Raw genomic sequence first — 71,899 nt, forward strand, 5'->3', positions numbered from 1 at the left:
ACAATACCATGGTCCAAGCATAACTTCACAACTTCACACAACTAACCAGCAAGTGCACTGGGTCGTCCAAGTAATAAAACCTTACGTGAGTAAGGGTCGATCCCACGGAGATTGTTGGTATGAAGCAAGCTATGGTCACCTTGTAAATCTCAGTCAGGTGGATATCAAATAGTTATGGAGTTTTCGAAAATAAATAATAGATAGACAGAAAATAAAGATAGAAACACTTATGTAATTCATTGATGAGAATTTCAGATAAGCATATAGAGATGCTTTCGTTCCTCTGAACTTCTGCTTTCCTGCTGTTTTCATCCAATCAGTCCTACTCCTTTCCATGGCTGGCTTTATGTAAGGGCATCACCGTTGTCAATGGCTACATCCCATCCTCTCTGTGAAAATGGTCCGATGCGCTGTCACTGCATGGCTAATCATCTGGAGGTTCTCGATCATACTGGAATAGGATTCACCCTCCTTTTGCGTCTGTCACTACGCCCAGCACTCGCGAGTTTGAAGTTCATCATAGTCATTCAATCCTAGAGTCCTTCTCGGAATACCACAGACAAGGTTTAGACTTTCCGGACTCTCATGAATGCCTCCATCAATCTAGCTTATACCACGAAGATTCTGATTCAGAGATCCAAGAGATATTCATTTAATCTAAGGTGGAACGGAAGTGGTTGTCAGACACACGTTCGTAGGGGAATGATGATGATTGTCACGTTCATCACATTCATATTGAAGTGCGAATGAATATCTTAGAAGCGGAATAAGTTGAATTGAATAGAAAAACAGTAGTACTTTGTATTAATTCATGAGGAACAGCAGAGCTCCACACCTTAATCTATGGAGTGCAGAAACTCTACCATTTGAAAATACATAAGTGAAAGGTTCAGGCATGGCCGAATGGCCAGCCCCCAAATGTGATCAATATGATCCAAAGATGAACTAAAATTCATAAGATGATCCGAAGATGTAAATACAATAGTAAAAAGTCCTATTTATACTAAACTAGTTACTAGGGTTTATAGAAGTAAATAATTGATGCATAAATCCACTTCCAGGGCCCACTTGGTGTGTGCTTGGGCTGAGCTTGAAGTTTACATGTGCAGAGGCTCTTTCTGGAGTTGAACGCCAAGTTGTAACATGTTTTTGGCGTTCAACTCTGGTTCGTGACGTGTTTCTGGTGTTTAACTCCAGATTGCAGCATAGAACTGGCGTTCAACGCCCTTTTGCGTCCTCTAAACTCGGCCAAAGTATAGACTATTATATATTTTTGGAAAGCCCTGGATGTCTACTTTCCAACACAATTAGAAACGCGCCATTTTGAGTTTTGTAGCTCTAGAAAATCCACTTTGAGTGTAGGGAGGTCAGAATCCAACAGCATCAGCAGTCCTTCTTCAACCTCTGAATCTGATTTTTGCTCAAGTCCCTCAATTTCAGCCAGAAAATATCTGAAATCACAGAAAAACACACAAACTCATAGTAAAGTCCAAAAATGTGAATTTAACATAAAAACTAATGAAAACATCCCTAAAAGTAACTAGATCCTACTAAAAACATACTAAAAATAATGCCAAAAAGCGTATAAATTATCCGCTCATCACAACACCAAACTTAAATTGTTGCTTGTCCCTAAGCAACTAAAATTCAAATAGGATAAAAAGAAGAGAATATACTATAAATTCCAAAATATCAATGAAACATAGCTCCAATCAGATGAGCGGGACTTGTATCTTTTTGCCTCTTGAATAGTTTTAGCATCTCACTTTATCCATTGAGGTTCAGAATGATTGGCATCTATAGGAACTCAGAGTTCAGATAGTGTTATTGATTCTCCTAGTTCAGTATGATGATTCTTGAACACAGCTACTTTATGAGTCTTGGCCGTGGCCCTAAGCACTTTGTTTTCCAGTATTACCACCGGATACATAAATGCCACAGACACATAATTGGGTGAACCTTTTCAGATTGTGACTCAGCTTTGCTAAAGTCCCCAATTATAGGTGTCCAGGGTTCTTAAGCACACTCTGTTTTTTTTTTTTTTTTTGCTTTGGACCTTGACTTTAACCGCTCAGTCTCAAGTTTTCACTTGACACCTTCACGCCACAAGCACATGGTTAGGGACAGCTTGGTTTAGCCACTTAGGCCAGGATTTTATTCCTTTAGGCCCTCCTATCCACTGATGCTCAAAGCCTTGGGATCCTTTTTATTTACCCTTGCCTTTTGGTTTTAAGGGTTATTGGCTTTTTGCTCTTGCCTTTTGGTTTTAAGAGCTTTTGGCTTTTTCTGCTTGCTTTTTCTCTTTTTTTTTCGCTATTTTTTTTCTATTTTTTTTTTCTGCAAGCTTTTGTAATCACTGCTTTTTCTTGCTTCAAGAATCAATTTTATGATTTTTCAGATTATCAAATAACATGTCTCCTTGTCATCATTCTTTCAAGAGCCAACATATTGAACATTCATAAACAACAACTTCAAAAGACATATGCACTGTTCAAGCATTCATTCAGAAAACAAAAAGTATTGTCACCACATCAATATAATTAAACTAAGTTCAAGGATAAATTCGAAACTCATGTACTTCTTGTTCTTTTGAATTAAAACAGTTTTCATTTAAGAGAGGTGATGGATTCATAGGACATTCATAACTTTAAGACAAAGTTACTAAATACTAATGATCATGTAATAAGACACAAACTTAGATAAGCACTTAACATAGAAAACGAAAAACAGAGAATGTAAGAACAAGGAATGAGTCCACCTAAGTGATGGTGGCGTTTTCTCCTTGAGGAACCAATGATGTCCTTGAGCTCTTCTATGTCTCTTCCTTGTCTTTGTTGCTCCTCCCTCATTGCTTTTTGATCTTCTCTAATTTCATGAAGGATAATGGAGTGCTCTTGATGTTCCACCCTTAATTGTCCCATGTTGGAACTTAATTCTCCTAGGGAGGTGTTGATTTGCTCCCAATATTTTTGTGGAGGAAAATGCATGAGGCATCTCCGGAATCTCATGGTGATGAGCTTCATGCATCTCTTGAGATCCATGAATGGGCTCTCTTGCTTGCTCCATCCTTTTCTTAGTGATGGGCTTCTCTTCCTCAATGGGAATGTCTCCTTCTATGAAAGCTCCAACTGAGTAACATAGATGGCAAATAAGATGAGAAAAAGCTAGCCTTGCCCAGGGAGAGGGCTTTTCGGCTATTTTGTAGAGTTCAAGGGAGATGACTTCATGAACTTCTACTTCCTCTCCAATCATGATGCTATGAATCATGATGGCCCGATCCACAGTAACTTCAGATCGGTTGCTAGTGGGGATGATGGAGCGTTGGATGAACTCTAACCATCCTCTAGCCACAGGCTTGAGGTCCAATCTTCTTAGTTGAACTGGCTTGCCTTTGGAGTCAATCTTCCATTGAGCTCCTTCCAAACATATGTCCATGAGGACTTGGTCCAACCTTTGATCAAAGTTGACTCTCCTTGTGTAGGGGTGTGCGTTCTCTTCCATCATTGGCAAGTTGAACACCAATCTCACATTTTCCGGACTAAAATCTAAGTATTTCCCCCGAACCATTGTAATATAATTCTTTGGATTCGGGTTCTTATTTTGATCATGGTTCTTAGTGATCCATGCATTGGCATAGAACTCTTGAACCATTAGGATGCCGACTTGTTGGATGTGGTTTGTTAGAACTTCCCAACCTCTTCTTTGGATTTCATGTCGGATCTCCGGATACTCATTTCTCTTGAGCTTGAAAGGGACCTCGGGGATCACCTTCTTCTTGGCCACAACATCATAGAAGTGGTCTTGATGAGCTTTGGAGATGAATCTTTCCATCTCCCATGACTCAGAGGTGGAAGCTTTTGTCTTCCCTTTCCCTTTTCTAGAAGATTCTCCGGTCTTAGGTGCCATCAATGGTAATGGAAAAACAAAAAGCTTATGCTTTTACCACACCAAACTTAGAATATTGCTCGTCCTCGAGCAAGAGAAGAAAGAATAGATGAAGAAGAAGAAGAAAATATGGAGGAGAGGGGGGAGAGGTGTGTTCGGCCAAGAAGGGGAAGAGAGGGTTGTGTTGTGTGAAAATGAGGAAGAATGGAGGACTTTATATAAGGAAGGGATGGGGGTTAAGATTCGGCCATCTAGGGTGGGTTTGGGTGGGAAATTGGTTTTGAATTTTGAAGGTAGGTGGAGTTTATGAGGTAGGTTTATGGGGAAGAGTGGATAGATGTGAGTGGTGAAGTGGTGATAGGGAAGAGAGATTGAGGTGATTGGTGAAGAGTTTTGGGGAAGAGTGTTTATTGGGAAGAGAGGATGAACATTGAGAAGAGGGAAGAGAATGAGTGGTGGTAGGTGGGGATCCTGTGGGGTCCACAGATGCTGAGTTGATCCTGTGGGGTCCACAGATCCTGTGGTGTCAATGATTTGCATCCCTGCACCAATTAGGCATGTAAAATACCCTTGCATGCAATTCTGACGTTTAAACGCCGAATTGATGCTTGTTCTGGGCGTTCAACGCCTAGATGCAGCATATTTCTGGCGTTAAACGCCAGCCAGATGCGCTGTCACTGCATGCTAATCATCTGGAGGTTCTCGATCATACTGGAATAGGATTCACCCTCCTTTTGCGTCTGTCACTATGCCCAGCACTCGCGAGTTTGAAGTTCGTCACAGTCATTCAATCCCAGAGTCCTACTCGAAATACCACAGACAAGGTTTAGACTTTTCGGACTCTCATGAATGCCGCCATCAATCTAGCTTATACCACGAAGATTCTGATTCAGAGATCCAAGAGATATTCATTCAATCTAAGGTGGAACGGAAGTGGTTGTCAGGCACGCGTTCGTAGGGGAATGATGATGATTGTCACGTTCATCACATTCATATTGAAGTGCGAATGAATATCTTGGAAGCGGAATAAGTTGAATTGAATAGAAAAACAGTAGTACTTTGTATTAATTCATGAGGAACAGCAGAGCTCCACACCTTAATCTATGGATTGCAAAAACTCTACCGTTTGAAAATACATAAGTGAAAGGTTCAGGCATGGCCGAATGGCCAGCCCCTAAACGTGATCAATATGATCCAAAGATGAACTAAAAATCATAAGATGATCCGAAGATGTAAATACAATAGTAAAAAGTCCTATTTATACTAAACTAGTTACTAGGGTTTACAGAAGTAAGTAATTGATGCATAAATCCACTTCTGGGGCCCACTTGGTGTGTGTTTGGGCTGAGCTTGAAGTTTACATGTGTAGAGGCTCTTTCTGGAGTTGAACGCTAAGTTGTAACGTGTTTTTGGCATTCAACTATGGTTCGTGACATGTTTTTGGCGTTTAACTCCAGACTGCAGCGTAGAACTGGCGTTCAACGCCCTTTTGCGTCATCTAAACTCGGCCAAAGTATGGACTATTATAAATTGCTGGAAAGCCCTGGATGTCTACTTTCCAACGCAATTGGAAGCGCGCCATTTTGAGTTTTGTAGCTCCAGAAAATCCACTTTGAGTGCAGGGAGGTCAGAATCCAATAGCATCAACAGTCCTTCTTCAACCTCTAAATCTGATTTTTGCTCAAGTCCCTCAATTTCAGCTAGAAAATACCTGAAATCACAGAAAAACACACAAACTCATAGTAAAGTCCAGAAATGTGAATTTAACATAAAAACTAATGAAAACCTCCCTAAAAGTAACTAGATCCTACTAAAAACATACTAAAAACAATGCCAAAAAGCGTATAAATTCTCCGCTCATCAGAAGCGCAGATGGAACTGCCGCTTGTCTGAAGGAAGCACAGACGGAACTGCCGCTTGTTGGAAGGAAGCACAGACGGAACTGCCACTTGTCTGAAGTAAGCGCAGACAGAACTACTGCTTATTTGAAGGAAGCGCAGACGGAACTGCCACAAAGAAATACAGACAGAACAGCCTTAAGAAAGCACAAACGAAACACAGACGGAACTGCCACGAGAGAACGCAGATGGAACTACCAAAAGAGAGCAAAAACTATATGATTTCTTCATGAGAATAGGTAATCAATAATGGTGTTTGATCTTCGACTCGGAAAAAAACACAAGACAGAGAGAACAGGCTAGTCAGTGCGGTGAAAAAGTATCAAAGGAGTGATAAAAAGTAAGGAAAAATGGAATAGAGGAAAAGTGTGAAAAATACGGTGATTTCACCAAAAGCAAAACAATATATTACCATGGCTCTGATACCATCTTAGAAACAAGAGACTAAACTGGAGAAAGGATTTGTGTATTATTGAGTGTATTTAAGTTGTCTGGAATGATACAATATAGAAGGATATTTATAGGTATTAAGAGAATCGAAATAATAAAGACGTAATATACTATAATAAATATTCAGATATGCTAAATAATGCTAATTGATCCTGATTGATCCTAATTATCTTTTAACAGTACGCATGAATGTCAAGCTGCGTGTCCGCATGCCTCATACGTACGCACATTTTGGAAATTTGCAAATTCATACGTAAGTGAACACATGAGTTGCGATTTCAGGGCTTTCTTGGACCTAATCCAACTCATTTCTGAAGTATTTCAAGCCAAACTCAAGAAAGATGGAGAGGAGAACAATTAATATAGGTTTTTGTTATGTTTTAAGTTAGATTTCTAGAGAGAGAAGCTCTCTCTTCTCTCTAGAATTTAGGGTTTTATGTTTATTTCTCTCCATAGATTTAGGTTTTAAACTTGCTTTGATTTAGTTTCAACCACAATTTCTTGTTTTAGCATCTTAATTCTCTTAGTTTACTTGTTAATTTCATTTATTTTGTTGCTTTTATGTTCATGAACTCTTGTTAATTTTGATTCCATTTAATGCAATTTGATATTTTTATATTTTTAAGATTTCATAATTTTGTTCCTTTTCCTTTATTAGTTAATTGCTATTTGCTTTCTTGTTATTTAAATTCTAGCCAATTGCTATCACAACCCCCTTTTCTCTCCTAGCCAATGATACGCACATCTTACTGCAATTCCTTTGAGAGACTACCCGAGGTTTAATACTCTCGGTTTTTATTGTTTTGTGTTGTGACAAACAAATTAAACTTTGATTTAGAGTTAATTGTTGATTTGGACTATGTTTGCAATGAAATTCTATTAAAAAATTCTAAACCGACATTAATCTTTACATCAGTACGACATGCTCATATTATATATAAATTATATAAACATATACAGAGTTTCATAGGTTGATCAGATGGTAACTCCGGATAATTAACACTTGTGACTGCAGCATGACATGCTAAAAATAAAGATATTATAAATAGTTCCGTACATTCAACAATTTTGTAGCTGGAATGAGACAACATGTTTTTATGGTGTGCTATATTATTTTTGAGGTAGCTTGACGATTAGATTCTGTTGGTAAAGAAATTCACAGATAAATTCTCGTTGCAAGTATAGTTTCTAAACCAACAAAGAATCCTTTCGTACAAAAGTTTGGTTGTCACAAGTAACAAAACCCAATAAAATTTATAACCGAAGTATTTAAACCTCGGGTCATCTTCTCAAGGAATTGCAGGGAGGTATGATTTATTATTGGTTATGGAAAATGGTATATTTTTGGGTTTTTGAAATAGGGAACAAGGAGAATAAATTAGCAATAAAGTAAATTAATTACTAGAAAAACTCTTGGCAAGGTATGAGAACTGGAAATTCCATCTTAGTTATCCTTATCAGGTGTGATGAGAATTGTTATTGCTCCCACTTAGTTAACCCTTACTAAATAAAGGAAAGTCAAGTGGACTAATTAATTTGATTCCTCAAATCCTAGTCAACTCCTATGGAAAGACTAGCTTTAGAGGGATCCAAATCAACCAGCAAGAATTTCAATTTTCAATCAACAGCTGAGTTTGACAACTCAAGTGTCACCAATTACTCAACCAAAGCTAAAAGGGGAAAAATCCAAATTATTTATATCATAAATAAAAGAAAGCAATCATAAATGTGAAATACCTCAAATTATATTAAATAGAAAATAAAATTAAACATAGGAATCCATAAACCAAATTGGCAACATCAAGTAATCAACTAAAGTAATAGAATAATTAAAAGTAGAAGAGAACATAAAGTAAAGAACATTGAACCTGGAATGAAGAAATAACCATAAGCTAAGAGAAATCCTAATTCTAAATCCTAAGAGAGAGGAGAGAGAGCCTCTCCCTCTAAAAACTACATCTAAAATTTAAAATTGTGAATTATGAATGTTCCTATGAATTGATTGATTCCCCCACTTTATAGCCTCTAATATGAGTTTTCTGGGCCAAAAATTGGGTCAGAAACAGCCCAGAAATCGCTGAGGGCGTTTTCTGAATTTTTCTGCGCGTGACGTCCGTCACGCGTGCGTGTCATTTAGAGATTTTCCTTGCCACGCGTACGCGTCAGTCATGCGTACGCGTCGCTTGCGTTTTGCACTAGGCACGCGTCCGCGTCGTCCATGCGTGCGCATCGCTGCCATTTTCTTCAAAACTCCATTTTGTGCATTCCTTCCATTTTTGCATGTTTCCTTTCTGTCCTCTAAGCCATTCCTACCCTATGAAGTCTGAAATTACTTAACACACAGATCACGGCATCAAATGGTAATAAAGGATAATTAAAATTAATATTTTTAAGGCAAAGGAAACATGTTTTCACATATATCACATAATAAGGAAGGAGTTGTAAAAATCATGCAATTCATATGAATAAGTGGGTGAAGAATTGATAAAAACACTTAATTGAGCACAAGATGAATCATAAAATAGGGATTTATCATAGCTTAAATACTTTTGAGGTAATTTTGTTTACTCAATATAGCTTTTGAGATTATATTTTTTAGTATATGGTCATTCTTAGGTTAAAAAAATCAAATTTGCCTACACTACTTAAGAAAAATTCCTAAGTAAATTTCCCACTTGAGAAAACATCATATAGCTTTTAATAAAATTATATTAGATTTGTTAATCATCAAAAATTTTTGAATAAATTTCATACTTGAGAAAACATCATATAGCTTTTAATAAAATTATATTAGATTTGTTAATCATTAAAATTCATCAATTTGAGATAATATAAAGATAACATTGTCTTCTTCAGATACGACTTGAACTTGAAACTCCCAATTTTGTTTCAAAGATTTAGAGAACTTTCTTTTGTTTCAATTTTAAATGTGGTTAGTGGGGAATTTGGACGATTACAACGACGTAAAAATTAGAGTAAAGGACAAATAGGTCCCTGGCCTTTTTTTTCACGGACACTTTCGTCCCTGACGAATGAAAAATACATTCATGTCCTTGACCCCTCCGAAATATAGACAAATATACCCCTCCGTTAAAGTCACTCCGTTGGCCCTGAATGAAAATGCTGACGTGGATCCCCTGGCGCTGATGTGGCCGTTACGGGCTGACACGTGGGCTGTGCTTTCTAAAAGAGGATGTATTAGTCCCTAGGCAACAGAACGTCGCCATTTTTCTCCCACCCCTCGAAACACACCTTAATTCCCATATGCAATACCCATAACACCCATGTATGAGTTTCTGAATTACTGAAAACCCTAAGAAGAGCAACGGTCAAATTCCCTCCTCCCTGTTTCTCCCTTAAAAAATTACAGACATAGAAGAGCAATCGGTGTGGGGGTGAAGTTACTGTCGGAGGCAACAAAGAAGGTCTTTGTTGAGGTCGTTACTGTTGTCTTCGTGATACGGTATGATCGCCTTGCTTATCGATGAAGTTTCTGTTATTGATGTGTGTACTAAGGGTGGAGTAATCATGTGTGTGTGTTGACAGTATGTGTAACAGTGGTATAGTGAGGTGAAAAAATTGTTTTTAGAACGTCGTGTGTAGGACTAGTAGGAGGGATTGGGTTAGGGCAACGGGGTTTTATTCATAAATTTTGAATCTATCCTAATACTGACACATAGTTGTTCGTTGGTCAGTTTCAGATGGTTGATGTTTTTGTGGTGCTAGTTTTTCACCATGGAGGCAACCTCGTGAGAGGAAGTGATGGCCCTGGTTTATCAAAATGGTAAGGAAGAGAAGTTTTGATAGCATGGAAACTTGTCTCTCAACAAATTTTCCTTCGGTAAGTATACCGAATTGTCGTCAAGTAATAACTCACAAAAGAGTGAGGTCGAATCCCACAGAGATTAACGGATTAAGCAATCAATAGTTGATTGATTATCCTAGTTAGACGATTCAGATTTGGATGATGAGTAACAAGGAACTGTAAATGGCATAAAAGTAAAGAAAAAATAAAGTGAAGAAAAGTAAAATGGCAAGAAAAGTAAATGTAAGAACTAAAAATAAAATGAACATTGGGATCAAGAGATATTGCAATCCTCCGGATCAAGTTCATTCTCATCTCTTCCTCAATCAATGCATTCATTGATCTCCTTGGCAATCTTAAGTGATTGAATTGGTAATTCAATCTCTCAAATCTTGATCAATAGCCAATTCCTTGGTCAATTGCTCATGAGAAGAGATGAAGTATGGTCACTGATTATACCACATGCATTCCCAAATTAGGTGTTGGTAGAATTATAGTCACCATATCCATCCAACCCCAATTTGGTCCAACATGAAAAAGCATTTCTAGCATGATCTCTTCATTCCTCTTCCAAGGTTCAGAAGAGATCCAAGTATAAATAGCTTCTTTTCCTAGATAACTATCCAATTGGATGAAGATTGAAAGCTTTCTAGTAAAATCAAGAGAAAAGAAAGAAGAAGAGAAATGAAAACTATTATTGATCCATCAAATTACAACAGAGCTCCCTAACCCAATGAAAGGGGTTAGTTGATCATTGCTCTAACAAAATAGAAAAGAAAGAAAGTGCAGAAAAGTAAAGATGGAGATTAAAACTAAAATTGAAACTTCAAAATTCATGAATGAAAAGTACAAAGAAAAGAAAGAGAAGGAAAAGTGTGTGAGGGGAGGGAGTCCAAAGACCCCTCTCCAATCCCCCATTCCAGAATTTCCATCCTCTGAATGTAAAAGCTAAGGCCCTTATATAGGCTCTTCTAAATTACAAAATGAAATTAAAAGCAATTTACAATTAAATGAAAATTCCTATTCTAGATGCTTCTCGTGGCCTTGATTGGTTGACACTTGTGGGCTTGCTTCCTTGAGGTTGGGTGGTCCTTGAAAGAGAATCAAGTTGAGGTCCAGGTGCTAATGTCAGTGCTAACGTTAGCCACACTAACGCTACAAGTGTTGCGTTTGTGTTGAAGTTAGTGTGGCTAACGTCACACTTGCTACCCAGTTGGTGTTTTTGAGGCTTAAAAGATGCCTCTGGTTTGTGCTCCAATTTTACGCCCACTATAGAGTATTATATATCGTTGGAAAGCTCTGAATGTCAGCTTTCTAACACAACTAGAATCACCTCAATTAGACCTCTGTAACTCAAGTTATGCTCCTTTGAAGGGGACAGGGTTGCTAGCATGGTGGCTGGCGTTATTGGCAAACGTGAGTGCCAATAACGTCCGCGATTAGGGGCTGAAAATTGCCAGTTTCTGAAGCTCAACTTAATGCTCACCCCATACTATTATATATTGTTGGAAAGCCCTGGATGTCTACTTTTCAACGCTTTTGGAAGCGCATCATTTGGAGCTCTACAACTCGAGTTATACTTCTTGGAAGGTGAAGAGGTCAGCTGGCCTTACTACAGGTTGATACCATGTTCATCTTTGCACTTTCGGGGCAGGTTTTTTCCCTAAAATTTAGTGTCCACCATGTAGTGCCATATATTCTTGGAAAGCTCTGGAATCCTACTTTCCAATGCCACTGGAATCACCTCATTTGGAGCTTTGTGGCTCAAGTTATTCTTGTTTGAAGAAGGCATAGTCAGGCTGCTGGGTGAGACTTTTGCCCATGTTAACTACCACGTTAATGTAGTTAACGTGGAAGTTAATGTGGGTCTTTTTGCTTCGCCAACATTAGTGGAGATCACCTTTTCCACTAACTTTGGCATCTCTCTTTCCTTCCACGTTAGTTCCCACGTTGATGTAGTTAACGTGGAAGCTAACGTGGATTTTTTTGCTTCGCCAACGTTAGTGGAGATCACCTTTTCCACTAACTTTGGCATCTCCCTTTCCTTCCACGTTAGTTCCCACGTTAATGTAACTAACGTGGAGACTAACGTGGGTCTTCTTGCACCTTCTTAGCGTTATTGGCACTCACTTTTGCCACTAACGCTGCTCCTTCTTCAAAGTTGATGCCATTAACGTTCCCACTAACGTTCCAACTTTTCTTCCTTCCATGGTAGTGGCCAAGTTAGTGGTACTAACGTAGCCACTAACGTGGCTCTTCTCTGCTTCTTGTTACCTGAAATCAATCAAACAAAGTGCATCAAAGTCTTGCTCTTAATCATGGGATCATGCATCATCCATTTTATCATTCAATTCATGCATAATTCTCATGAAATCATTCAAAATTCACAATGTTTGCTTGAATCATGGCGTGAATGCATTTTCATTCAAATACTTGCTCATTTCCTAGAAAAATGCATGAAACCACCCTAAAGCATACAAAAAATGGCTAGTAAAACTAGCCAAGATGCCCTGGCATCACAACACCAAACTTAAATCTTGCTTGTCCCCAAGCAAGAAAAGAATTTATGCACAAAGAATTCTCTTAATTGAAATGTATTGAAGAATTGCTTATGATGCCTTAGTGGGTGAAGTGAATAAGTGGCAGTGGAGTGAACTCTAATTTGTATGCTTATGCAAGGATTCCAATGCTCATTAGTCCTTACATTTTGGAAGTCTTAAATCTTAGGACTTTCATTCAAATGATATTATGGAATCCTCTTTATAGATTGTCACCTTTGAAGCAGCACTTATTTTCTAGCATTTTTCTTTTTCTTTTTTTTGTATCTTAGCCTCGACTCTAGATATCATGTCTCAAAGCGGCTTTTTAAGATGAGCTTTCAATCAATACTCCCAAACCAGTTGGTCTAAGGTATTAGGTGTTGAAGCATAGGATATACTTGCTCAAGCCTCTCTCTTTGACACAAATCCACCACAAGCATGTAACTAAGACAATAACTCTTTGAGTTCTTGTTTCTTTCTTTTTCTTCCTAGTTATTGATACTCAGAGCCTTGGGCTTGTTCTTTGTTTTTCTTATTCTTTTGTTTTCTTTTGTTACTGCTTCTTGGATCAATAGATGTTTGAGAAATTCCATAATACTTCTCTAAACTTCATTTCTTGTCTATGAGCTCCCATGCAAGTTTTCACAAACATGCAACCTCAATACACAATCATACAATCAGAACCTCCACTCCTCTTAATCTTTTGCTTGTCCCAAGATTTATAAAATTCTTCAACATTTTCCTTTCAGAAGAATGATTTCCTTGTTGCATTCTTAGAGATTTTTGGGTGCAAGTAAAATTCAAGATGATAATCATGATATCATAGCAACATGTTCTAAATCAAATATCAAATTATGCTTATTCATAAGGAGTAATCACACATGCATACAAAGAAAATAAAAGACAATCATGCAAATTAAAGTGCTGGAAATAAGTAAGAGGAGAAAGGAACTTTACCACCTTGTATTTTATCTTCATTATTGTTGCCCTTTTCCTCCTATTCTTCCCCTTCCCACACCAAACTTAGAATGATTGCTTATACTCAAGCAACAAGTAAAACAGTGGTAATGGGGTCTATGATGGATCATGAATGTCTTAGAATGAAGTGTGAGTATGCATGTGTTTCAGCAAGTAAGATTAAGGATACAATAAGGCACAAGAGATACAAACAAAGACATTTTGATTGCATTAATAAGTGGTATTGGCATGGTACTTTGCATGAAAGTTAAGTGGCAACACCAAACTTAGTGTGACACTGTCATTTTAGAATGATGCAAATACCTAGTGAAGATTGAAAATCATTTTATTGCATGGCAACACCAAACTTAGAATGCAATCATATGTCAAATTATTGAAAGTAAACTATGCAAGGAAAGAAAATATTACCTACGGTTGGGTTGCCTCCCAACAAGTGCTCTTTTAATGTCATTAGCTTGACATGTTGTTCATGGCTTTCTTCCTCTTCTTCCAGTTTGTTAAGAGGAATGACCTCAAGAGGAAAGAGGAGCCAGTTAATGCCCTTTGTTTTGAGTGCCTCTCCCCAGCAAGCTTTCTTCTGTTGTTAGCTTGTGTAAACTTGCTTGTTGGGGTAGGGGTGGGATGGCTTTTAGTTGACCTTTTCTTCTTCATGGATATTGTCCTTCTTTTCTTGGTCACCATCCTCTTTTTAGTGCTCATGTTGATTGCCTTCACCACCTTGATTTCAGGACTTGGGTGATGTACTATGGTTGGAGCTTCTTTTTCATCAAGAGCTTCTTGAATTGGTGGTTCAATGAACTCACCCTTTATGCAACTCTCTGTTTCATTGGAGTGTGGGTTCCCTTGATTAACTTCCTCCCTTATTCTTGACCTTGGAATGAACTCCTCTGTTTTTGGAGAGAGTGAAGTGGTCTCTCTTTGTGATCTCAGCTCTTTAATAAATTGTTCTTCAGAATAGAGTTGTGCATTCTGTCTCAATTTTTCTTCATGGTCTCTTTTTGCTATTTTCTCCTCTTCGTTTGTTTTTATTATTTCTTCAAGGAGGAGTTCTATCCTAGTGAGTTTCTCCTCTTCTCTACTTTTTCTGAGTTCTTCAATGATGAGTTCCATCCTAGCAAGTTTATCTAAAGGAGGTTGGGTAGGTTGTAATGGTTGGGCGGGGTTGGCTTGTGAATGGAATTGGTTGTTTTGTGGTTGTGTGTTCTGAAAGTGGTATGACTCTTGTGGGTAGTGGATTGAGTTTTGTGGATGGTGAAATGAATTGTATGGATTTGGGATAGACTTTTGTGCTGAGGCATACTCAAATGATGAAGAATTTAGGCATGTAAAACTTGGAGGTGAGGTTGTATAATTGAGAGGTGATGGCTCTTGATGAATGGGGTATGGATGAGTGAAATCTCCTTGATTTTGATCTTCCCAGCCACAACTTGAGTAGTGATCAATTTCACCAAAATATGGACCATTTTGTGGCTCTGGAAAGTACCCCATTTCATGTTCTTGATACTCCCATCCACCATGAGCATAGTAAAGTGAATCATTCTGTGGTGGTGGAGAGTTTCCCATAAAATTTGATTGACTAAAATATGATGGATGCTCCTTTCTTTCCTGCAGAAAGCTCTGTCTCAAACAATAATCACCAAAAGAAATTAGAATCTCCATTGTCACAGATGAGGAAATTCCCAGTGAGGCAATATCACAAACAGTTAGTTAGCAAAAGAAAATAAAGAAGCAAAAGAAAATAAAGACAAAAGAAAAGTGTCTAATCTAGTAAATCAATCAACTGGTAGTTTGTTAATCACAATTAATCCCCGGCAACAGCGCCATAAACTTGATGCACACGGAAAACTTGTCTCTCAACAAATTTCCCTTCGGCAAGTATACAGAATTGTCGTCAAGTAATAACTCACAAAAGAGTGAGGTCGAATCCCAGAGAGATTAACGGATTAAGCAATCAATAGTTGATTGATTATCCTAGTTAGATGATTCAGATTTGGATGATGAGTAACAAGGAACTGTAAATGGCATAAAAGTAAAGAAAGCAATAAAGTGCAGAAAAGTAAAATGGCAAGAAAAGTAAATGTAAGAACTAAAAATAAAATGAACATTGGGATCAAGAGATATTGCAATCCTCCAGATCAAGTTCATTCTCATCTCTTCCTCAATCAATGTATTCATTGATCTCCTTGGCAATCTTAAGTGATTGAATTGGTAATTCAATCTCTCAAATCTTGATCAATAGCCAATTTCTTGGTCAATTGCTCATGAGAAGAGATGAAGTATGGTCACTGATTATACCACATGCATTCCCAAATCAAGTGTTGGTAGAATTATAGTCACCATATCCATCCAACCCCAATTTGGTCCAACATGAGATAGCATTTCTAGCATGATCTCTTCATACCTCTTCCAAAGTTCAGAAGAGATCCAAGTATGAATAGCTTCTTTTCCAAGATAACTACCCAATTGGATGAAGATTGAAAGCTTTCTAGTAAAATCAAGAGAAAAGAAAGAAGAAGAGAAATGAAAACTATTATTGATCCATCAAATTACAACAGAACTTCCTAACCCAATGAAAGAGGTTAGTTGATCATTGCTCTAACCAAATAGAAAAGAAAGAAAGTGCAGAAAAGTAAAGATGAAGATTAAAACTAAAATTGAAACTTCAAAATTCATGAATGAAAAGTACAAAGAAAAGAAAGAGAAGGAAAAGTGTGTGAGGGTAGAGAGTCCGAAGACCCCTCTCCAATCCCCCATTCTAGAATTTCCGTCCTCTGAATGTAAAAGCTAAGGCCCTTATATAGACTCTCCTAAATTACAAAATGAAATTAAAAGCAATTTACAATTAAATGAAAATTCCTATTCTAGATGCTTCTTGTGGCCTTGATTGGTTGACACTTGTGGGCTTGCTTCCTTGAGGTTGGGTGGTCCTTGAAAGAGAATCAAGTTGAGGTCCAGGTGCTAATGTCAGTGCTAACGTTAGCCACACTAACGCTACAAGTGTGGCGTTTGTGCTGAAGTTAGTGTGGCTAACGTCACACTTGCTACCTAGTTGGTGTTTTTGGGACTTAAAAGATGCCTCTGGTTTGTACTCCAATTTCATGCCCACTATAGAGTATTATATATCGTTGGAAAGCTCTGAATGTCAGCTTTCTAACGCAACTAAAATCACTTCAATTGGACCTCTGTAACTCAAGTTATACTCCTTTGAAGGGGACAGGGTTGCTGGCATGGTGGCTGGCATTATTGGCAAAGGTGAGTGCCAATAACGTCCGCGATCATGGGCTGAAAATTCCAAGTTTCTGAAGCTCAACTTAATGTCCACCCCATACTATTATATATTGTTGTAAGCCCCGGATGTCTACTTTCCAACGCTTTTGGAAGCGCATCATTTGGAGCTCTAAAACTCGAGTTATACTTCTTGGAAGGTGAAGAGGTCAGCTGGCCTTACTACAGGTTGATACCATGTTCATCTTTGCACTTTCGGGGCAGGTTTTCTCCCTCAAATTTAGTTTCCATCATGTAGTGCCATATATGCTTGGAAAGCTCTGGAATCCTACTTTCCAATGCCACTGGAATCACCTCATTTGGAGCTTTGTGGCTCAAGTTATTCTTGTTTGAAAAAGGCATGGTTAGGCTGCTGGGTGAGACTTTTGCCCACGTTAACTACCACGTTAATGTAGTTAACATGGAAGCTAACGTGGATCTTTTTGCTTCGCCAACGTTAGTGGAGATCACCTTTTCCACTAACTTTGGCATCTCCCTTTCCTTCCACGTTAGTTCCCACATTAATGTAGTTAACGTGGAAGCTAACGTGGGTCTTTTTGCTTCGCCAACGTTAGTGGAGATCACCTTTTCCACTAACTTTGGCATCTCCCTTTCCTTCCACGTTAGTTCCCATGTTAATGTAACTAACGTGGAGACTAACATGGGTCTTCTTGCACCTTCGCTAGCGTTATTGGCACTCACTTTTGCCACTAACGCTGCTCCTTCTTCAAAGTTGATGCCATTAGCGTTCCCACTAACGTTCCAACTTTCCTTCCTTCCACGTTAGTGGCCAAGTTAGTGGTACTAACGTAGCCACTAACGTGGCTCTTCTCTGCTTCTTGTTACCTGAAATCAATCAAACAAAGTGCATCAAAGTCTTGCTCTTAATCATGGGATCATGCATCATCCATTTTATCATTCAATTCATGCATAATTCTCATGAAATCATTCAAAATTCACAATATTTGCTTGAATCATAGTGTGAATGTATTTTCATCCAAATACTTGCTCATTTCCTAGAAAAATGCATGAAACCACCCAAAAGCATACAAAAAATGGCTAGTAAAACTAGCCAAGATGCCCTGGCATCAAGTTTTCTGAGATGGACCGAGACTTTGTGAATTTCAGAGACCTTATAACGTTATATAAGGGTTTGGGATACTAGCTATACAAGGCAGTATACTGGTATGATCCAACAAGTGCTGATATTGAGTCTAGGCTGAACGTGTTAACTGGGGATGCAGGGATCAATGTAATGCGAGAGAACTTATTGAAGAACTAACAGACTCTTGAGTTCCACATATACTTTGATCACCCCGTTGATGCTCCAGAGGTTGTAGATGATGCTAGCAAGAATGGTGATGGCGCAGTGGATGTGGATAAAATATTAGAGGAACTAAAGACATCCTTTTCATCGGATGACAGGTACGAGAGAACCGAAGATATCTTGTATAAGCCTTCACCAGCTGGATTTGAGAGTGATGACACTAATTCTGACAGTAATAGCGGGGCTGCTGGTGGCAAGAGAAAAAGAGGAATGAAGGAAAGAAAGAAGGTAGTGACTCCGATGAAGCCGGTTGCAAAGAGACCAGGGTTAAAGAAAAAATCTAAGGTTGGAAAGAAGAAGGTGCAATATGGTGCGAGGGTGAATGCAAGAGGAGAAAATAGTGGGCACACTAAAACTGGGGCTGGTGGTGAAGGTAGATTGTAGGGGGCCGATGGGCCGAATGATCAAGGAGTTGGTGGTGATGGGCCTGAAGTGGTGCCAGATAATGTAGTGGCAGGTGGATTCTATGTCAGTGAAGTCCTAACAGAGGTTGAAGAAATCATGTTTGAGTACGAGTCCGAGGAATTGCATACACCCATATCATCCGAGGATGAAGGTAACAACTACAAATTTCCAGAGTTTGATGATGACTATGCTCATGGTGAGGGTAGATTTGAGTTAGGAACGAGGTTTGCAACTGTTGCAAGGTTTAAAGATATGGTAAAGGATTCATTCATTGTTGAGGAGAGAGAGTTGAAGTGGATAAAGAATGACAGGGAGAGGGTCAGAGGCATTTATAAAATACTAAAAATATCATTTTAAATTAGAAAATAAAAATTCCTCTAACCTGCATTAGGTTTCTTCCTCCTAGCTAGTTGTGACAACACACACTCCATCAGATTCCAACCTCCTATATGATCTTTATGACCTCTCATTCTACAGCTACCATAAATCTCCACCAGTCTTCCATCCTTGTACCTTTATATCTCTTTTCTAAACCCAAACCACTCCTGCATTCCTTTCCATCTCCTTCAAACTTGTTATTCTTAAACACTACCTTTTTAATCTCATCACTTACATTTTTAATGTTTCCTTCAAATGTAATAGATAAAGAAGGAGAGACATTGAGCAAAATAGTAGAAGAAAGAAAAAGAAACATCGAAGAAAGTAAAAGATTGAGAGGCAGTGGAGGAAGAGAAAATTAAAGGATAGAAAAAAAGTAGATTAAGAATTAAAAAAAAAGAGTGAGAATATGTTAATCAAATACATTTTTATAAATTTGTATTTCTATGTTATCTATCTTAAGACGCAAAATTTTGTTCTTTTATATCTCTATAATAAAGAAATTTCCCTAATAGACGAAGCTTTTTTTTTTTTTTGTCATACAACACACTCACACTTACATTCCACACACATACACACATTAACCTAGTAGCTCCACTAGGATTCAATTCTAGTGTGGCTTCATTTGAGGCAAACATCTTTGCCACTACATCACATGCCTCGCCACATACACGAAGCTTGTTTGTTACAACTTCACCCCTACCCCACCAAATTTTTTTTGGTTGAGCCTACTCCACAACCTATCAAATACTGCCCAAAACTGATCCACCACAAAGAAAGTGGGGCCCACTACGAGAGCTTCAAGGAGGTCACTACTAAGGGCCCTTAGAAAATAGTAGTTAAAACAAGTGCTATTCATTCAGGCCCAAAACATCTCTCTTCCACCGATTACCTTGCATCATTCCTGGGCCTAAATACAAAAGGAACACAAACCAAGCGAAGAGCCGAAGCCATCCCTTTCCCAAATTTATCCGCCCAATAAACTGCGATAGAAAAATAAAACCCAAAACCAAAAAGAAAGAAGGACCCTCCATTTACAATTTCACCCTTAAACCCTCATCCCAAACGAACCCTAACGAACAACGAAGCCTCCTCCACCATTTGCGTTAACCCTAAAACACTCTTCAAAGCTCAGAGCTTCACTTCCCTCATCATCAATGGCGTCGCAAATGACGATCCTCTCAAGAGCCCGCTCCTTCATCCCAAAACCCACTCTCATTAAAACCATCTCCACCTTCCCGTCCCTCTTCCAAGAACCCCAACTCGCTACCCCTGAACCCACCCATCCAACCACCACCACCACCACCTCCCTCCCTCCAAACCCAGCCTCGGGATCCCCACTCTACAATGAAAACTGGCGAAACCCAATCCCACCATCTTCCTTCACTGCCTCCTCTATCACCCCTCAGAACTTGTTCACCAACCAGCAACAAGGGTTCCAAATGCAAACACTCTCCAACACCCACGACGCGACCTCGCTGATGAACCTCTTCGCTAGTTGGATGGCGTCGCAGCAGTGGGCCGACGTAAAGGCCCTGTTCGAGGCCTGGGTGAGGTCTCTCGACAAGAACGGCAAGCCCAACAAGCCCGACGTCGGTCTGTTTAACCATTACCTTAGGGCTAATCTCATGCTTGGGGCTTCTGCCGCCGAGTTGTTGGATCTACTTGCACAGATGGATGAATTCCAGATTGTCCCTAATACGGCGTCGTTTAACCTTGTCCTTAAGGCTATGTATCAGGCCAACGAAACCGTTGCTGCCGAGAAGCTCATCGAACGGTTAGATCCCCGAACAACTTTGTCAATTTGATTTGATTTTCGATTAATTTTTCTATTAATTTTTCGAATCAGTTAAGCAAATGCGGAACTCAGAATGTTAAAAGTGAACTCTTTGATCAACAAAGATAGACAATTTTTGTATTTCACTAATTTTGGACAGAATTTTTGTATTTTCGATCCTAGTGTTTCAATTTGTGGCTTTGGCTTCCGTTTTTTGAATTTAGTTTCTATGCAATGATTATAGAAAGTGGAATAGTTGTGCTTGATGATAAATGTGAAGAATTTGTGAGGCCGTTTAGTGATTTTGGGTGGGTACTTAGTAGGTCAAATCACTGTAAGGAGACGGAGAATAAGGCCTGTCTTATTGGCACTACTTCTGATGCTGCGGATATATTATGGGAGAAATGACATTTGAAACAATAGCCTGTGGGATATGGGAATTGATGAAACCAAACATTTAATGTTACGGTGGCTTGAGTTGTTGGAGTTGTTTAGTCTGGTAGCTTTGATGCAGTAGTGTGGCACATCTTTACATTGTAGTAACATTTCATGTATGATCTGATACTTCAATCATTTTGTTGGCTAAAATGTTTTGAGGTGGAGTATGGTACTTCGAGACCATAGGTGCTGAAAAACTATTTTAATGAATTAATTATAAAGAAAATAAGCTTAGCTTTTGTTTTTATGAAAGTTTTTCCTGAATAGTATTTGCTTTAGGCTGTGTTCTACTGGTGTTAGATGTGCATTAATTGATGCCTTGATTGTTTTCTGATGCTCCATTTGTGTTTCTGATCGTGGTTTGTTAGAGCCACTGTTTAAGAGTTGGGACAAATTTTAAAAGTGAGAGTTTTGTATCTGATAACAAGCTGATACTGAAGTCTAGGTCTTCTATCAATCTCATCTTGTAAGAAAGAGCAACTGACACAGTAATCTCATCTTTTTTGGAGGGTGGATCTACAGGTTGTATGCCAATTTGGTCTAGGGTGTTTAGCCCATCCTTAAAAGTCAAGTCATTATAGGTGCTTCTACCTAAGATGGAGTTTTGCATCTCACTGCATAAATGCATTATGCTTTCCAAATTCCAATGAGACAAGCCAATGTCAACATTACCTTCTACACAGTTTTTAGTACTGTTGTGTGCGTAAATTGAACAAATTTGCTTTGTTATTATCAGGATGCTGCAGACAGGCAATGAATCTCTCCCCGATGCTGAATCATATAACTTGGTCATTGGAATGCTCTTTCAGTCTGACCAGATTGATGCTGCATTCAAACATATAGATTTAAGTTTGAAATCTGGTTCTGTGTTGTCAATGAACGTATTTATGGAATGTGTGAAGAGTTGTGTCAAAAAGCACAGACTTGATTTATTGGTTACAATAATTGAAAGGTGCAGGGTGAGTGATTAATCTTGCTGTTGCCTCAGTTTTTCCTTTACGGTTTGTTTCCAAAATGGGATCTTTAGGCGATGGGAGGGAAAGCATTAGTTGCTCACTAGCCATTCCTTTCCTTCTATTACCCTCTGAGATCCCAACTCGCCAAAGATATAGTAATATTCTAGTAACTTAATGTTTATTGTGTTTTCTAATTGATTTTTTCAGACAACAGATCAGAACAAATCACTTTGTCCCTCCTGGAGTATGTGCAATTATATAGTTGAAATTGCTGTTCAAGAGGATAATAGCAAGTTAGCTTTTTATGGCCTGCAATTTATGGCTAAGTGGATGTTGAAGGGTGAAAGTGCAAGACCTGCCTTATTACTTTCCGTAGATGAAGGTTTAGTTGTGGCAGCTCTTGTGACTGCAGGTAGAACTTATAATTCCGAGCTGTTAGGAGCATCATGGGCAGTTTTGATCCGCTCATTGCGTAAAAATAAAGCTCCTAATCCAGAATCATATCTTGGAAAGATATATGCCCATGCATCCATGGGGAACCTACAAAAGGCTTTTGCTACTTTACATGATTATGAGTCTGCATATGGAGAATCCACTGAAGAAGTCGAAGACTTGTTCTGCCCGTTTACTTCTTTACATCCATTGGTTGTTGCATGCTCCAAGAAAGGTTTTGAGACTTTGGATACTGTATGTCTTGCCTTCTATTGAATTGAATCAACAATATTAGCTAATCAATATAGCATATCTTTCAAATTGTCTTTTTTATTAAGTTTTTGGTTTTCATTTGCAGTTTGATCTAATCATGTTGTTTCATTTAGGTTTTTTTTCAACTGGAGAATTTAAGCCGTGCAGAGAATCCTTATAAATCTGTTGCTGCCCTAAACTGCATCATTTTAGGTTGTGCAAATATATGGGACCTTGATCGTGCCTACCAGACTTTTGACGCAATTGGATCTGATTTTGGGTTGACCCCTAATATTCATTCATATAATGGGCTAATTTATGCTTTTGGGAAGCTCAAGAAGGTGATGACTGTTCCATCACACAAATCTTTTATTAATTATCAAACCGCATCGCCTTCCTGTCTCCCTTTATTGCCTCTTTCTTTTCAAATTGTGTTAAACTTACAATCAATGATATTTGAGATATAAAGTTGTCTCTGCAGCCGAAATTGCTGCTCTGTGTCATCCGTTTTTTCTGCTGAAGCATTTTGTCACCGACAGTTGAAATATTTTTCTTTTGTTAATGGGTGTGTGTGGGTTCATGGAAAATGATGCTGATATTGTTGTACCTGGTTTTTATCTGATTTGGATGTTCATCTTCTGTTTGGCTATATTCTTAATTTCCTACAACAGGGTGTGATGCACCGAAGTCCGAAATTATAACTTGGATTGTATTGTGGTTTTTGGCAGACAAGTGAGGCTATGAGGGTGTTCGAGCATCTCTTGAGTTTGGGTGTTAAGCCCAATGTAAAATCATATTCGCTCCTTGTTGATGCCCACCTGATTAACCGTGATGTCAAATCTTCCTTGGCAGTTCTTGATGATATGGTAACTGCAATGGTCTTAATATGCTTTTTGAGTTTTTTAAAATGTTTTTTCCAGCAAAGATCGCTGACATATGCTAACTCGATTGGCAGATTGCTGCGGGGTTTGAACCATCAAAAGAGACACTAAGCAAGGCCAGAAGGCGATGTATGCGAGAGATGGATTATGAAAGTGATGACAGATTGGGATCAATTGCAAGATCTCTGAAGATACCAATAGGTTCAGAAGGCCGTCGGAACCTTTTGTTTAATCTTGATTACAGTGTGGAATATGCTTAAAAAGTGAGATAACTCGTATCCTGAGACAGTAAGTTTGACCAAGTTACGTTTTTAAACTTATTAGAGATGGTATTAAATTTTTAAATGGGACTGTGAATTTGGATTTTTTTTGGTACATGGATACTCTTGAAGTTAATGTCTAGTATTATAGCTGTGCTTCGTCTTGATTTGTAACTAATTTCCCCCTCTTTTTGACAGGCACATTTCTTTTGATGCCCCAATCAATTGTTTAAAGAAAATTGGCAAATATTATATGCATCCATCTCTGGGAGTTCCAGTATGTATATTAGTGGATGGGGTGCAAAATTCTCGGCCATAGTAGGGTCACCCAGGGTTATCTTCCTGCAATCTTCATTTTTGTATTGTGTTTGAGGCGTCAGTTTATGGAAGATGGAACTGGCTTTCTTAGCGAAGACTGAGCAGTGAGTTTTCAGCTAAGTATTATAAAATAATTGAAGGACAGGTCCAATTTAGGTAGGATAGATACCAAGGATGCAATTTACATTTTTAATGATTATTTTGTTTTCACTTAGTTTTTCTTTATTTTTGGCATTTGCTTCTTTTTGAGGACCTTGTGCTGGAAAATGACTAGAAGCTGCAAGGCTTTGGAAGCCTTAGTAGCAGAATTACTAACCGTTATTTTTAGCATTTGCTTGTATCTAATTCTACTGCAAATGCTACCATGTTAAATTAATTCGGTGCCCTTTCAATAATTCTGAAATCATAAGAATCTCCTGGGTTTGGAGATTTAAAGTTGCCTTCTAAACATAAGTTCCTTGGTGCTAGCAAAACCATTTAAAGAGCAAAATAGTGGATCTGCCTAACTTGTAGTTTCATAAATTTGGCAAATATGGTAGATGGTAGTAGTTTGCATCCTTCAATTGATTTTTAAAAGAAATGAGCAGTAATCTAAGGTAGCGTTTGTTTTCGGGGGCAGGATACGGAGACATGGACAACACTTGTTTAAAAAGTGTTTGGAAGCAGAGACATGGACAGTGGACATATTGTCTCCGAGACAGTTTTTTATATTTTTGTGTCTACTCTTTCACGAAGGACAATGATGGACACTGGATTTGGAAGAGTGGACACGGACAATTTTATAAATTTTGTTTTCCTTTTTTTCCATTATTATCCCTTTTTATTTTTCCTATTGTGTTGTTCAGAGATATTTTTTTCTTCCTGTTCTTCCTCTATCTCTTTTTTTTTCAGGTACTAGAATTTTTTATTGGAGGTAGATAATTCTTTTCTTTTTATCGTGTTACTTCAATACCATTTTAATCTTATATTATATTAATTGATTTGTAATAAAAATAATAACAAAAATAATTAATCTTGAAACTTTTAAAAGATAAATATTAGCAAAAGTAAAATTGATCTTTTAAAATGTTAAAAAATAATTTATAAATTGTAATTGATTTTATATAAATTAAAGAAAAAATAGTTTTTTATAAAAAAAAATCAGTTTTTAGATAAAAAAAATTAGTTTTTTTAAATAAAAATAGATTTTTTTTAAAATTAAATTTTTATTTAAAATTAATTTGGCTTATTAACTTAAACCAAATTTTTTATTAATCAAACTCAAATTTATTTTTTTTGTTAATTTTAACCATATGTATTCCTATATATTAATAATAAATTTTAAAATAAAATAATTATATTTATAAATTTTATTTTAATATAAATACTAATATATTTTTTATTAAAATTTTTTGCATCTTCAAATATTTTTTTCAAGTTCCATCTGTACTCCTACGTACTCTTATTTTTTATTAAATTAATTTGTATTGATGTAGAAAATTTGGAATCATAGGGCTATTTTAGTCATTTCATATAATATTTTAGTCTTGTCCATGTGTATCCAAACATAATACTAGACATTACATTAGTGTCTTGTCCATCGTATCCAAACACAATAGACAAAAGATAATTTTTAGTGTCTCCGTCCTATTGTCTCCGTTTCAGTGTCATGTTCTGTCCTATCTCTAAAAACAAACGCAGCCTAAATGTTTAATAATTGAATAAATTATCATTTTTATTCGTAAGTTTAGAACGCAAATATATATATATATTTTAAATTATCTTCTAATTTAACCTAATTTTCAATTTTAATTTTATTCCATACTACCACCATTCCAATCTCTAACCCAAATCCTTCATTTCTTCCACTCTTTTCTCCAATCGGCGTCTTCGTACAGAGAACGAAGTTTGCCGTCGCTGGGATTAACGAGGATCACTCCTCCGTAATATTCCTCCACTCTCGCGGTCTTTCTCAACCTGCGATTTTATTATGCATCGTCAGATCCATGAATATTTCCTCTTAAACCTTTTCATTTGAAAAGATTCATTGAACGAGTGCACTAGAAATTGAGTTTTGAATCACCTTACACAGGAATTTCCCATAGTTTCTAAGCAAAAGTGCGCTCGTATGGTTTGACATAAGCATTTCCTCGTGGCACCTGCAAATCTCCATCCTATCGCCGCCATTTCCTCTGGTCATCGTTGCAATGAAGGATTGGAATGGAAGTGATGAAGGATTTGGGAGTAGTGGGATTAGGGATTTGATTGATGGCAGTATGGAGTAAAGTTAGAATTGATGTTAAATTAGAGTGTAATTTAGAAATTTTGAATAATTTTTTAGTATTTAGATAATTTTGTCAATAAAAATTCATCTTTCATGGGTATAAAATCAATTTTATTATTTTTATGGATAGATATGTCAGTGTTCTAAACTTTCGTGAGTAGAAATAGTAGTAGTTTACTTTTTAATAATTATTACCAAAAAGTTATTTTACACTTCAACTTTTTCCCTTCCATTCATTTCATTCTCAAATTCAACTCCTCAAACACATTTGTAGTTTAAAAAACTCTAGTGAAGTCGACTTCACGTGAAGTTGATACCTGAGAGCCGTTAGATGAAAATTTAATCAAATCAGTCAAATCATTTAACGGCTCTCAGATATCAACTTCACGTGAAGTCGACTGCACCTGAGTTTCCACCTTTAATTAAACTTGACATTGGAGACAGGTTATACTTATGTTATGCTTCGAAAATGTCTTATAAGTGATGAGCCAATAACCACCGTTGGGGTAGTTCTACTATTGATGGTAAAGTAGGGGCTGTTGGGATATCTCTTCTAGAAGTGGGTGAGAGATAGTAGGGATTAGTTATAACTCCTTCAGGGGGGAGTTACTTCTTGGTGGTGTCCTGTCCGACCTCTTAGGAGGCCGGTTATTTGGTGACTGTCTTTTTGGGCTTTCTCTGGTTTGGGCCTGGCTTATGTTTTGGGCTAGGGTATGAACAGTGCCCCTACTTGAGCCCGATCTTTGATTTAAGTCGGGTTCAAGTATGCGTGACGTCGGGCAGGTGTTGACAAGTAGAGTTATCACATCGGGTTTCTCTGGCCTCTATTTTTAAGTCGAAAACACGATGTGATTTTGGAATGCCAACCGTTGCGCCTGTTGGCTTTCCACTTTGACAGGTGGGATGCAGTTAGATTGGTAACCGTGCATGCTCTTTAAATGAGGGAGAGATATTACATTTTTGCCCCTTGGGCCTTATAAATGTCCCTTCCCCTTTTTCTTTCTTCTTTTTCGTTTCTTCTTCCTCTGTGAATTTCGCGCACTTCTTTCTCTCTCAAGTTTTTCATTTTCCTCTCATATGTCGAAGCTTTATTCTTTTCCTAAAGAACTCTAAAGAGCGTGTATTTTCCTTTTGACGGGGATCGTTTGTTGTTTTGATGTAGCCTTCATTTGCTTTTGGTTTCTTTGAAGAAAACAATGGTTAGCTTTCTGTCTTGTATAGTATTTCCGTGTATTGAAAAACTTTGTAAAATCTTTGTTGGCGAATCTTTGCTTGTTAGCAGTTTCATGGAAGCTAGCTCTGTTGCATTTTTTGTTGGTTTGGTTTGCTTTTGCTGCTATGATGCCCCTAAATGAGACTGTTGTGGTTTTTTGAGAACAATATCATTTTTCTTTTATTGAAGACACTCCCTCGGTAGTTGTTGATTATTTTCGTCTGTGCCCTGCCTTCGACTTGTAGTAATAATTTTTTTTTTATAATGTAGGTATATCTCTTCTATATGTCTCTTTCAACTGTCTCAAAAATCTCGTCCAAGGAATGGGTAGATTTTTCAGTTCTTTCTGCAGTTCCTATAGTTGATAACGTTTTTGTAGATGAATTCTGTAGACACCATAGGATTTGTAGTTCTAGAGATGATGAAGTGAAATACGAGTTAGTGGCCCCTGACCCCGAAGACCGAGTTTGCTTTAGCCGAGTTGCCACATCAGAACCCTATTTTCTTTTCTTGTATGATAGCCTTTTTACCCGACTTGGGATAGTTTTCCATTTTGAAACTGAGGTCTTGTCATACTATAAAGTGGCGCTTTCGCAGCTTCACCTGAATTCTTGGGGGTTTATGAAAATCAACCAACTCGTGAGTCGTGAACTTGACTTTTCGATTTCTTTGAAGCTCTTTTTCTTCTTATTCCATCTTACCAAACCCTTCAGTTCCATCTCGAATAAACAACGGGTTTTCTTCCGAGCTATCCAAGATCGGAAGGTATTCTCTATTTTTGATGATTCATTTCAAGATTTTAAAAACTTCTTTTTTAAAGTCCGTGCTGCTGAGGGTCATCACCTGTTCTTCCTAAATGAAAATAATGAACCATGCTTCCAATTATATTTTGTAGAGGCAGCCCCTGTTGAAAAATATAACCTGATAGATTTGGATGAGGTTGAGAAGGCTATAGTTGAGTTCTTCTGAGAGGCTTGGGGACGGACTCGAAACCTTGATATGAAGAAGTTTCTTCTCGGAAAGCTGAGTTATGTCCGTACCGAGCTAGGTAGTTATTGCTAATATTTGTAAATACTTGTTTATTGATCCGAGTTGTTTCTAACTATTCGTGTTCTTGTACAGAAAAAATGAAGAGTGGTTCGAAGGTCTACCAGAAAGTTCAGGAGGCGAAGAGGAACGCTAGAGCTCAGGCTGCACAGCTTCTGAATTCGGCAAGGTCAGATACTCCTTCTCCGACTAAATCAGACTCGGGCACTTCTTCTCATTCCAAGTTGGTAAACCCTCTTCCTCCTCGTCCTCCTCCTCCTTTTGTCGTCACCCCAATGTTCCCCCTTTCTCGGAGCCAAGTTCTAAAAAATGAAAGACTTTGCAATCGAGTGGTGTCAATATTTATGACACTGGTTTTGACGCGGTGAGGTTTTGTGAGAAACACGTCCTTCCTCATAGCTTCATTGCTATGGATGATGTTTTCATCAAAAACCACCTCCAAGTCTTGATCCAAGGTGGGATTCGAACAGCAAGGGTGTGCTCCACTTTGCTGAAGGAGCTGGAGAAGACTCCTTTGAATGCTACTCAGTATTCTTTGGAGGCTTTACAAGCTGAGGTGGCCTCCCTTCACGAAGCAAAAAAGAAGTGGGAGGAGGAGAAATCTAAGCTGGAATCCGACCTCCGTAAATCTTGGAAAAAAGAAAGATAATATGCAGCCTCTTATGCGATGGCTGAGGGGATGATGAAAAAAGCTGAAGAAAGCTATACCAGGGTTTTTGGGGAAAATTTAGATCTGAAGGAGGAGGTGAACCGACTTAAGGATGACTATGCCGATTTGGAAGAGTCGGTTGCTGAGGGTACAGAGGAGATGTTTGAAAATCAGAAGGCTTAAATTTAGGTTATTGCTCCCGATTTGGAACTCTCTCCTCTGAACCTGGACATGGTTGTGGTTGATGGAAAGATTGTCCCTCCTCTTCGAGAAGGGGACATTCGCATGTCCGATATGAAGGCTTCGGGGGAGCCTCATGGAGAGTCCCCTCAAACTGAAGTCGTTCTATCTGAGGAGACCATGCCGACTTCCTCTCCTCAGCCTGTAGTCGTTCTGCCCAAGGAAAAAGCTTGCGAACTTCTTCTTCTCCACTTGAAACCTCCACTGGTGCTGATGAACAGAATCCTTTCATTGGTCTGATTTAGTTTCTTTGTCAAGGCCCGGCTTGTGGGACCTTTATGAACATTTTAATTAAATGTTATTATGTGTACTTTTGTGGATACTGATCCTTTTCTGAGAATTTAACAACTTTTTAGGTATGAATATTTCTGTTTAAGTTGTTATTTTGACTGTTGCAAAGCTTTTATAAAAGCGTTCTGAATGAATATCCTTTTGACTTAGAATTTATTTTGAGGAAAAGAATCTTTCCATTGCTACATTCGAACGACTGATTTCTTTTTATAAGTCGGCCATTTAAGACTTAGATTATTTTTGCGATGCATTCTGTGTTGCCTAGTGATGACTCCATATTTGATGATAAATTTAGGCTTGAAATGAATATATTTCATCACATAATCTCACATTTTTTCACTAAAATAGCATGCACTTGTGATTTCCTTTCAAATTGAACTTAATTGCAAAAACATGCTTTTTAGGATCCAAAAATTCTAATTTTAATTCTCTTAAATTCCATTCAATGCCCTGATATTTCTGTTAAGTGATTTTAGGTCTTAGGAATCAATGTTAGATTGGAAGGGATGGAAAAAGCATCAAGCAAGAATAGGAAATCATAAAGAAATAAAGATTTTGGATTTCTGCATTTGTGTGTACGCATCATTACAGCTGTGCGTACGCACACTTCATTTTCTCCTCAACCACGTTGACGAACGGATTTTTTGACGGTTTAGAAATTCACTAATAAAATCTCGTTGTAAAGTATAGTTTCTAAACCAAGCAATAATCCTTTCATACAAAAAGTTGTTTGTCACTAGTACAAACCCCTAAAATTTATAAACCGAAGTATTGGACCTCGGGTCGTTCTCCCTAGGAATTACAATGAAGTGTCTTGTTATTGGTTATGGATTGTATTTTGGGGTTTTGGGATAAGAGACATGAAATGTAAATGACAATGAAAATAAACTAAAAACTATAAAAGGCTCTTGGAAAGGTGTGAGAACTAGAAGTCCTATCCTAGTTATCCTTCTCAATTGTGATGAGAATTGTTCATTGCTACCACTTAGTTAACCCTTAATAATTAAAGGAAAGTCAAGTGGATGAATTGACTTGAGCCACAAGTCCTAGCCAACTCCCAAGGAAAGACTAGCTTTAGTGCACTCCAAACCAATTAGCAATCTCTCCAATTGCCAATCAACAAAGGAATTAGATAACTCAAGCGTCACTAATTACTCTACCTAGGCCAAGAGTTACAAAATCTACACTAAAACTAAAAGAGACATTTCAACAAACACATAGAGTGCAATAGAAGTAAACATTATTAAATGCAAGAATTAAAGGAATCTACAACTACAAAGGCAAGAGATCAACAATAGAAAAGCAAAGAAGAACAATTATTATGAATTATCTCTTATTGAATTGGAAGAAAGTAGAAGGAACAATACTAGATCTATAACAAAATACAAGAACAACATAAAGGAAATTGCAATAAAAGAATGGAAGAAGAATCAATGTAACTACAAGGAATTGAGATGTAGAAGTGGAAGAAAGCAAAGATTAAAACCTAGATCTAAGATTATTGCACTAAACCTAATCCTAATTCTAGAGAGAAGTGAGAGCTTCTCTCTCTAGAAACTAACTCTCACTACTAAACTAAGCTAAAACTAAACTAATGGTGACAAGTCTATTGATCCCTCTTCAATCCTTGGCTTAAATAGCATCTGAAATTAGTTGGATTGGGCCCACAAGGCTTTAGAATTCGCTGGCCACGTTTTGCTTTAAGTGAACTAGGTGGCAGCAACGGCGTGTGCGCGTACTATGCGCGTACGCGTCACCATACGTGTAGCAACTATGGCAAATCTTATATCGTTTCGAAGCCCCGGATGTTAGCTTTCCAACCCAACTGGAACCGCATCATTTGGACCTCTGTAGCTCAAGTTATGGTTGATTAAGTGCGAAGAGGTCGGCTTGATAGCTTTCCGGTTCTTCCATTTCTTCATGAGTTCTCCAACTTTTCATGCTTTCTTTCTTCATTCCCTTGATCCAATCTTTGCCTCCTAAACCTTAAATCACTTAACAAACATATCAAGACATCTAATAGAATCAAGGTGAATTAAATTTAGCTATTTTGAGTCCTAAAAAGCATGTTTTCACATTCAAGCACAATTAAAGGAGAATATACAAAACCATGCTATTTCTTGAATAAATATGGGTAAAAGGTGATAAGATCCCCAAAAATCAATACAAGATAAACCCTACAAATGGGGTTTGTCAACCTCCCCACACTTAAACCAAGCATGTCCTCATGCTTAAACCAAGAATGAAGTAAGAGTATGGCATTTATTCAATGGAGACTAACTAAATGCAATCTACCTATATGCAACTATCTAAATGAATGCAAGTGCTTGGTCAAAATAAATCAATTCCCAAGAAACATATATGCACAAGGGCTAAGGACTAGCAAGTCTAATCCACAATTGAATTGAGTTATTAAATATTTTTACAAACTTGCATGAAGAATGATGATCATAGGTGAAAACATGTAATTGAGCATCAAACCCTCACCGGATGTGTTTGCACTCTATTTGCTCAAGTGTTTAGGGTTGATTCACTCAATTCTCCTCTATTTCATGCTTTCCAAGATTTGTTTTTCTTCTAACAATCAACATTTATTTCATGCATGCATACAAGTATCATGAGGTCTTTTCATTGGTTGTAATGGGGCTAGGGTCAAGGTAGGATGCATATTTGGTCAAGTGAGCTTGAAATTTGAATCTTTGATAAGTTTAAACTTCCCACCTAACCTATGACATCCTATACAATTAAGTTCTAATCTAGCTACCCATTTTTCACCTTTTCACATACTCATGCATTTTCTTTTCATTTCACAACTCATATGCATTGATCTTATTGAGCTTCACCTTGGGGCATTTTGTCCCCTTTTTATTTCTTTCTTTTTCGTTTTCTTTCTTTTTCCATTTTTTTCTATACTTTTCATATATTTTTTTTTGTTTTTCTCATTTTTTTCTTTCTTTCAAACTATATACAAGAGTACCAATGCATAAGGTCTATACATTTAATCAATACATGAGCATGTACCCAATTCCCAATATTTACAATAATAATACAAAACTACCCTTTTATTCACCCAATGTCCCAAGGTTCCCACACTTGAATGATACACACACTCTAGCCTAAGCTAATCAAAGATCCAAATAAAGGACATTCATTGTTTTTTTCGCTTTAAGGCTTGTAATGTGCTAAATTAAGAACAAGTGGGTTAATCGTAGGCTCAAATTTGGCTAACAATGGAAGATAAAAGGTAGGCTATTTGGGTAAGTGAGCTAAATGAAATGATGGCCTCAATCACATAAATGCATGAATACACAAAATAATGGACATAAAGAATCAAACAAATCAAAGATTACATTCATAGAAAGAGAATAATGCACACAAGAAGGAAAAATACGTGGTTATAAGATGTAACCACATCATTAGGCTCAAATCTCACAAGCTTGTGTTCTTAGCTCAAAACCATGTTCCAAAATAAATTCTTTCAAGCAAGTTCAACAAAAATTTTCAAATTGGTAGGTTGCCCTAAAATAGTTTCTTGGAAAGAAAATCATCACCCTAACCAAGTAGTCCTAATAACAAAAAAGTGGTAAAAATATGTACAAATTATAACTAACATGCAACCTATCATGCAATGCAATAGCTAATCTAATTAAAGAAAATAAAAAATTTGGTGTTGAAAAGGAAATTTTACCCATGGAGATCGGTCAGACGACCTCCCCACACTTGAAGATTGCACCGTCCTCGGTGCATGCAAGGAAGAGCAAGGTGGATGGGTTGCTACAATTGATGAGCTTCTTCGAAAGGTTGTGCGGATGACTTATTCGTTGCCCCATTTAAAAGCTTTTCCGTTCCCTCCTTTCTTGGTGGCCAGCCTAAAATGAGAGAAAAAAAGAAAGAAAATTAAGCCTACAACAAAGATATCAAAGTAAATAGAACATAGGCGGGGGCTAATGCCAAATAAGAGTATGATTCTTTACTACATGGTAGCTAAGCATGTGAGTGAGAAATCAATATAAGCAAAAGGCATATCAACTGATACTTGATGCAAGAGTAAAGTTAAAGCATGGAGAGTATATTGAGCATCAAGATCAAATAAGAATTGACACAAACAAGATTAGTGATACGCATGAAAGCACTTGATTCTAACCTAACTCAATGATGAAGCGGTACAAGAAAAAAACAAAGGGTAATGAATTAGGAAGGACTAAAGCACTAATCTTGTGTGTTGACAAATATTACAATTAATGTAACAAGTCATGAAGCACCAAAACAAATGCAAGAAATTCACAACAATTTAGTGAGAGAATTCAACACCATTATTAAAATGAGAAATTTAGAAAATAAAATGAGAACGAATAGAATTAAAATGCAAAGAATAAAAGTATGCAAATGTAATAGACAAAAGGAAATGGAAGAGGAGAAAAAAAAATTTTTTTTTATATTTTTAATTTTTTTTAGTATTTTATTTATTTATTTATTTATTATATTTATATTTTTTTTATTATTAAAATTTTTTTTTTTATATTAAAAGAGAAAAGAAAAAAAATCTTTCAAGAGAGGAAGAAGAAAAAAAAAATGAGAAAGAAAGAAGAAGAGAAGAGGAAAGAAGGAGAAAGGAGGGAGGAGAAAAGTAGGGTGCAAATCCGCGCGCGCGCGCACAGCGCGCTTACGCGTGGATGAGGTTGTGCTCCCAGCACAATGCTGGCACAACGCGCGCACAACTCTCTGGTTTTTGTACCAGAAGTTGCGGAAGTGCAATGTGCGCGCGCGCGCACAGCGTGCTAACGCGCCGATGGCCGTTTTTTTTTTTTTTTTTTTTTGCACCAATCTCAGCATTCTAAACCTCCAAGCATCTACCAAAACACCCTAAAACCTTATTTAACATACTAAACTACCAATTAAACTCAACTATCTAAACAAAACATGAAATTAAACTAATTCTATCAATATGTACAAAAGAGAAAATGAAAGGATTTTACCATGGTGGGTTGTCTCCCACCTAGCACTTTTGTTTATTGTCCTTAAGTTGGACTTATGGGGAGCTCCTCATCAAGGTGGCTTGTGCTTGTACTCATCTTGGAACTTCCACCAATGCTTGGACTTCCAATAAGCTCCATCATTCAAGATTAATATCTTCAAGCTTTGATGGAGTTCTTCACAAACCATGGGCTCCCAATGTTGATCCTCATGTGTTCCCGGATCCCATATTTTGTCTTCACACCCATCTCCAAGTTGATTATCATTAATCCATGTGGGTGGTGAGCAAAGTGAATTCTCAAGAAAATGACCAAACATCCTTCTAGACCCATGTACTCTAGTTATACACCAACCTTTGCTATCAAGCTTTGGACATGTGACCATAATGAACCTAGAAGGATGCTTCCAACCACTAACCATCTCCTTTTTACTCTTAAAGCCACTAATTTTTCTAAGTTGACCATCCGTCTCAAGCAAACCATATTCAAGGGGAATAACAAAGCTTAAGTATAAGGAATTTACCCACTTGAATGAGAGAATGGATGGTGGTGGCTTGGGGAGAGGTATCTCCAATGTTCTTGCAAGCTCTACTCCCTTGTTTGCTTCCTTGTCAATCTCCACCTCTTCATAAACTTCTTCATTTTCAATCCTTTGTTCATCAACTTCCTCTAACTCTTCAACATCACTCAAGTCATAAATGGGAGGTTGAGAGAAATCTACCTCCACATCACTTTTAAATTCATTGGGAGAAGGTTCTTCAAATTCAAAGGATTCTTCACCAAGAAGATTGGATGCATGATCTTCATCACCAAGGGAACTCAATTCTTGCTTCATTCTCTCCAATTCTTCATATAGAATATGCCTCGGAGGTTGTGCACATTCCTCCTCAACATCAAATTTACTCTTCTTGGAGGGATTTTCTTTGATTTTAGCTTCCCATGGAAGTTCCGCATCTCCTAAGTCTTCAACCACTTCTTCCTCTTCTTCAATGGTCCTAGGTTCCTCCAATTGTTCTAACACAAAGTAGCCTTCCTCCTTTTCCACCGGAGTTTCCAATCTCTCCTTCATGCTATGCTCTTCTTGAGCCATGGGAGTTCCTTGAGTGTCCAAAAGTTGGGATGCTAACCGGTTTACCACCGCATCCAAGGCGATCATGAATTGTTGCACATCCCTTGTCATCTCCTCATGTCCTTGAAGAAGAACACCAAGGGTTCCATCCATTAGAGGTTGGAGTGGATAAGAAGGTTCATTGTCTTGGAGAAAGGGTTCATTATAGGAAGGTGGTTCTTCTTGGTAAGGTGGTGGTGTGTATTGAAGTGGTTTTTGGGAGTAGTAATCTTGGAATTGTGGTTCCATGTATGGCTCATATGGTTCAAAAGGAGGTTGGTATGGTGGGTAAGGATCATGGTCATATGGAGGTGTTTGTTGAAAATAGGCTTGTGAGTGTGGTTGAGGGTCATGTTGAGGATATGACTCATAGGCATATGGTGGTGGTTCTTGAAAATCACAAGGAGATCCACCATAGCCATTTGATTGATATGCATCAAAGAATGGCTCTTCCTCATAGTGCATTGGTGGGGGTTGTTGCCATGATGATTGATCATAAGCATATGGCTCTTCCCACCTTTGATTGTCCCATCCTTGATACACATCTTCATTGTAGCTCCCATCACCTACAACATAGTTGTAATCACACTCATAGCCAAAATGAGAATTCATGGTGAAAAGATAAAATAAAAACAAAAGTTAATAGAAAACAAAAGAAACAAAATTCTACAACTAGCAAATAAAGCAAAAAGCAAGATATTCACACTATTCACATATGTACAATAACCAATAACATAACACCATTGCAACTCCCCGGCAACGGCGCCATTTTGACGAACGGATTTTTTGACGGTTTAGAAATTCACTAATAAAATCTCGTTGTAAAGTATAGTTTCTAAACCAAGCAATAATCCTTTCATACAAAAAGTTGTTTGTCACTAGTACAAACCCCTAAAATTTATAAACCGAAGTATTGGACCTCGGGTCGTTCTCCCTAGGAATTACAATGAAGTGTCTTGTTATTGGTTATGGATTGTATTTTGGGGTTTTGGGATAAGAGACATGAAATGTAAATGACAATGAAAATAAACTAAAAACTATAAAAGGCTATTGGAAAGGTGTGAGAACTAGAAGTCCTATCCTAGTTATCCTTCTCAATTGTGATGAGAATTGTTCATTGCTACCACTTAGTTAACCCTTAATAATTAAAGGAAAGTCAAGTGGATGAATTGACTTGAGCCACAAGTCCTAGCCAACTCCCAAGGAAAGACTAGCTTTAGTGCACTCCAAACCAATTAGCAATCTCTCCAATTGCCAATCAACAAAGGAATTAGATAACTCAAGCGTCACTAATTACTCTACCTAGGCCAAGAGTTACAAAATCTACACTAAAACTAAAAGAGACATTTCAACAAACACATAGAGTGCAATAGAAGTAAACATTATTAAATGAAAGAATTAAAGGAATCTACAACTACAAAGGCAAGAGATCAACAATAGAAAAGCAAAGAAGAACAATTATTATGAATTACCTCTTATTGAATTGGAAGAAAGTAGAAGGAACAATACTAGATCTATAACAAAATACAAGAACAACATAAAGGAAATTGCAATAAAAGAATGGAAGAAGAATCAATGTAACTACAAGGAATTGAGATGTAGAAGTGGAAGAAAGCAAAGATTAAAACCTAGATCAAAGATTATTGCACTAAACCTAATCCTAATTCTAGAGAGAAGTGAGAGCTTCTCTCTCTAGAAACTAACTCTCACTACTAAACTAAGCTAAAACTAAACTAATGGTGACAAGTCTATTGATCCCTCTTCAATCCTTGGCTTAAATAGCATCTGAAATGAGTTGGATTGGGCCCACAAGGCTTTAGAATTCGCTGGCCACGTTTTGCTTTAAGTGAACTAGGTGGCAGCAACGGCGCGTGCGCGTACTATACGCGTACGCGTCACCATACGTGTAGCAACTATGGCAAATCTTATATCGTTTCGAAGCCCCGGATGTTAGCTTTCCAACCCAACTGGAACCGCATCATTTGGACCTCTGTAGCTCAAGTTATGGTTGATTAAGTGCGAAGAGGTCGGCTTGATAGCTTTCCGGTTCTTCCATTTCTTCATGAGTTCTCCAACTTTTCATGCTTTCTTTCTTCATTCCCTTGATCCAATCTTTGCCTCCTAAACCTTAAATCACTTAACAAACATATCAAGACATCTAATAGAATCAAGGTGAATTAAATTTAGCTATTTTGAGTCCTAAAAAGCATGTTTTCACATTCAAGCACAATTAAAGGAGAATATACAAAACCATGCTATTTCTTGAATAAATATGGGTAAAAGGTGATAAGATCCCCAAAAATCAATACAAGATAAACCCTACAAATGGGGTTTGTCACACGTACGCAGACCACACTGTCGCGTACGCGGGAATGCTGTCACGTGCCTCATTAGTGAAAACAAGTTGGGGGGGGGGGGGGGGGCGATTTCTGAGCTGCTTTTGGCCCAGTTTGAAGCCCAATTCAAAGACTAGAGGTTGGGGGTGAAGCATGCTTGAGGACATACATTCCATTAGTTTAGTTTTACATAGTTTTGAGTTTTAGAGAGAGAAACTCCTCCTTCTCTCTAGATTTTAGTGTTCCTTGTTCATTTTCACTTCAATCCATGGTTTAGATTCTTGTTAATTTCATTTTTTATTATTCTAATTGTAGTTTCTACTATCTAATTTTACTTAACACTCTTGCAATTTTAGTTATTTTGGGTTATGATTTTGGATCTTGTTGGATTTTGATTTTATTAATGCATTGAAGTTTTTCATGTTCCAATTGTGTTATTTGAATTGTCATTGTTGATTATTGCTAGTAGGTACCTTTAATTTGGATTGTTTTCTTAATTTTATGATGCTTTTTACTATTGCTTACCAAGTGTTTGAAGAAATGTTAGTTATGACTATGCAGTACATTTTTTTTTCTTGGCCTTAGCTTGGAATAATTAGAGACTCTTGAATTGCAAGAATTTAGTGTTAATTGGTAATTGAAGATTTCTTGTTAGCTTGAACTCCACCAAATCTAGTCTTTCACTAGGATTTGACTAGGACTTATGGACTAGAGTTATTGTTGCTCACATGAGACGACAGTTAATGGCAACAACTCTTGACCAACTATGCCCCGCCGACTACTCATGAGACTACTATTCCATGGGAGATGGCTATTTTGGTTTGGGTTATGTTAGAGGGAAAGCTGGTGAATTTGCCCAAGGTTATCAAGCATTCGATGTGGAAGGTGCCGATATCTATCAAGCGAAAGACGGCTTTTCCGGTTTTAGTCACTAAGATAATTGCCAAAGCCAGCCTTGAGTGGGAGGAACATGATTATCCACTTACCTTGGCGAACAAGGACTTGTACATCCCTCATGGCGATTGGCTGAAGGATTATGTAGGCTTTGGTGATGTAAGAAAGAAGAAGAAGAGACCTTCATCATCTAGTCTTCAAGCCCCCATGACTCAAGAGCTCGGTCTCAAGCTCTTGCAGAGGCTAGAGCACTTAGAGAGGTGCATGAACCGAAAATATGAAAACATCAAGCTGTAAACCAGAGAGTAGAACCCTATGATTGAAGAGTTGGACATCCTGAGGAACTTTTAGAGGCTAAGGATGTTGAGCCAGCAGCTGAGGTGCAGGCCGAGACTGACACACAGGCGGCAGATGCTGAGATGCCGACGGCTGACATTGAGGTAGCTCCGTCACCGCAGCCTGAGGCTGCACAACCTACCCTTCCCGTTGACTGACACTTTTGCTAGCACGGAGGACCATGCTAAGTTTACGTGTGGGGGAGGGGAGGATTTGCAACACTTTTCGGTCGTAAATTTCTACTCCAAACACTTTGCATTATATTTTGCCTCTAGCTATGTCTATTTTGCTTTAAGTTGTTAGAAATTTTTGGATATTTGCTACTCTTGATTTTTACATTGCGCACTTTTATTTTGGATGGATATATATCCTGATTTAGCTCTAGTTTCAATTCTAGTATGGCATGCTCTTTTACCTTATTTAGTGTATATATTGCCTTATATTTTAGTATATATGCTATGCTATGGATAGTGATTGTGATTGGATGATTGTGAATAGTTGATATGCCTAGCTCATGCATGTTTTTCTCTAAAAGTCATGATTAATTTTTGGATAGTGAAGTTAAGGAAGAGTGATGACTTGCATCATTTACCCTTTTTTCTTATCTAAAAAGGACCATAAAGGAGCGTAATCTCATTTGATCATTACAATTCATGAACTAATTGATGAATATTATGGTACATTGCTTTGAAAAGGGTTTGTGCTTAATTTCAGGAGAAAAGAGAAACAAAAAGGGAAGAAAACAACAAAACAAAGCTGGGCGTGTGAAACTGGCGTGCCACCTGGAACAAACGCCATGAAAATGTGTGGGCGTGGCACGCCAGTAATGATTTCCAGGAAAGCATGATTGAGTCTTTTACATGGGCGTGGCACGCCAGGAGCCGGGCGTGGCACGCCAGTATAGTTTTTCAGAGAGCAATACTGAGCGCCACAAAAGGGACATGGCATGCTAAGCTGGGCGTGGCACGCTAAGTCCGTCACACACTATGGGCGTGCCTCTTGAACCATTGGGCGTGGCACACCAATTCATCAATCCAGAAGGGACAACCACTTGGGCGTGCCACTTGGTATCGAAGGCATGGCACGTCAGCTCCAAACCATCACATTGGCATGCCACTTGAAGACCCAAGCGTTGCACGCCAAGCTTAAAAGAGCCACCTTAAAGTGGGCGTGCCACTTGAGCAGTAGGGCATGGCACGCTAGTACAAGTTTCCAGAGAAGAGGTTGAAGGTCCAATCACTTGGGCGTGCTACTTGGTGTCGAAGGTGTGGCATGCTAGCTCTCATCCTCACTTTGGCATGCCACTTGAAGACCCAGGCATGGCACGCCAACACTAGAGAAGACCAAGCAACGCTGGGCGTGCCACTTGAGGTCGAAGGCGTGGCACGTCAACTCTCATTATTCACTTAGGTGTGCCACTTGGATGCTGGGCGTGGCACGCCAACTACTGGAGTAAGGAAGAATGTTGGGCGTGGCACGCCACACACACTGGGCGTGGCATGCCAGTTCTATTTTCCAGAGAAGTGAAGAAGGTTCTCCATGGGTGTGGCACGCCAGTAGTAAATTCCAGAGAAGAAAGTGAAGCAACCACAACGGGCGTGGCACGCCAGACTTTGGGCGTGCCATGCTAGTTCAGTTGTCCAGATAAGAAGAACAAGAAGGAGAGTCTGGGCGTGCCACTTGAGCTCTAGGCGTGGCACGCCAACAAAGAGGCCAAGCACATACAAAGGGCGTGGCACGCCAGACCCTGGGCATGCCACGCTAGTTCAACTTTCCAGAGAGGAGAAGAAGAAAGAAGAGGCCTGGGCATGCCACTTAGGCTCGAAGGCGTGGCACGCCAGGCTAACCAAGGTTTAAAAAGACCCTGGGCGTGCCACTTGGGTTTGAAGGCGTGGCACGCCAGGGACACCAAAACATGAGGCGTGCCACTTGAAGAGCTGGGCGTGGCGCGCCAAGCCAAATTGGAGGCTTGGCGTGGCACACCACTTAAACGCCAGTCACACACCAAGCTGGAAGGTCACGCTTATTGAGTTTTCTTTTCCCTCCAAATTGTATTTTTCTTTTCACTTTTGTATTTTCTTTATTCTAGTGCTAGGAGTAGTATAAATAGCCCCTGAAAGTACTGAGAAGGGGTTGTTGAGCGGTAGTTTTGTTGAAGTATAGTTAGATTTACATTTCACATCATCTTTTCCATCTCTTGTGCTTTTCTCTAAGCTATGAGAAGCTAAGTTCCCTCTCATTGGAAGAGGGAGCTCTGTTGTACTTGATGGATTAATGATAGTGAATTTCTTCTTCTCTTCATCTTCTCTTTGATTTGCTAGAAGGAATTTCGTTTTGATGCTAGTGTTCAATCATCTTGGGAAAGAGGTTGAATGCAAAATGGGTTTCATGGGAACCTTGGAAAAGCAAACATGAAACCAAGCTTGAAATCCTTTTTCACATTTGAGTAGATATGGGTTTTGGTGATTGGATATTGATGACTTGCATCATCTACCCCTTTTTCTTATCTAAATGGACCATAAAAAGAGCATAATCTCATTGACTTAATACAATTTCATGAACCAAATGATATATATTATGGTACATTGCTTTGAAATGGGTTTGTGCTAAATTTTAGGTGAAAAGAGCAACAAAAGGGAAAGGAAATAACAAATAAAGCTGGGCGTGTGAAGCTGGGCATGCCACTTGAAGCTTTGGGCATGGCACGCCAAGCTTTTGAACCAACTCTCAACAATGGGCGTGCCACTTGGAGCTTCGGGCGTGGCACGCCAAGTTTTTGAAGCCAAGTTTGTGAAGCCAAGTCTCAAAGAGGGCATGCCACTTGGTGCTATGGGCATGGCACGCCAGGCTTAAGTTCCAGAGGAGTGATTTTGAGCCCCAGTATGGGTGTGGCACGCCAAGCATTGGGCGTGGCACGCCAGGGCATATGCCAACCTGACCTCATTCAAATGAAAATATCTTGAGCTACACAACTCTAAATGAGATGATTCCTGCGCCATTAGAAAGTAGACATTCCGAACTTTCCAACCATATATAATACTTTATGATGGACACTAGAATTGAGGAAGATATTGACCCCGAAAACACAAGGAGCAAAAGACGTCCCTGCAGAGTTACCAGCCTGACCTCTTCATCTTCAAAGGAACATAACTTGATTTTTAGAGGTCCAAATGATCTAATTTTGGTGGCGTTGGTAAGCTGATACCAAGAGCTTTCCAATGATATATAACACTCTAGGGTGAACGTTAAAACGGGAGGTGAAAAAGGCCATTATTTCAGCGTTGCAAAACCTGGGTGTGCCACTTGATATCGAAGGCGTGGCACGCCAACTGTATTTTCATAATGGGCGTGGCACGCCAGGTTCTGGACGTGGCACACCAGTTCTAATGGCCTGAGAGGAACATTTTGTGCATCATTGTAGGCGTGGCATGCCAAAGAGTGGGTGTGGCACGCCAGTTTTACAACAAAAGGGGCGTGGCACTTCAGAAGTGGGCGTGGCACGTCGGGCTACTCGACAGACTGACCTCTTCACCTTCAAATGTGCATAACTTGAGCTACAAAGGTCCAAATGAGTTGATTTTAGTGGCGTTGAAAAGCTAACATCCATGGCTTTTCAACAATATATAATACTTTATAGTGGACATTCAATTCACTACAACATTTTGGGTCTATGGCCACGGTTTTTTTGGTCACGGTAAAAAACCGTGACCATAGAGGGTCTATGGTCACGATTTTTTAGGGTGACCAAAAAAAAAGCTATAATCACGGTTTTTTTAGAAAGAGTGACCATAGAGTACCTATGGTCACGGTTTTCTAAAAAAGGGTAGCCTAAAAGGGTCTATGGTCACGGTTTTGAGGGGTGACCTAAAGGGGTCTATGGTCACGGTTTTTTACAGTGACTAAAAAGGGTCTATGGTCACAGTTTTTCAAAAAAGGGTGACCTAAAAGGGTCTATGGTCACGGTTTTAGGGGGTGGCCTAAAGGGGTCTATGGTCACGGTTTTGGGGGTGGCCTAAAAGGGTCTATGGTCACGGTTTTGGGGGTAACCCAAAGAGGTCTACGGTCACGGTTTTTTACTGTGACCAAAAAGGGGCTATGGTCACGGTTTTTCAAAAAAGGGTGACCTAAAAGGGTCTATGGTCACGGTTTTGGCGGGTGACCTAAAGGGCTCTATGGTCATGGTTTTGGGGGTGGCCTAAAAGGGTCTATGGTCACGGTTTTAGGGGGTGACCTAAAGGGGCCTATGGTCACGGTTTTGGGGGTGGCCTAAAAGCGTCTATGGTCACGGTTTTGGGGGTGACCTAAAGGTGTCTATGGTCACGGTTTTTACAGTGACAAGAAAGGGTCTATGGTCACGGTTTTTCGGAAAGGGTGGCCTAAAAGGATCTATGGTCACGATTTTGGGGGTGACATAAAGGTGTCTATGGTCACGGTTTTTTACAGTGACAAAAAAGGATCTATAGTCACGGTTTTTTGGAAGAGTGGCCTAAAAAGGGTTTATGGTCACAGTTTTAGGGGGTGACCTAAAGGAGTCTATGGTCACAGTTTTAATCATTTGAGTTTTAATTAATTAAGATTTTTATGTAATTTTTATTATTTTAAATATTTTTTCTTTTTGAAATTAAAAAATTTTAATAATTAAAAACTAATAATAAATTTATATAATTTACTTTTAAATATTAAAATTTTAAATCTAATTTTATAAATATAAAATTAGGTTGAATACTATTAATAATTTTAAATTAAAAAATAATTTAAAATTTATTAAAATGATTGTAGAATATTAAAATGAAAGATTCATCTTATTGTAATTAATTTAAATTATTTGAGTGGTTATTTTTATTTGTTTATTTAAATACATAAAACAAATTAATTCTTGGTATGTTGGATAAAATAATATTGTAAAAAATAAAAATAAAAGGCTCATTATTACAAAATTTATAATTTATATAATATATCAATTTTATTATCTTAATTTAAAAAAATTACACTCATTTACTTATTAGTTTATTATTTTTCTTAATTTTAGGTGAATCAATGTGATATGTATATATAGTAATATACGTTAATTATTAAATAGTGATAGATCTTTTTTGAGAAATTATATATATATATATATATAAAACCATGGCAATAAATAATTAATGACGAGGAGGGAACACCGTGAACATCAAGAACTTAAGGAAATTGAAATCCTCTCCCCTTCTTTCTTTCCCCAATTAGTAACCCTAGTCTCTCATTGCCACCGCCGTCCCAAGCTCCTCGACGCGGTCGCTTCTTCCTCTTTTCTGTTTTGCAAAACCCAGAAAGCACAGCACATCGTTTTCATCTTCGTTGGCTTCTCTGTTCGTCGAAGGTTAGAGACTTCTCTGCTCAAACAAGTTATTTTGAAGCTTTGAAGGAAACAGTGAGTGTTGTCTTAATTCTCTTTTCTCCTTTTATTTTAATGTTTTGTAGAGGCATAAATCAGGAACCTAGTTAGTTATTGGTTAGGAATGTGATAGTGCCATTTTCTGCAGATCTCATACAAATGTGTTTTATTGTGGTTTGACAGGGCTCTTTTTTTTTAAGCATTATCGCATTATTTTGGGAGTTTACGCTTCCTTGTAATTCACCTAAGTATTAAATAAATAATAAAGCCTTTTTGATTTCAAAATATAACCTGCAGGCATCTCTTGAGTATTGTGATTCTAATGCTGGATGGGTTTTTAAAAATTCCAATAGCGATTCATCCTCAACTACATCAGTGTGGCCTCTCTTCCAAATCAACTCATCTCATTTTCTGTTGATTTTTTAATCTCGTGATGATGATTATAAGTGTTATGAGATCTTTCTCCAGGCTAGTTTGCACGGAGGACAGGTTCTTTCATAGAAAACAGAACGGGGTGAAGAGTTATTGTTCACTAGTTCTAAGGTAATTAATTAATTAATTAAATGTTTGTCCTTTCAGAAAATTAAAAATTGTTAATTAATCCTCAATGAATTGGTACTGAATTTTCTTCCCTCCTTCCTTTTCAGGCAATATTTAATCCTCCTAAAGCAGTTAGAGGAGGAATTCCAATCTGTTTTCCACAGGTATATATATAAATATAGTAATGAATCTCTATTAATGAATTACATAATACAATCATAGATGTGCTTAATTACTTTTTTTATACTCAATTTGGAAACCGTGGATCATTAGAGCAACATGGATTTGCGAGGAACAGGATGTGGATCATTGTTCAAAATCCTCCACCTCTTCCTAATGAATCCAATGCAAAACCTCATATTGACTTGCTACTCAAAACATCCGAAGATGATCTCAAAATATGGCCACATAGGTAGTAATAAGAATCCATCATTTCTTTAACACTATATATAGAATTATATAGTGAATAGTGCGTGATATTAAGTTATTATTTTGTGCAGCTTTGAGTTTAGGCTAAGGGTGTCACTGGCAGCAGAAGGGTATCTAAGTGCTTCATTTATGTTCCATGTGGCCTATTTATGTTCCAAGTTCTTCTTTAATTTAGTTTTAATTAATCTATCCTTATCAATAATCTTACCATATCTCCGTATCCCTTTGTTTTAGTTGATACCAAAACGTAGACTATTAAATTCAAGGGCACTCACTACTCGTATGTCGTATGTGGAAGCTAAAAACATCTTGAGGTAAGAATAATTTGTTTTTAATAAATATTAAACGTGTCTCAAATTCCAATTAAACAAGTATCAATTTAATCGGGCTAAATTTTATTAATATATAAAAAAATAGTTTAATGATCTATTATGCTCATTTATTTTATTTTTGGTTTTATTAGGCATTGATCTATTAATGTTAAATTTGCTGCAGGTCTAGCTTGTGAAGGTCTCAAGCCTTTCTGTGCAATTTATTCATCATTCATGCAGAGGGCTTATGACCAAGTAAGAAATTTGTTATGCAGAGCTGGATTAGTTATGTAGAATTTGCAATGAAATTTGTTTGATGGGTTGGAAGCTAATAATAGTATTTCGGTATTATTTTGTTTTTTAAGCTTCTATTTTAGTTGTGGTTGTTTCTTTGTGCTGGATTTTTTCAGTTTTAAGCGACTTCAATAGGGGAGTTGAAGCTCCACTCAAAGATAGATTAAAAACATATAAACATTACCAAATGGCTCAAAACCTTAGCAAATGCTCCTTGTTATTTAGTGGTTGAAATTTTCATATTGATTGACTTATTTAACTTGTGCTCCATATTCATTACTCAACTGTACTGCATGCATCATCAAAAACCTTTTTGTTCTGTTCTAACTTCTTTATTTTTTTTGCTAGCAGGAAGACATGATGTGAAGAAAATATGTTCTATACAAATATAAAATGGGATGGGTCTTATAATAATTTTGGTTATCTAAATGTATTATTTTGTTGTGTTCTTTACATTTTGATAAGATACTTCATTCGATATTACATGTAATGGATAAATTACACCCTATTTTGGTTAGTGTTGTAATGAATATCTAGTTTTTAATGAAACTTTTATGATTTACATTTATTGAATTTTTCATTCTTAGATTTATTTTGTGATTATCATCATTTTGGGATGTGATTATGCTTTAAAAAAAAAAATTAAATTTCATAAAACAAAATAGGCTATAGTCACCATTTAAAAATAGGGTGACCATAGATAAGTTATGGTCACGGTAAAAACTGTGACCATAGATAAGCTATGGCCACGGCGAAAAACCGTGACCATAGATAGGCTATGGTCACGGTTTTAAGGAGGGGGTGACTATAGATAAGCTTTGGCCACGGTGAAAACCGTGACCATAGATAAGGCTATGGTCACGGTTTTAAGATAGGGTAACCATAGAAGCTATAGTCACGGCGAAAACCGTGACCATAGATAGGGCTATGGTCACGGTTTTAAGGAGGGGTGACCATAGAGGCTATGGTCACGGTTTTGAGTGGGGTGACCATAGAGGCTATGGTCACAGCAAAAACCGTGACCATAGATAAAGCTATGGTCACGGTTTTAAGGTGGGGTGACCATAGAGCTATGGTCATGGCAAAAACTGTGACCATAGAGCTATGGTCACAGATAAGGCTATGGTCACGGTTTTAAGGAGGGGTGACCATAAAGTCTATGGTCACGGTGAAAACCGTGACCATAGATAAGGCTATGGTCACGGTTTTAAGGAGGGGTGACCATAGAGGCTAAAACGTGACCATAGATAAGGCTATGGTCACGGTTTTTACGCGTGACCATAGATTAACCTATGGTCACGGTAAAAAAACGTGGCCTAAAGTGTCAGAATTTGAAAATTGAAACCGTGACCATAGAAACCGTGACCATAGGTAAAAAAACCGTGACCATAGACCTATGGCCACGAGAGAATAGGCCACGGCAAAAAACCGTGACCATAGGTCCAAAACCGTGACCATAGATCTATGGTCACCGTTTTTACTAGCTATGGTCACGGTTTTTTACCGTGACCATAGACCTTTTTTTTGTAGTGATTTAAGGCCCAAACAACTCCATTTTCACAGCGTGTCAAATAGGTCACATTCCAAAGAGCAAAATCAAGTGAAAGTGGCACTTGAAACCACACGCCAACTTCTTCCTGCAGCCCCCAGCCTTCAATCAAGCCCACTCCAACTCTCATTCAAGCCACACTTATCAATCAATCAAGGCCACAAGAAGCATCTAGAATAGTTTATTTTCATTTCATTGTAATTTGCTTTCAATTTCATTTAAATTTATAATTTAGTAGAACCTATTTAAAGGCCTTAGTTTCATAGAATTGGGACTCTTGGCTGAATTCTACTAGAGAGGGGTCTTTGGACTCCCTCTTCTCACCATCATCTTCTTCTCTTTTCCTTCTTAAATGTAAATATTTTTTAGTTATGAATCACTAACTCTTTCCATTAGGAAAGAGGGCTCTATTGTTTTTCAATGGATTGATTGCTTTTATTCTTCTTCTTCTCTTCATGTCTCTTTGATTTACTAGAAAGGATTTCGTTATTCATTCTAGCATTCAATTATCTTGGAAAAGAGATTGACTGTATTTGGGTTTTATGGGAACCTTGGAAGAGGAAACATGAAACCATGCTTGAAATTCTTTCTCACACTTGAATAAATTTGGGTTTTGGTGATTGAATATGGTGACATAATCCACCCACTACTTGGATTTAGAAAAGTGTGTGGTATAATCAGGGACCATTCTTCATCTCTTCTCATGAGCAATTAGACCAAGGAATTGGCTATTGATCAAGATTTGAGAGATTGAGTCACCAAGGAATCGGGGCTTAATCAATCATGATTGCCAAGAGGTCAATGAGTTGCAAGATTGAAGATGAGATGAAATCAATTAATCTGGAGAATGCAATATCTCTTGATCCCAATGTTTATTTTATCTTTCTTTCTTTTATTTACTTTATGGTTATTTACATTTTCCTCACTTTACATTTCTTGCACTTTACTTTCTTGTACTTTACTTTTCTTGCCATTTACTTTCTTGCACTTTATTGCTTTCCTTTACTTTCATGCAATTTACATTTCCTGTTGCTTATCATTCCAATCTGAATAGTCTAACTAGGATAATCAATTAACTATTGTTTGGCTTAATCCGTTAATCTCTGTGGGATTCGACCCCACCCCTAGTGGGTTATTACTTGACGATATTTGGTGCGCTTGCCAACGAACGGATTCATTTTATATGGGAGTGAATTCTGGTCATCAGATATGGTGACATATAATCCACCCTCTATTCTGGATCTACAAGGATGTTTGGTATAATCAGGGACCAAGCATATCTCTCTTCATGAGCAATTAGACCAAGGAATTGGCTGATTATCAAGATTTGAGAGATTGAGTCACCAAGGGATTGGGGCTCAATCAATCATGATTGCCAAGAGGTAGATAAGTTGCATGATTGAAGATGAGATGAGCTGGATTTAATCCAAAGAGAACACCATCTCCTAATCTCAATGAATTCCCTTATTCTTATCTTCCACAATCTTTATAGCGTTTTGCCTTTAAGTGAGTCACGTGCAAGCATCGACGTGTACGCGTACGCGTTGCCATGCGACATCACAATCCACGCGTGCGCATCCTCTGCCCGTGCACGTCGTTGATCTTATCCCAAATCCTTGTTTTTCTATGGTTTCTCCACTTTGTATGCTTTCTGTAACAACCCCGGTTTTCGAGTACGCGAGATCTTTTCTGAAAGTACGAATTTCTCCGAATGATCAGTAAGGGAAAAACCTTTGATATATCATCAAGTATCTCAATCCTCATTGTCATTATGTTATCTTTAAGCTAGAACCTTTTCTAAGGCAAGCTCGATAATGCGGTCACGAAGAACTTAGTTTTTGAACCGTATCGGTTAGGAGTTTTGATTCGGTTTTTCATAAATAGTCTCAGTTTGACAAACCGGACTCGATTTATGAGATAAGAGAGATAATAGCATGATATTATCATTATATTAGTATTATAAGCTTCTTGAATGATATTATAAGGTTACCTGGTCAGTTTTAGTTAAAAACAGAAAATCGGTTTAACCGGGTTCACAATTTACTGGTGCAGCTTAGCACCAGCACTCTCTGATGACTTTAGCAATGCTAAGGCCTCATTATTCATGTTTTATTCTCATAATAAATATGTTACTAGTGTCATTTATGCTAGTAGCTTAGAAAATAATTTTTAGAGATGTTTTTACAAGTGTTCCGATACATCTAGTTTTAGTCGTTATACACCTGAGATATTTTAATATTATTTTAATCCACCTCCAAGCCAACCAATCACAAAACACCCTACACCCCCAAAACCCCCAAGTCTGGCTCATTTTCACTTTGTGGCCGAAAATAGGAAGAGAGAAAAAGAGAGAAAAGTTCTTAGTTCCAAATCTTCAAAGCTTGATTTCTGCTGAACTAAAACTCAAATCAAAATTCCAATCTGACCAAAATGATCCTCTCTTATTTCTCTACATGATCATATAACTTATCAAGGCTGGAATCAAGGTGAGTTGGCTGCACCATCTCTCTTTTGATTCGGTTTCAAGGAAACATGTTTAAACATGTGTTTTCTTGATGTTCTTCCTTAGGAATCGTGCTTAACTTGACTTGAGAGCCAAGAAACGTGAACTTCCAGCAAGTCTAAGGTTAGAAATCACTTCTTAACATGCTGAGTGAGATTTGGTTAGTTGAGGGTTTTTGGATTTAAAGTTGTTATTGATGTGATTTAGGAGGAAAAAGTACTTAAGGACCACCTGAAAGTCTAACTGAATTAGGAGCAGCAAAACCAGGTAGGGTTTGACGAAATTAATCTTGATTGATTGTGTTTGAGTTGTATGGTTATGATATGGTTTGGATGTGCTTGAAATTGATTGTTTATATGATTGATTCTTGTTGAAATTTTGGTGAAAATTTGATGAAATTTGATGATATTCAACTTGAAACTTATGTTCTTCATGGCTGCTGAAAAAACGAACCTTAATCCTTAAATTGGGGTTCAATTTGTGTTAAAATCATGTAGAAAAGATGGGGTTTTAGTGGCTGCTAATTTAATTTGAATTATGGTGAAAATCGGTTGCTGAAAAGACTGAAAAACGGGTAAAAACAGAGAAATAATCTGAAGAATATACGAAGAACACGAAGAACACTTTGAGTGTGGTGAAGAACATTGAAGAACACCTTTTAGATCTTAGAAAGGGCAAGGAAGTAAATATTTTGGTGTTTGGGGGGTTATTTTGTAATTTCTAAAAGTTAGGGTGGTAAAAGTAGAAATATTAAAAGTTACGGGTGGTAAAAAGTGAATTTTAAAGGTTAAAAGTAAAAGGTAAGTTAATTTTCGAAAATTAATGATAAAATAATAAATAATAATAAAATATTAAATATTAATATTTAATTAAAAATAATATTTTAATAAAAATAATAAAATAATACGAAAAAGGCAGTTTGCGAAAAAGTTTATAAAATATTTTCAAAAAATATAAAAAGAAAATTGAAAAAGATTTAAAAAGATAAATTTTTAAAATTGAAATTTTAACTTAACTAACAAGAAACTACCAAATTTTAAAAATTTTGACTAAGTCAACCTAAGAAATTCGAAAATGATGAGTAAATAAAGGAAAAGATATTTTTTGAATTTAATGAGGGAAGAGAAAAAATAATAAGATGACACCAAACTTAGAATTTTTAGATCAGAACAAAGAAAACAAAAAAGAAAACTTTGATTGTCCAAATGAACACCAAGAACACTTTGAAGATCTAGATGAACACCAAGAACAAATTTTGGAACTTTTTAAGAAAATAAAAACACAAAGGACACCAAACTTAAAAATTTTTTTATACTTTGGACACTAATAATTCGAAAATCCACAAGAAAAACAAGAAAAAACACAAAACAAGAAAAACTAAAGATCAAACAAGGAAAATAAACAAGAAGAACTTGAAGATCAATGAAGAACACAATGCATATATTTTCAAAAATTAAAGAAAAATTAAAACATGCAATTGACACCAAACTTAAAGCATGAAACTAAACTCAAACAGAAAACTCAAAGGAAAATTAAAGATTAATAAAGAAAAATAAGATTTTTGAAAAGAAAATAAAAGTCTCAAATTTAGTGACTCTAAACCAAAAAGATAAATTTTTCTTAATCTAAGCAACAAAATAAACCGTCAGTTGTCCAAACTCGAACAATCCCCGGCAACGGCGCCAAAAACATGGTGCACGAAATTGTGATTACACTTTTCACAACTCCGTACAACTAACCAGCAAGTGCATTGGGTCGTCCAAGTAATACATTACGTGAGTAAGGGTCGATCCCACGGAGATTGTCGGCTTGAAGCAAGCTATGGTTATCTTGTAAATCTTAGTCAGGAGATTAATGATAAAAATGATTTTGTTTATGAACAGTAAATAACATGAAATAAATGGTACTTGTGATTCAGTAATGAGGAACAGGTTGAGGTTCTAGAGATGCTCTGTCATCTGAATCTCAGCTTTCCTACTATTTTCTTCTCCAAACACGCATGGCTTCCTTCAATGGCAAGTTGTATGTTGATGGATCACCGTTGTCAATGGCTACCATCCGTCCTTTCGGATGAAAAATACCAGGCACAGTTTCTGTACGGATAATCAACTGTCGGATCTCTCGTCTCGGATGAAAAATACCAGGTACAGCTACCGCACGGCTAATCATCTGTCAGTTCTCACTTGTGTCGGAATAGGATCTCTCTATCCTTTTGCACACTGTCACTGTGCCCAACATTTGTGAGTTTGAAGCTCGTCACAGTCATCCCGTTCCAGATGCTACTCGGAATACCACAGACAAGGTTTAGACTTTCCGGATCTCAGGAATGCTGTCATTTAGTTCTAGCCTCTACCACGAAGCTTCTAATCCCATGGACTCGGTCTGTGGATTAGAGACCCAAGAGATACGCAATCAAGCTGTCGCCCAATGACTACGTTGAGCTCAGGTAGAACGGGAGTGGTTGTCAAGCACGCGTTCATAAGTTTGAGAATGATGATGAGTGTCACGGATCATCATATTCCCTATATTAAAGTACGAGTGAGTATCTTAGAACAGAATCAAGTGTGATTGAATAGAAAACAATAGTAACTGCATTAATCCATTGAGACACAGTAGAGCTCCTCACCCCCACCTATGGGATTTAGAGACTCATGCCGTAGAAAATACAATATGAGATGTAAAATGTCATGAGTTACAAAAAGAATCTCTAAAAGTAGTTTTTATACTAAACTAGTAACTTAGGTTTACAGAAAATGAGTAACTAAGTGCAGATAGTGCAGAAATCCACTTCCGGGGCCCACTTGGTGAGTGTTTGGGGTTGAGCTTTGAAGCTTTCACATGCATAGGCCATTCTTGGAGTTAAACGCCAGCTTGGGTGCCAGTTTGGGCGTTTAAATCCAGTTCTGGTGCTAGTTCACGGCATTTTACGCCAGAAAAGGGTCTCTGGCTGGCGTTTTACGCCAGAAAAGTGTCTCTGGCTGGCGTTTAAACGCCAGTTTGGGCCATCAAATCTCAGGCAAAGTATGGACTTTTATATATTGCTGGAAATTCCAAGATTTCTACTTTCCAACGCAATTGAGAGCATGCCAATTGGGCTTCTGTAGCTCCAGAAAATCCACTTCGAGTGCAGGAAGGTCAGAATCCAACAACATCTGCACTCCTTTCTCAGCCTTTGAATCAGATTTTTTCTCAAGTTCCTCAATTTCAGCCAAAAAATATATGAAATTATAGAAAAATGCACAAACTCATAGTAAAGTCCAGAAATGTGATTTTTTCATAAAAACTAATAAAAATATAATAAAAAGTAACTAAAACATGCTAAAAACTACCTAAAAACAATACCAAAAAGGGTATAAATTATCCGCTCACTAGTCGCTCTCAAAATAAGCCGTCGATGCGCACGTGTGATATATGCGTACGCGTCGCTTCCATTGCACCATCATCCACGCGCGCGCGCAATGTGCACGTACGCGTGAAAGCCCTTCCTTCGTTACACTTCTTTTCTTCTCCTCTTTCCATTTCTTTCCTTACCCTTTCTTCTTCCCTCCTCCTACCCCTCATCCAACACATCCAAACACCATCTATAACCACTTCTTTTAGTTAGTTAGGTTATTTAGTTAATTACTTAGTTTAGTTTTCATTTCATTTTCTCTTTTTCATTATAAGTGTTGGATTATGAATTTTGTTTACCATATATTGCTGATTATTCTTAATTGCATGCTATCTTAGCATAATTGTTTTTGGATAGTCTTTGTTGGATTCTTTGATTGAGGATAATTTGCTACTTGGTTTTGACTTTTTCATACTTAATCTTGAGAATACCAAGTGATGAGAATTACCTTCGAGCTTGTAACTCTTCGTGAATTGCATGTTGTAGCTAGCCACCATGTGATTTGAATTCTATCCCTTGATTAGGCAATTTTTTGATGAATGATGATGTGCATTTATCTTAATGCGTTGTGTTTCATGATTATATGCATGCATATGTTATGGCTTGAATGCTCTCATGCTTCTTTAATGCTTGTTTTACCTTACAAGTTTACTTAAAGCATCTCAAGCACACTAGGATAAGTGTAGTGCATGCTTCTCTTGTGACATAGCTTTATATGCTAGAGTGTGTTCTAAAGGGCGCCTAATTTAGAATTCACACATATACTTTCCTTAATGTCGCACTAATTCACTCACTCCATTCTAGTGATTTACCTCATACCAATAATGTATGCTTCTTCATTTTGTATTTTCTCATCTTATGGTGTTATGTTCTATTTCTCATGAATGATGCACAATAAGCAAGAAACGGAAGCGGAAGAAAGAACACGCAGCACCGGTCGACCTACCAGCTGAAGGTAGCAACTCAAAAAGTTGCCGTACCCCCTTGCTCATCTTTGAATGCATCGAGGACGGTTCATTAGGATTTTTAGTTTCATTTTCTTAATTTTGCATATGTATACATAATAAGCTTAGTCAAAATAATGAAATTTTTTAAGATTTATATCTATAGGGCACCTCAATTGATTTGAGTAAAAATCTTTTCATAGAACTTGCATGAATATATATTTTGTGGAACATGTTTTGAGCTAAGAACTCAAGCTTGTGAGTTTTGAGCCTAATGGTGTGGTTACATCTTATAAACACTTATTTTCCCTTCTTGTGTGCATTATTCTCTCTCTATGATTGTAATCTTTGATTTGTTTGATTCTTTATGTCCATTATTTTGTGTATTCATGCATTTTTATGATTGAGGCCATCATTTCAATTAGCTCACTTACTCAAATAGCCTTACCTTTTATCATCCATTGTTAGCCAATTTTGAGCCTACGATTAATTAAATAAATAGACCTTATGCATTGATGCTCTTGTATATAGTTTGAAAAAAAATGAGAAAAATAAAAGAAGAAGAAAAGAAAAGAAGAAAATAATATAGAAAAAGAAAGAAAGAAATAAAAAGGGGACAAAATGCCCCAAAGCAAGTAAAGTTCAATAAAGATCAATGCATATGGGTTGTAATAAAATGAAAATGAAGTGCATGAGTATGATAAAAAGTGAAAAGAATGGGTAGTTAGGTTAGCTTGAATTGTATAGGATGTCATAGGTTAGGTGGGAAGTCTAAACTTATCAAAGATTCAATTCTCAAGTCTACTTGACCAAATATGCATCCCACCTTGACCTTAGCCCCATTACAACCTAAAGAAAAGACCTCATGATACTTGTATGCATGCATGGAATAAATGTTGATTTTTAGAAGAAAAATAAATCTTGGAAAGCATGATTAGAGGAGAATTGAGTGAATCGACCCTAAACACTTGAGTGAATAGAGTGCAAACACTTCCGGTGAGGGTTTGATGCTCAATTACATGTCTCCACCTAAAATCATCAATCTTCATGCAAGTTTGTAAAAATATTAAATAGCTCAATTGAATTGTGATTTGGCATGGTTGTTAATACCTTTAGCCCTTGTGCATATATGTTTCTTGGGAATTGATTTATTTTGACCAAGAAATTGCATTCATTTAGATAGTTGCATATAGGTAGATTACATTTAGATTAATTTACAATTGAATAATGTTGATACCCCTTATTTCATTCTTGGTATAGCATGAGGACATGCTATGGTTTAAGTGTGGGGAGGTTGATAAATCCCATTTTTAGGGTTTATCATGTGTTGAATTTAGAGCATTCTAGCAACCTTCCCCCACATTTACTCAAGGAAATAGCATGGTTTTGTGACTCTTCCTTAAATTGTGCTTAAAGGTAAAAACATGCTTTTCGATCTTTAATTTGATGATTTCAATTCACCTTTGATTCCACTAGATGCCTTGATTTGTTTGTTAAGTGATTTCAGGTTGAAAAGGCTAAGAATGGATCAAAGGAGTGAAGAGGAAAGCATGCAAAGTGGAGAACACATGAAAAAGCCAAAGATTTGGATATATTCATCCACGCGCACGCGCACTATATGCGGACGCATGGATCGCAAAACCGCAAGGGACGCGTACGCGGGATGTACGCGTACGCGTCGGTGGCCACACATGATATTTAAATAGAAAACGTGACCAGTGAATTCTGAGAGCTGTGGGGCCCAGTTTACAACCAACTTTGGCTCCAAAATGCATAAAAGGACCAAGGATTGAAGGGGAATAGATCATTCTCACATCTTTAGCTTATTCATACACATTAGGATTAGTTTAGAGTTAGTTTTAGAGAGAGAAGCTCTCACTTCTCTCTAGGATTAGGATTAGGTTTAGTTCTTAGATCTAGGTTTTAATTCATGCTCTCATCTTCTTCTACTTCTCAATTCTTTGTTGTTACATTCATCACTCTTCTATTCTTTTGTTGTAGTTTCCTTTATGATGTTCCTATGCTTTGTTGTAGATCTACGCTTGTTCCTTCTATTCTCTTTCAATTCAATTTGAGGTAATTCATAATAATTGAGTTCTTTTGATTGTTGATGTTAATTCTTTTCAATAATCATTGTTAGATTTCGTTGTTGTTGTCAATCTACTATGTTTTCCTTTTATCCCTTCTAAGTGTTTGATGAAATGCTTGGTTGGATTTTAGGATAGACTTTTCCCCTCTTGGCTATGGTTGAGTAATTAGTGACTCTTAAATTATCTAATTCCTTTGTTGATTGACACTTAGAAGTTGCTAATTGATTTGGATACCATTAAAGCTAGTCTTTCCCTTGGGAGTTGGCTAGGACTTTTGGAATCAAGTTAATTCATCCACTTAACTTTCCTCCATGGTTAGAGGTTAACTAAGTGGTAGCAATGGACAATTTTCATCACAATTGAGGAGGATAATGAGGATAGGACTTCCAATTCTCATAACCTTGCCAAGGGCTTTTATAGTTATTAGTTTACTTCATTGCCATTTACATTTCATGTCTCTTATCTCAAAAACCCCAAAACATACTTTATAACCAATAACAAGACATTTTATTACAATTCCTAGGGAGAACGACTTGAGGTTCCAATACTTCAGTTTATAAATTTAGGGGTTTATTTTAGTGACAAACAATCTTTTGTATGAAATGATTATTGTTTGGTTTAGAAACTATACCTGCAACGAGAATTCATTTATGAATTCTAGACCATCAATAAAATGTTCATCAATGAGCATCCTGAAATCATCAGGGAAATCAACAGCAGGGGATGGGTACTCTTGTACAACCCATAAAGGAAGGTGGTGGAGAGCTTGGTCAGAGAATTCTACACTAATGCAGTGATTCAAACTGGGCAGCCCTATGGTTATTTGAGCTATGTTAGGGGAAAGGCCATCGACTATAGCCCCTCCAACATAGACAGGATGTTAATGGTGAAGCAAACAAGCTCCACCTGGAGCTATGAAGAGAGGATGAAGCAATAAGATCCAGGATTTGATGAAATCCTCAATGAGATTTGTGTGCTGAATATGCAATGGATCAATGACAAGGATGGGAGACCCAACTAGCTGAGGAGAAGAGATTTGAGCCCCCAAGCTAGAGGGTGGCTGGACTTTGTAAGAAGATCTCTCAACCCAATATCCAACACTTCTGAGGTAACACTGGAGAGGGCTGTACTCATATACAGCATCATGAAGGGAGAGAACGTGAATGTTGGGGAGATGATTGCCAACAACATTAATAGAGTGCTAAAAAGCACCAAGGATAGCACAAGGTTGGCATTCTCCAGCATCATCCAAAGGCTATGTGATGAAGCAGGGGTTGAGAAGATCATTGATGAGGTACTAGTGGATCAAGATAAGCCTATAACTGCCAAGAAGATGGCCAAAGTGGTGGTTGTTAACCCACTTCAAAGGGCCAGGGAGCACAGAGCTCATGCTTATGTACTACAAGAGCAACCACAACAAGAAGAAGGGGCTGAAAATCAACCACACTACCTAGTACTCCAACCACCACCATACCAACAATACCAACAATTTTCTGAAGGATTCAATTGGGAGCAACTGCAAGGAGACATACACCAAATAAAAGGAGACATACACCATCTGAGAGAGGATGTCAACCAACTCAAGGAACAACAAAAATAATGGGACCAAGTGAATGAGAACATACAAGAACTCCAAGGGAGCATGGAGCACATGAGGAAGGAGCAGCAATACTAGATCAATTGGGAAAGATGCAAGGCAGCCTCAGAATAATTATGGAACAACAACTCCAACTAGGGAGTCTTGCTGAATTTAGGCATATTTATGAAGCTAGAACCATAGCAAGAAGGGAATATGACTGCTACACATAAACAAAATTGAGCTACTTATGTAATGCAGTAGCCAATATGAACCCTAATTACCCAACCTACATGCAAAAGATGGAAGAACTCAGTGCAAGGCAGGAAGAAATTGCATACCAGCACAAAGAAAATGTAAAATCCTACATGAAAAGGCTAGAATTTTGGAAGTCCAAGGATAAAAAGGCACAAGAGAAATCTTCCAAAAAGGGTGATGATGACTCCTCCTCCTCCAAAAAGAAAGACAAAGGAAAAGGGTCAATGAACTGAAGCTGCTCAAGGTTGTTGAGTCCCATGGTTGACACCCTTAAATTTCTGAATTTTGTTTAGTTTTCTTTATGTTTAAATTTCTGTTTAATAATAAGTTGCAATGTTAGGATAGTTTATGTTTAATGCCTAGTTTTCTTATGTCTTGAAGCCTTTTATGAGTCCTTTATATTACAAGAAAGAAAATGCAATGTTTCTTGAAGTCTTATGAACATCAATAAAAGATAGTTTGTTTCCATAAGAATCTATGGTGAGTTGTGCAAAAACAAGAGTAAAAGAGACTAAGACCAAGTAAGACCATTCAAAACTAAGAGATAAGGAACTAAGTATAGGACCCTGGATGAATTTGGAAGAAAATAAGTCATGATAAGCAACTAGACTTGGAAGATATGACAAGTAGAAGCTAAGGATGTCCCTTGAATATCCATAGAACCAGGAAGTAGTAAGCAACAAATACCCAAGGCTCTGAGCATCAACTACTAGGATGGAAAAGAAACACTAAATAGCTCAAAAGAGTTAGAACTCCTATTAGATGCTTGTGGTGAAGATGTGACAAGAACAGAGACCTGGGTAAGTAAATTCTTAGGGGTGTTTCAACACCTAGTACCCTAAAGCCAACTGGTTTGGGAGTGCTAATTGAAAGCCTAATTAAAGGGTCATCTTGAGACAAAACATTTAGAGATGTGGTCAATAGAAAAGGAGAACTGAAAATGAAAGAACAATTAAAGAAAAAGAAACAATCCTTGCTACTTCAAGGTGACAATCAATAGAAAGGGAACCTAAGGAAAATACTTGGAAGAATCCTCAAGAGTCTAGGAGTTCATTATAACATCAAATCATCAAGATTCATGCATGTGTTAATGCTTAACTTTATCCTTGGTAATGAGTGAATCTCTTAAGGGTCAAGTCTCAATCTATCTAAGAACTACTCACATTGATTTGCTTGGGACAAGCAAAGCTTAAGTTTTAGGTTGTGATGACTTGCATCATTTACCCTTTTTTCTTATCTAAAAAGGACCATAAAGGAGAATAATCTCATTTGATCATTGCAATTCATGAACTAACTGATGAATATTATGGTACATTGCTTTGAAATGGGTTTGTGCTGAATTTCAGATGAAAAGAGCAACAAAAAGGGAAGGAAACAACAAAACAAAGTTGGGCGTGTGAAACTGGCGTGCCACTTGGAACAAATGCCATGAAAATGTGTGGGCGTGGCACGCCAGGAGCTGGGCGTTGATGACAAGTCATTTTATGCTAGCTTTTCAAGCATTTTTTCACTTGTTTCATTAGGTTTTATGCACTTTCTTGCATTGTAAGTAAGTAATTTGGAGTGGATTAGCATGGTTTTGTTGAATCAATCAACCATCCTTTGTTTGACACTAAATCATAAGGTTTAAGCTAGAATTAGTTGGTTTTTGAATGATTTATAAACCTTGTGAATTCGGTGATGCTTTGATTGGTTGTTTTGATTACTTGTAGGTGAAGAAAAGAAAGAAACAAGGAAAGCGTGCCCATAAAGCGTGGCTTAAGGAAGCAAAAGCGTGGCATCAACCAAGGAAAGGCCATGGCGCTACGTTGAGTTTTATGACTGAGCGCTCAAGGAACCAAAGAAAACATGTAGCGCTCAGTTAACTCATTTCACTTTTTCGTGCCTCCCCAAGGAAAAATCAAAGCAAGGATCGAACTGGGGAACACAAGGGAAGCAACAAGTAGCGCTAAGTTTGTGTAGTTCACTGAGCGCTACTTTGCACTGCTTGGGCCAAGGAAATTTGACACAAATTGCATCCACCAGGGCTCGAAGAGGGAGCCTTTCCTCAAGGCATGAAGCGCTAGGTTACAAGCCTTCACTTAGCACTACTCTTCACAAAGGAAATTGGTCCAAAATGAGTTCACCAAGTCTCGAAGAGGGAACCCCACCCAAGACTTGTAGCGCTAAGTTAGAAAAGATAACTGAGCACTATGAGCCCAAGGAAACAAGCACGGAGCGCTCAGTTGAATTAGATAACCAAGCACTTCCCTGGGAGGGGCCTTGGTCCAAAAATTAATTAAATTCAATTCTTCACCAAATGAAAAGCCCTCTCCAAATTCTGAAGATGAAAAATAGAAAGTGTATAAATAGGACTTAGTTTGATTTGTAGAAGAGGATCTTTACTTTCACTTTTGAACCTTCTTTTATTTTGGGAGTTTTATTTTTAGCTTTGAATTGGGGAATTGGGATTGAGAGCTGAGTTCTCTCCTCCTTGTTCTTACTTTTGCATTTTCTTACTTTCTGTTTCTGAATTTTGGATTGAGATTGAAGGAATTCTGTTTCAATCATTGATCTACAATTCATCATTGTTTTCTTCTGCATAATTCTAAGGATTGGGAATTGGATTTAGCTTTCTGTCTTCATTTTCATTTCTTCTGCTACTTTTGCTTTCTGTTTTGGAATTTGAATTGAGATTGAAGAGCTTCATTGATTCTAAGTTTGAGAATCATCTTTTACCTCTATTCTCAATTGTTCGAAGCATTGAATCTGAGTTTCCTTTACTGTTTTCATCTTCTTTTCTTCTACAAATTGTTCTTTGTTGGATCAAGGAAGGAATTGAGATCTAGACTTATTTTCTAGTCTCATTGAGCCTTTGAGCTATTGAATTTCTTTCCTAGCTCTTGCAATTGAGTTAAATTTACTTTCTGTTTTGTTCTTCACTACAATTTTCCAATTCTGTTTAGATCTACTGCACTTACTTCATCTTCTTTATTTTTTTGTTGTTAAATTCTGAATCCTAGCATCCCATACCCCTTTATTATTCAAGCAATTTACATTTCTTGCACTCTAAGCTTTAGCTATTTATATTTCTTACAATTTAAGTTTCAGTCATTTACATTACTTGCACTTTAAGATTCAGCTATTTTACTTCTTCTTCTCTTTAATTTATTGTCAATTCTCCCTCTCCCTTTTAGTTTCATGCAATTTAGCTTCTGTTGGTTACAATTCACTCAAATCATCAACTGTTTGCTTGACTAAATCAACGATCTAACTAAAATTGCTCAATCCATCAATCCCTGTGGGATCGACCTCACTCATGTGAGTAATTTCTACTTGATGCGACCCGGTACACATGCCGGTGAGTTATAGGTGTTGGAATCCGTTTTCAACCCATCGGGCATGGCATGCCAGTAATGATTTCCAGGGAAGCATGATTGAGTCTTTTACATGGGCGTGGCACGCCAGGGGCCAGGCGTGGCACACCAGTATAGTTTTCCAGAGAGTAATGCTGAGGGCCACAAAAGGGGCGTGGCAAGCCAAGCTGGGCGTGGCACACCAAGTCCATCACACACTATGGGCGTGCCAGTTGAACCATTGGGTGTGGCATGCCAATTCATCAATCCAGAAGGGACAACCACTTGGGCGTGTGATGAGCGGATAATTTATACGCTTTTTGGCATTGTTTTTACATAGTTTTTAGTATGATTTAGTTAGTTTTCAGTATATTTTTATTAGTTTTTAAATAAAAATCACATTTCTGGACTTTACTATGAGTTTGTGTGTTTTTCTGTGATTTCAGATAATTTCTGGCTGAAATTGAGGGACTTGAGCAAAAATCAGATTCAAAGGTTGAAGAAGGACTGTAGATGTTGTTGGATTCTGACCTCCCTGCACTCAAAGTGGATTTTTTGGAGCTACAGAAATCCAAATGGAGCGCTCTCAATTGCGTTGGAAAGTAGACATACAGGGCTTTCCAGAAATATATAATAGTCTATACTTTATCTGAGGTTAGATGATGCAAACTGGCATTCAACGCCAGTTCCATGTTGCATTCTGGAGTTAAACGCCAGAAACAGGTTGCAAAGTGGAGTTAAATGCCAGAAACAGGTTACAAACTGGTGTTCAACTCCAAGAAAAGCCTCTACACGTATAAAGCTCAATGCTCAGCCCAAGCACACACCAAGTGGGCCCCAGAAGTGGATTTCTGCATCATTTACTCATTTTTGTAAACCCTAGTAACTAGTTTAGTATAAATAGGACTTTTTACTATTGTATTTAGATCTAGGGATCATCTTTGATCAGTTTTATGCTATCTTAGACCCTTATGGGGGCTGGCCATTCGGCCATGCATGGACCTTGTTCTTATGTATTTTCAACGGTAGACTTTCTACACACCATAGATTAAGGTGTGGAGCTCTGCTGTTCCTCATAAATTAATACAAAGTACTATCATTTTTCTATTCAATTCAAGCTTATTCCGATTCTAAGATATTCATTCGCACTTCAATATGATTGTGATGATCGTGACAGTCATCATCATTTCCAACCTATGAACGCGTGCCTGACAACCACTTCAGTTCTACCTTAAATTCAATGAATATCTCTGGGATTTCTTAATCAGAGTCTTCGTGGTATAAGTTAGAATCCATGGACGGCCATTCTTGAGATCCAGAAAGTCTAAACCTTGTCTGTGGTATTCCGAGTAGGATCTGGGAAGGGATGGCTGTGACGAGCTTCAAACTCGCGAGTGCTGGGCGTAGTGACAGACGCAAAAGGATCAATGGATCCTATTCCAGTATGATCGAGAACCAACAGATGATTAGCCATGCAGTGACAGTGCATTGGACCATTTTCACTGAGAGGTCAGGATGTAGCCTTTGACAACGGTGACGGCTAACATACAGCTTGCCATAGAAATGAGTATGAATGATTGGATGAAGACAATAGGAAAGTAGAGGTTCAGGAGGAACAAGCATCTTCATACGCTTATCTGAAATTCTCACCAATGAATTACATAAGTATCGCTATCTTTAATTTACGTTTTATTTATCTTTTAATTATTAAATCTCCATAATCAATTAAATCCGCCTGACTGAGATTTACAAAGTGACCATAGCTTGCTTTAAGCTGACAATCTCCGTGGGATCGACCCTTACTCACGTAAGGTTTATTACTTGGACAACCCAGTGCACTTGCTGGTTAGTTGTGCGAAGTTGTGACAAAGAACTAAGATTATGAACGTGCGTATTAAGTTTTTAGCACTGCTACCAAGGAATGAACCGTCACGATTTCTGCGCACCAAGTTTTTGGTGCCGTTGCCGGGGATTGTTCGAGTTTGGACAACTGACAGTTCAACTTGTTGCTCAGATTTGGTAATTTTATTTTATTGTTAAGCTTTTTATTTCTTATTTTCGAAAATAATACAAAAAAATTCTTCTTTTTCGTTTTTCACAAAATAATTTTCGAAAAAACCAAAAAAAATTCTTATAAAATCATAAAGACCAAAAATTTTATGTTTCTTGTTTGAGTCTAGTGTCAATTTGTAAGTTTGGTGTCAATTGCATCTTTTTAATTTTTCTTAAAATTTTCGAAAATTCATGCATGTGTTCTTCATGATCTTCAAGTTGTTCTTGGTAAGTCTTCTTGTTTGATCTTTAAAATTTCTTGTCTTGTGTCTTTTCTTGTTTCTTATATGCATTTTCAATTTGTTAGTGTCCATACATAAAAAATTTTTAAGTTTGGTGTCCTGCATGTTTTTCTTTTCTTAAAAATTTTTTTTTTCAAAAATAAGTTCTTGGTGTTCATCTTGATCTTCAAAGTGTTCTTGGTGTTCATCTTGACATTCATAGTGTTCTTGCATGCATCATTTGTTTTGATCCAAAATTTTCTTGCATTGAGTCTTTTTGATGCTTTTCTCTCTCATCATTAAAATTCAAAAATAAAAAAATATCTTTCTCTTATTTCACTCATAAATTTCAAAAATTTGAGTTGATTTTTTCAAAACTTTTTAAAATCTAGTTGTTTCTTATGAGTCAAATCAAATTTTCAATTTAAAAATTCTATCTTTTTCAAATCTTTTTCAAAAATCAAATCTTTTTCATTTTCTTTTATGATTTTCGAAAATTTCAAATTGATTTTCAAAAATCTTTTTCTTATTTTATTTCATAATTTCAAAATCTTTACTAACAATTAATGTGATTGATTCAAAAATTTTTAAGTTTGTTACTTGCCTATTAAGAAAGGTCCAATCTTTAAATTTTAAAATCATATATTTTTGTTTCTTGTTAGTCAAGTAATCAACTTTAATTTTCAAAATCAAATCTTTTTTTTTTAAATTTCTTTTTCAAATCTTTCTCAAAATAAATTTCAATCACATCTTTTTCAAAATCAATTTCAAAATCTTTTCTAACTTCTTTAACTTCTTATCTTTTCAAAAATTAAGTTTCAAATCTTTTTCAATCAATCTTATTTTTTTGTCTGATTCTTATCTTTTTCAAAACTACCTAACTAACTCTCTCTTTCTAATTTTCGAAAATCCCTTCCCTCTTTTTCAAAATTCTTTTTTAATTAACTAATTGTTTTAAAATTTAATTTAATTGAATTTCATTTTTGTTTTTAATTTTTGAATTATAACTTTGATTTTAAATTAAAAACAAAAAAAATATTTTTTTATTTTAATTAATTTTCGAATTCTATCATCTCTCATCTCCTTCTATTTAATTATTCATCCACTAACACTTCTCTTCCACCCAAAATTCAAACACCATCTTCCTCTCTGTGTTCGAGTTTTTCTCTTCCCCTTCTTTTATTCTTCTCTTCTACTCACATAGAGAAATCTCTATACTGTGACATAGAGGATTCCATATTTTCTGTTTTCTTATTTTCCATATGAGCAGGAACAAGGATAAGAACATTCTTGTTGAAGCTGATCCTGAACCTGAAAGGACTCTAAAGAGGAAGCTAAGGGAAGCTAAAGCACAACTCTCTGGAGAAAATCTAACAGAAATTTTCGAAAAAGAAGGAGACATGGCCGAAAATAATAACAATGCAAGGAAGATGCTTGGTGACTTCACCGCACCGAATTCCAATTTACATGGAAGAAGCATCTCAATCCCTGCCATTGGAGCAAACAACTTTGAGCTGAAACCTCAATTAGTTTCTCTGATGCAACAGAACTGCAAGTTTTATGGACTTCTATCAGAAGATCCTTTTCAGTTCTTAACTGAATTCGTGCAAATCTGTGATACTGTTAAGACCAATGGGGTTGATCCCGAGGTCTATAGGCTCATGCTTTTCCCGTTTGCTATAAAGAGACAGAGCTAGAATATGGTTGGACTCTCAACCTAAGGATAGCCTAAACTCTTGGGATAAGCTGGTCACGGCTTTCTTAGCCAAGTTCTTTCCTCCTCAAAAGCTTAGCAAGCTTAGAGTGGATGTTCAAACCTTCAAATAGAAGGAAGGTGAATCCCTCTATGAAGCTTGGGAGAGATACAAGGAACTGACCAAAAAGTGTCCTTCTGACATGCTTTCAGAATGGACCATCCTGGATATATTCTATGATGGTCTGTCTGAATTATCTAAGATGTCATTGGACCATTCTGCAGGTGGATCCATTCACCTAAAGAAAACACCTGCAGAAGCTCAAGAACTCATTGACATGGTTGCAAATAACTAGTTCATGTACACTTTTGAAAGGAATCCTGTGAATAATGGGACGCCTCAAAGGAAGGGAGTTCTTGAAATTGATACTCTGAATGCCATATTGGCTCAGAATAAAATATTGACTCAGCAAGTCAATATGATCTCTCAGAGTCTAAATGGATTGAAGGAATCATCCAACAGTACTAAAGAGGCATCTTATGAAGAAGAAGCTTATGATCCTGAGAACCCTGCAATAGCAGAGGTGAATTACGTTGGTGAACCCTATAGAAACACCTATAATCCCTCATGGAGAAATCATCCAAATTTCTCATGGAAGGATCAACAAAAGCCTCAACAAGGCTTTAATAATGGTGGAAGAAACAGGTTTAGCAATAGCAAACCTTTTCCATCATCCACTCAGCAACAGACAGAGAATTCTGAGCAGAATCCATCTAGCTTAGCAATATAGTCTCTGATCTATCTAAGGCCACTGTGAGTTTTATGAATGAAACAAGGTCCTCCATTAGGAATTTAGAGGCACAAGTGGGCCAGCTAAGTAAAAGAGTCACTGAAACTCCTCCTAGTACTCTCCCAAGCAATATAGAAGAAAATCCAAAGAGAGAGTGCAAGGCCATTGATTTGACCATCATGGCCGAACCTACAAGGGAGGAGGAGGACGTGAATCCTAGTGAGGAAGACCTCCTGAGACGTTCAATGACCAATAAGGAGTTTCCCTTTGAGGAACCCAAGGAATCTGAGGCTCATCTAGAGACCATAGAGATTCCATTGAACCTCCTTCTGCCCTTCCTGAGCTCTGATGAGTATTCTTCTTCTAAAGAGAATGAAGACATTACTGAAGAGCTAGTCGCTAAGTACCTTGGTGCAATCATGAAGCTGAATGCCAAATTATTTGGTAATGAGACTTGGGAAGATGAACCTCCCTTGCTCACCGATGAACTGAATGCATTGGATAGGCAGAAATTACCTCAAAAGAAATAGGATCCTAGCAAATTCCTATTTCCCTGTAACATAGGCACCATGACCTTTGAGAAGGTTTTGTGTGACCTAGGGTCAGGAATAAACTTAATGCCACTCTCTGTAATGGAGAAACTTGGGATCTTTGAGGTGCAAGCTGCCAGAATCTCATTAGAGATGGCAGACAACTCAAGAAAATAGGCTTATGGACTAGTAGAGGACGTGTTAGTAAAGGTTGAAGGCCTTTACATCCCTGTTGATTTATAATCCTAAACCCTGGGAAGGATGAGGATGAATCCGTCATCCTTGGAAGACCCTTCCTAGCCACAGCAAGAGCTGTGATTGATGTGGACAGAGGAGAGTTGGTCCTTCACCTGAATGAGGACAACCTTGTGTTTAAAATTCAAGGATCTCCTTCTGTAACCATGGAGAGGAAGCATGAAAAGCTTCTCTCACTATAGAGTCAACCAGAGCCCCCACAGTCAAACTCTAAGTTAGGTGTTGGGAGGCCACAACCAAACTCTAAGTTTGCTGTTGAATCCCCACATTCAAACTCTAAGTTTAGTGTTGGGAGGTTCCAACAATGCTCTGCACATCTGTGAGGCTCCATGAGAGTTCACTGTCAAGCTATTGACATTAAAGAAGCGCTTGTTGGGAGGTAACCCAATGTTATCTAATTATATTTTTTTATTTTCTCTTGTTATTTTATGTTTTCTTTAGGTTGATGATAATGTGAAGTCACAAAAACTATTGAAAAATAAAAAACAGAATGAAAAATAGAATGAAAAATAACACACCCTGGAGGAAGAGCAGTCTGGCGTTTAAGGCCAGAAACAAGCACCAAGCTGGCATTTAACGCCAGAAACAAGCATCTGCCTGGCATTAAATGCCAAAAACAGGCTACATTTGGGCGTTTAACGCTAGAAACAAGCAGCAGTCTGGCGTTAAACGCCAGGATTGCACAGCAAGGGCATTTTACACGCCTAATTGGAGCAGGGATGTTAAGTCCTTGACCCCACTTGATCTGTGGACCCCATAGGATCCCCTCAGGATTTGTGGACCCCACAGGATCCCTACCTTTTCTTGTCTCCTCTTCACACCTTTTCATAACTCTCTTCCCCAAATACCCTTCACCAATCACCTCAATCACTCTTTCCCATCACCCCCTCACCACTCACATCCATCTTCTCTTCCCCATAAACCCCACCTACCTTCAAAATTCAAACTATTTTCCCTCCCAAACCCAACCCTAATGGCCGCACCCTAACCCTCCCCACACTCCTATATAAACCCCTCATTCCTTCTTTATTTTCACACAACACAACCCTCTCTTCTTCCCCTTGGCCGAATACACCCCTCTCTCGCTCTCCTCCATTTTTCTTCTTCTTCTCCTTCTTTCTTTCTTCTTTTGCTCGGGGACGAGCAAACATTTTAAGTTTGGTGTGGTAAAAGCATAGCTTTTTATTTTTCCATAACCATTAATGGCACCTAAGGCCAGAGAAACCTCAAGAAAGAGGAAAGGGAAGGTAATTGCTTCCACCTCTGAGTCGTGGGAGATGGAGAGATTCATCTCAAAGGTCCATCAAGACAACTTCTATGAAGTTGTGGTCAAGAAGAAAGCGATCTCTGAGGTTCCTTTCAAGCTCAAAAAGAATGAGTATCCGGAGATCCGACTTGAGATCTAAAGAAGAGGTTGGGAAGTTTTCACCAACCCCATTTAACAAGTCGGGATCTTAATGGTTCAAGAGTTCTATGCAAACGCATGGATCACTAGGAACCATGATCAAAGTGTGAACTCAAATCCAAAGCATTGGCTCACCATGGTTCGGGGGAAATATTTAGATTTCAGTCCAGAAAATGTAAGGCTGGCGTTCAACTTGCCAATGATGGAAGAAAACGCACGCCCCTACACTAGAAGGTCAACTTTGATCAAAGGTTGGACCAAGTTCTCATGGATATAAGTGTAGAAGGAGCTCAATGGAAAATTGACTCAAGAGGCAATCCGGTTCAATTGAGAAGACTGGACCTTAAGCCTGTAGCTAGAGGATGGTTGGAGTTTATTTAATGCTCAATCATTCCTACTAGCAACCAGTCTGAAGTTACTATAGATCGGACCATCATGATCCATAGTATCATGATTGGGGAGGAAGTGGAGGTTCATGAGATTATACCTCAAGAACTCTACAAGGTGGCTGACAAGTCCTCTATTTTGGCAAGGTTAGCCTTTCCTCACCTCATTTACCACCTCTGCAATTCGGTTGGAGTTGACATAGAGGGAGACATCCTCATTGAAGAGGACAAGCCTATCACTAAGAAAAGGATGGAGCAAACAAGAGATCATGGACCTCAACATGAGCATGAGGAAATTCCTCACCATGAAATCCCTGAGATGCCTCAGGGGATGCACTTTCCTCCACATAACTATTGGGAGCAAATCAACACTTCCCTAGAAGAATTAAGCTCCAACTTGGGATAACTAAGGATGGAGCACCAAGAGCATTCCATCATCCTCCATGAAATTAGAGAAGATCAAAGAGCTATGAGGGAGGAGCAACAAAGACAAGGAAGAGACATAGAGGAGCTAAAAAGCACCATTGGTTCTTCAAGAAGAGGAAGACGCCATCCTCACTAAGGTGGACTCATTCCTTAATCTCCTTGTCTATTTATTTTACTGTTTTTCGATTTTTGAGCTTTATGTTTTATTTATGTTTGTGTCTTTACTATGAATCCATCACCTTTCTTAAATGAAAAAATATTCTAAAAACAAAAGAACAAGAAGTACATGGTTTCGAATTCATCCTTGAAACTAGTTTAATTATTTTGATGTGGTGACAATACTTTTTGTTTTCTGAATGAATGCTTGAACAGTGCATATGTCTTTTGATATTGTAGTTTATGAATGTTAAATATGTTGGCTCTTGAAGAATAAGGAAAAAGGAGACATCTTATTTGATAATCTGAAAAATCATAAAAATGATTCTTGAAGCAAGAAAAAGCACTGAATACAAAAGCTTGCGAAAAAAAAGAAAAAAAAATGGTGAAAAAAAAAAGAGAAAGAAAAAGAAAAAGCAAGCAGAAAAAGCCAATAGCCCATAAAACCAAAAGGCAAGGGTAAATAAAAAGGATCCAAGGCTTTGAGCATCAGTGGATAGGAGGGCCTAAAGGAATAAAATCCTGGCCTAAGCGGCTAAACCAAGCTGTCCTTAACCATGTGCTTGTGGCGTGAAGGTGTCAAGTGAAAGCTTGAGACTGAGCGGTTAAAGTCAATGTCCAAAGAAAAAAAAAGAGTGTGCTTAAGAACCTTGGACACCTCTAATTGGGGACTTTAGCAAAGCTGAGTCACAATCTGAAAAGGTTCACCCAGTTATGTGTCTGTGGCATTTATGTATCCGGTGGTAATACTGGAAAACAAAGTGCTTAGGGCCACGGCCAAGACTCATAATGTAGCTATGTTCAAGAATCAACATACTGAACTAGGAGAATCAATAACACTATCTGAACTCTGAGTTCCTATAGATGCCAATCATTCTGAACTTCAATGGATAAAGTGAGATGCTAAAACTATTCAAGAGGCAAAAAGCTACAAGTCCCGCTCATCTGATTGGAGCTAAGTTTCATTGATATTTTGGAATTTATAGTATATTCTCTTCTTTTTATCCTATTTGATTTTCAGTTTCTTGGGGACAAGCAACAATTTAAGTTTGGTGTTGTGATGAGCGGATAATTTATACGCTTTTTGGCATTGTTTTTACATAGTTTTTAGTACGATTTAGTTAGTTTTCAGTATATTTTTATTAGTTTTTAAATAAAAATCACATTTCTGGACTTTACTATGAGTTTGTGTGTTTTTCTGTGATTTCAGGTAATTTCTGGCTGAAATTGAGGGACTTGAGCAAAAATCATATTCAGAGGTTGAAGAAGGACTGCAGATGCTGTTGGATTCTGACCTCCCTACACTCAAAGTGGATTTTCTGGAGCTACAGAACTCCAAATGGCACGCTCTCAATTGCGTTGGAAAGTAGACATCCAGGGCTTTCCAACAATATATAATAGTCCATACTTTGCCCGAGTTTAGACGACGCAAACTGGTGTTCAACGCTAGTTCCATGTTGCATTATGGAGTTAAACGCCAAAAACAGGTTGCAAAGTGGAGTTAAACGCCAGAAATAGGTTACAAATTGGCGTTCAACTCCAAGAGAAGCCTCTACACGTGTAAAGCTCAATTCTCAGCCCAAGTACACACCAAGTGGGCCCCAGAAGTGGATTTCTGCATCATTTACTCATTTCTGTAAACCCTAGTAACTAGTTTAGTATAAATAGGACTTTTTACTATTGTATTTAGATCTAGGGATCATCTTTGATCAGTTTTATGCTATCTTAGACCTTTATGGGGGCTGGCCATTCGGCCATGCCTGGACCTTGTTCTTATGTATTTTCAACGGTAGAGTTTC

The 71,899-nt window shown here is 37.6% G+C and overlaps 3 protein-coding genes and 1 non-coding gene across 8 annotated transcripts; 2 read left to right on the forward strand and 2 right to left on the reverse strand.

Moving 5' to 3' along the window:
• Nucleotides 1-19,941: 19,941 nt before the first annotated feature.
• Nucleotides 19,942-24,692, forward strand: LOC107643641 (Tetratricopeptide repeat (TPR)-like superfamily protein). Of its 3 annotated transcripts, none has more exons than XM_016347343.3 (7): nucleotides 19,942-20,707; nucleotides 21,882-22,104; nucleotides 22,309-22,788; nucleotides 22,920-23,126; nucleotides 23,514-23,651; nucleotides 23,741-23,954; nucleotides 24,125-24,692. In XM_016347343.3, exons 1-6 carry the CDS (start codon nucleotides 20,088-20,090, stop codon nucleotides 23,924-23,926), a joined length of 1,854 nt encoding a protein of 617 aa, XP_016202829.1. In that variant the 5' UTR covers nucleotides 19,942-20,087; the 3' UTR covers nucleotides 23,927-23,954; nucleotides 24,125-24,692. The 3 variants fall into 3 exon arrangements, with proteins under 3 accessions (XP_016202829.1, XP_016202831.1, XP_016202830.1); XM_016347345.3 differs by having other exon boundaries at nucleotides 19,943-20,707; nucleotides 23,741-23,929; XM_016347344.3 differs by having other exon boundaries at nucleotides 19,951-20,707; nucleotides 23,741-23,968.
• Nucleotides 24,693-34,993: 10,301 nt separating this feature from the next.
• LOC148564220 (uncharacterized) lies at nucleotides 34,994-36,640 on the reverse strand. Its single transcript, XM_088487014.1, has one exon. The coding sequence runs from the start codon at nucleotides 36,638-36,640 to the stop codon at nucleotides 34,994-34,996; it is 1,647 nt and encodes a 548-aa protein (XP_088343140.1).
• An 8,098-nt stretch (nucleotides 36,641-44,738) lies between these two features.
• On the forward strand, nucleotides 44,739-46,249 carry LOC107643642 (uncharacterized). Of its 3 annotated transcripts, XM_088486214.1 has the most exons (6): nucleotides 44,739-44,950; nucleotides 45,263-45,340; nucleotides 45,434-45,508; nucleotides 45,613-45,669; nucleotides 45,804-45,917; nucleotides 46,006-46,241. In XM_088486214.1, exons 1-6 carry the CDS (start codon nucleotides 44,739-44,741, stop codon nucleotides 46,166-46,168), a joined length of 699 nt encoding a protein of 232 aa, XP_088342340.1. In that variant the 3' UTR covers nucleotides 46,169-46,241. The 3 variants fall into 3 exon arrangements, 1 of the variants encoding a protein (XP_088342340.1); XR_002362995.2 differs by lacking the exons at nucleotides 44,739-44,950; nucleotides 45,263-45,340 and having other exon boundaries at nucleotides 45,384-45,508; nucleotides 45,779-45,917; nucleotides 46,006-46,044; nucleotides 46,169-46,249; XR_015883185.1 differs by lacking the exons at nucleotides 45,434-45,508; nucleotides 45,613-45,669; nucleotides 45,804-45,917; nucleotides 46,006-46,241 and having other exon boundaries at nucleotides 44,913-45,001; nucleotides 45,263-45,347.
• A 20,003-nt stretch (nucleotides 46,250-66,252) lies between these two features.
• On the reverse strand, nucleotides 66,253-66,360 carry LOC148564221 (small nucleolar RNA R71). Its single transcript, XR_015885435.1, has one exon. It is a non-coding gene; the product is annotated as a small nucleolar RNA R71 (small nucleolar RNA).
• Nucleotides 66,361-71,899: the final 5,539 nt, after the last annotated feature.

Source organism: Arachis ipaensis, chromosome B5 (genome assembly GCF_059453495.1).
Source record: "Arachis ipaensis isolate K30076 ecotype BB chromosome B5, ASM5945349v1, whole genome shotgun sequence".
Taxonomy (NCBI): domain Eukaryota; kingdom Viridiplantae; phylum Streptophyta; class Magnoliopsida; order Fabales; family Fabaceae; genus Arachis; species Arachis ipaensis.

Excerpts from the sequence above, each read along its gene's own strand:
- LOC107643641 (XM_016347343.3), top strand. The coding sequence starts at position 20,088 with ATGGCGTCGCAAATGACGATCCTCTCAAGAGCCCGCTCCTTCATCCCA. Across the intron at positions 23,127-23,513 it reads CTTTTGGGAAGCTCAAGAAG|ACAAGTGAGGCTATGAGGGT; the intron begins GTGATGACTGTT and ends GGTTTTTGGCAG. Across the intron at positions 23,652-23,740 it reads TGGCAGTTCTTGATGATATG|ATTGCTGCGGGGTTTGAACC; the intron begins GTAACTGCAATG and ends CTCGATTGGCAG.
- LOC148564220 (XM_088487014.1), bottom strand. The coding sequence starts at position 36,640 with ATGAATTCTCATTTTGGCTATGAGTGTGATTACAACTATGTTGTAGGT.
- LOC107643642 (XM_088486214.1), top strand. The coding sequence starts at position 44,739 with ATGACGAGGAGGGAACACCGTGAACATCAAGAACTTAAGGAAATTGAA. Across the intron at positions 45,341-45,433 it reads ATTCATCCTCAACTACATCA|GCTAGTTTGCACGGAGGACA; the intron begins GTGTGGCCTCTC and ends ATCTTTCTCCAG. Across the intron at positions 45,670-45,803 it reads TTCCAATCTGTTTTCCACAG|GATGTGGATCATTGTTCAAA; the intron begins GTATATATATAA and ends TGCGAGGAACAG.